General features: G+C 49.9%; 2 pseudogenes; one reads left to right on the top strand and one right to left on the bottom strand.

Annotated features, from left to right (window-relative positions):
* The first annotated feature begins 28,829 nt into the window (after positions 1-28,829).
* LOC144168529 (uncharacterized) lies at positions 28,830-32,568 on the top strand (annotated as a pseudogene).
* Positions 32,569-33,151: 583 nt separating this feature from the next.
* LOC144168539 (uncharacterized) lies at positions 33,152-34,369 on the bottom strand (annotated as a pseudogene).
* Between the last annotated feature and the right edge of the window lie 37,720 nt (positions 34,370-72,089).

Below are 72,089 nucleotides of genomic sequence, written 5' to 3'. Positions count from 1 at the left end.
TCCGCTTTCAAGGCAATAAACCCGCATTACATTTTGGTGGAGTGTGCGGATTCCATCCTCGCCCTGCTCGGTAGCTTCACCCCGTGTACCCGCCAGCCTGGAGCTCCGGAGTCGCACCCTGCTTTCTACCGTTCGGTCCACCATGACTATACTCGGATACAACTCAAGAAAAGTGCGGCTTTTCCTCATCAAAGGACCCCCTTCCAGCCAATGGTGTCGCCGTATCAACGTGACGTCGCGGTAGACAGCCTCCACGCCGCGCTCACGGAAGAAATCACAAAACATGTTCTTCCGCGCTTCCGGACTTCTACCAAAATGGCCGCCTCCGCTGTTCGCGTCAAACCGTCGGCGTCGTCGGGCTCTCTGAGGACGATTTTTAGTGCCGTTCAGTCGTATTCATTGTTTGCGTGTTGTGTGCAGTGTTCTTAACATGCTCGGTAATGACAATCGCTACGGTGTTTTTTCTTCTGCTTTGTGAGCGCTCGCGTTGCCGGTAAGCAGCCGCCGCTGCAGTTACTGCAGTACGCTGTATGATACGAAGCTGTCGTCGTCATCCTGTGCGGCCGTTTGGCCTTGAGCGTGAAGTACCGTTCTACCGTTTAGTACCTCCTGTGTCTGTGCTACCCACGTTATCGCACCAGTGTCTGCGACAGGGGGCGATAACTCCTTGTTTATTTCTCGTAGATTACGCCAGCAAGTTATTAACGCCATGGACAGTACGCACGGGGCGAAACGCAAGCCACGCGACGGCGCGCGCTGCATTTCGTTAAAGCATATATGTCGAGCCGTGTGTCCCAAGTCCATGTCGGGCGCAAGCGTATTCGCCCAAATTGTGATCAAGTTGCCAAATACAAGAAGCAGAATTTTCGCACTTTTTGACCGTGAATGCGTACGAGCTGTAGCTTAGCTGTAGTTGTTGTTTCGGACAAAAACCTTTGTGAATTAAATACGAATAGGCATCTGCTTTGAGTTTGCATTGTCTATGATAATTAAGATTCCACAGGAGTGTTACCACTGTAAGTTCAATTTTATTGTCCCGTTTATGCTTTGTGAATGAGCTGTGGTTCGCGATAGTGACATTGCATTAGCTAGATTTCACCGGTATGACCAGCTGCAACAATGCATGTGAAGACATGAAACGCAGCACTGAAATCAAATAAACCACCTTTCAGCTTTTTCTACACATGCGCATGCATATTGTTCACCAAATCAAATTCTTGCATGAGATGTGCATTATTGAAGCTATATAGACACTGCCCGCCTTGTGTTTGTCTCTTAAGTAAGCAGCTGCTGCTGCAATGGTCATCTGCATGCACGTGCTCTAAATTCAAAATAGAGCATTCAGGGTGGAAAACAGCTCAGCATTTCATCCATTCTCACTGTTGCGTCACAAGTGGCCGCTGGAGCGAGAAGCTCGCTGCTCCAAGTCAAATAGCAAGCTGCTGCTTGCCACAGGACTGTTCGCAACTCAACTCGTGCAATGTCTACACATATATTAGGAGTGTAAATCACAATGACAGAACATGAATTGATGCCCACTTCATAACACAGGCAATGAAGTCTGTTTGAAGGGTTACGTAGTGATCTGCACTGATTGATGACATGTCGGTTGAGTTGATGCATGGAACCACACATATGGTACACATCGCTGCACTGAAACTGGTCAATGCATATCATACTTTTCTTGCTACGCAAAGGCAAAATCGGATCATACGTTCAGGAGGAAATTTATAATCTCGCCAAATATGCACTACATGAAATGATTCCCATACATGGGAGGATCGATTGAAACCAACCTTGTTTCCCCTTCCCAAAGCTTTGGGGATTGTTTTTAACATTGTGATTCTGCATTTTATCCAGTGGAGTAGGCAACAGATAAAACCTATTTATCCTAAGTCGTGCGTAAGACAGCAGATAGCTAAATAGAATCAAATTAGAAATAAAACACCGAAGCAACGTTTCTTGTCCTCACTGCTGTATCCTGTCAGATTTGGCTCAGACAGCTAAACAGACGCACTGCTGAATTATGCATAGCAAATGAAACGAGCAATAAGACACTTAAACAGATTTATTTGTTCTCAATGTTCTACAAGAAGACAACTTGGCTCAGCCAGCCACACGGACACACAATGTTCAGTTACATGCTTTCACGTAGGCATTTAATTTGCAACTTTGTTTCTGCATCCAATACACGCATAAGTGTCCAAACAATGTAAAAAACGTGGGGTGAAAACTCGAGCTAGCGTCTTTTCCTGTAGGTGAAACTTGCCTTTATAGCCATTTATATAGTGTCGCACAAGGAGCCGTAGAGCCACACACTGCAGATGATTCTCCTTGAAGTGAATTTGCGAACTCGCTTGACTCTGCTTGCACACACCTCATGCTACACATGCGAATAGCCATCCTCCCTGTGCAGCGAAAACTATCGCATAGTGCAAGCGTGGCCCTGCTTCCAGAAAATAGTTTGGAACAGTGTGGGTTTCCTCTAGCTCGAGATGTACAATTTTCTTTTATGGATACGTCTGCCACGCAGTGTCTTGTCAGGACTGCATTCATTCGGCCTAATTCCTGCACCACACTTGCAACAAATGCAATCAGAAACCAAGCACTGCAACAGCCTTTTCTGATTCTCATAGCTACATATCAAGGCAACCAGTCCTGAGCCAGCACCACACAATACACCGCTCGGTTCACTACAGCAAATGATATCATGCATCGATTGTTGAAATAACTTGTCACCCTCACTGTCATACTGGAAAATCCCTGTCGACTCTACAACACAGCATACAACATTCAGTAATGGCAAATGAAATAAAAACCAAACACTGCAATTCCATCTTCTGATTCTCATAGCTACATATCAAAGCAATCAACCATGAACAAGTTACGCAGCACACACAGGCAGCTCAGTTAACTCCAGAAATAAGTCTTAATAACGCACACAAACAGCATGTCTGGTCTTCTCTGCTGTCTGATGGAGTTTCTTGCTCCTGCAGCTATGGAAACACACCTACTTAAGCTAAATTGCGCACTCCACACTAACTGAAAGGGGCAAAGGCGGCACTGGCCGCCTTACACATCTTCAAAGGACTTGATACCAGATAGGTCACTGTCGGAGTCCATGTCATCTTCATCCAGATGGATTATAATAGGTTGAACATGCGCACTTGCTCCACCGTCTCCCCTGAACTTTGTTTCAATGCTGATCACATGCTGAACTGCGTTTGCCCAGTGTTGAGCTGTTACCTTGGCAGCTTCTTCCCTCAGGAGCACCTCTACATCTGCCAGCTTAAATGTGGCATTTCTGGCTGCGACACCTCGTTTCATCTGCGCCCATATGAGCTCAATGGGATTGAGCTCACAATGGTAGGGTGGGAGCCTAAGCACAATACATCCTGCCCTTTCAGCTGCACCGTCAACACGATATTTGATGTACCGTGTCTTTACAGAGGTCACAAGGCTGAGGAGCTCCTTTTTAAGCATTTTTTCATCCCAAGCAAGTCCTTTGGACGTCAGCCAGTCCTGAACGACCTGTTTGCGCGAAGACGTCGTAGGCACTGCTTCTTCCAGCCGCGAGTGGTACGAGGCATTGTCCATGACAATTACACTACCTTGTGGCAGTTGCGGCAAAACGGCGCCAAACCACCTTTCAAAGCGGGTGCCGTCCATCTCCTCGTGGTAGTCGCCGGTCTTCGTACCCCGAAAGATATCCAGGCAACCACTGACGAAGCCGTCCTCGCTGCCGATGTGCGTTACAATCAGGCGCTGTCCTTTCCCTGACGGCTGCTTCAAACCTGTCGTCAGACCACGCATGAAGGCGTCGTGGTGGGAAGCAACCGTCGTGTCCGTCCAAACAGTCGATAGCGTGTGTCCCGCATTCACCCAGGTTTCATCAAGGTAGAAGATTTTTCGACCTTCCATCCTGTACCTGGCGACGTCGTAGAGGTACTTCTGCTGCCACGCGACAATGTCGTCCCGCTCGATCAGCAGCGAGTTCCGGCCCCTCTTCTCATACCTGAACCCGATGTCATTCAGCAGGCGGCGCACAGTCCATGGCTTGAGAGGAGTAACATCGCCGCTAGCGTTGAAATCCGCAGCAATTGCCTTCACTGTCGGAATCTCATTGCTGCGAAAAAAACGATGCACGGACGACCGCAATGCGCACTTCGTGAAGTCGTCGTACACTTCTGTGCGTCGTCTCTTTCCGGCGCTTCGCGGGCGCTTTCGGGAGGGCGTCGCAACATTTCCGTCGTTATTTTTCATCTCCTTCTTCACGTCCATCACCAAGCTCACGCTGACTCCAAGAAGATCGCTCACGGTCGCGGCCGTTTCTTCAACGCTGCGCTCTGGGTGAAGATGCCGCAAACGAACGTACGCGTTCCGGATCATCTCCCGTCCGCAGCTGCAGATGACACGGCCGCTTTTGTTTTTCTTGTACCATCGGCGTGGCGTAGATGGCAACGCACCACAATTCTCAGTCGAGAACGATGAAGCACATTCAGATGCGACTTCTTCGGGATCCATGGCGGGAAATGGGGCCGGCAATGCATAAAACCAGAAGCTGCCAGAAGCAAGCGGCTGAGGGAAAACCCGGAAGAGCAGAAATTCACCATCAGGAATATAATTGAAACTCGCTACTGCAGCTGACGATAAATTCTTTCACGCATTGCATTAAAACGGGCACATAAAAAATTTTAGCTAAGGTTTTTATCTCCGCTCAAAGTGAAGGCGCCCTTACGAACTACTTTTCGGCACGGACGCATTAAGGAAAGCGTGGCTCCGAGTGCTGCCCGCAGGTGCAATGCGGTCGGCCACGACGTCACCTTGATAGAGCGACACTATTGGCTGGAAGGGGGTGGTGGAAGTGGGGGATTAGGCGACGCCCCTTTTTTCTTGACTTGTATCCGAGTATAGTGACGCCCGAAACACGACATCGCCTTCGCCACCGGCTGTCATCTGCTCCGGGGTGATCCGTGAGCGTGCGCAGGCGATGTTCACTGGCGCAGACGACCAGGACGTCGAAGATTGGCTTTCGGCTTATGAGAGGGTAAGCGCACACAATAAGTGGGACGATGCCATGAAGCTAAATAACGTTGGTTTCTCCTTGAGGGGACTTGCCGAAAAATGGTATCTCAACCACCCAGAGGATCGCGCAACGTGGACCGCATTCAAAACGAACTTTTCGGCAGTATTTGACCGGCCTGCGGTTCACAAGCTTCGCGCGGAGCAGTGTTTGAGAGAGCGAGCTCAAAAGGCCGGCGAGAACTTTACCAGCTACATCGAGGATGTGGTCGACCTTTGCAGGTGCGTGGATCCTTCCATACCTGAGCAAGACACCATCAAACACATACTCAAGGGAATAGATGAGGACGCGTTTCAGATGCTTCTGGCGAAAAACCCTCCGAGACGTCATCAGCTTGTTGCAGAGTTATGACGAGTTGCGCAGGCAGCGTCGCCTCACTCGTCGCCGTCCTGTGGAGCGTGAGGAGCCGCTCTGTGGACTGGCACTCGACGAAAACCCGTCGCTACTGAAGCGCATCAAGGAGCTTGTTCGTGAAGAGGTGGCTCGGCAGATCTCTCTCCTGCCTTGTACATCTCTGCCATCGTCGCCGGTACCAGATCCTTGCTTGTCGTCGCCACTCCGTCGAATTATTAGGGAAGAAGTCGCTGAAGTCTTACCGACAACGCCAGCTGTCCCCCAGACGTTGCCTGTAGCGGCGCCTCCATACGCTGAAGTGGCGGCACGGCAGGCTCCGCCCACCGCTTACGTGCCTTTACGCCGCCCGCAGCCGCCGCCTTACCTTCCTCCAGCTTCGTCGGCACCGCTTCACAGCAACACATGGCGCACGCCCGATAACCGGCCGATTTGTTATTTCTGTGGAGTTCCTGGTCACGTAGCGCGCTATTGCCGCCGTCGAGTCACGCCGTCCGGAGACGCTTACCGAAGACCAGTCTTTGCTGCTAGCGTGTATACTCCTCCACGTTCGTCCAGCAATGCCGCTGCTGAGCCGCCATATCTCTCGCCTCCTCGCGAAGCACCCGATACCCGTCGGTCGTCCTCCCCTCGTCGCCGTTCCATTTCGCCGCTGCGCCGTCGTCCGAATGCCCAGGAGGAAAACTGATCGCCGCAGTTCCGGAGGCAAGAGCTGCGGCGCCGTCGAAATACCAAAGCCCTGGCCTGTCTGTTACGAACGTGATTGAAGTAGTTATCGATGGAATCACCACATACGCCCTTGTAGACACGGGAGCAGCCATCTCTGTTATATCCGACAAACTTTGCCGCAAATTACGAAAAGTGACGACCTCAATATCCGGTTTCCGTCTCCGCACAGCTACGGCGCATCACGTCGAGCCTTCAGCCGTTTGCACAAGCCGTGTTTTTGTGCAAAACGCGATGTATGTAATCGAGTTCGTCGTTCTTTCCTCGTGCTCCCACGACATTATCTTGGGGTGGGACTTCCTGTCGCGTCACCACGCTGTTATTGACTGTGCCCGCGCCGAGATCTCCTTATTTCCGCTGTGTGGTACTGAAGTGCACAAGGTAACCACTACATTCAAGCTGTGCGCCGCAGAAGACTCCACAATCCCTCCAGCCTCTGCAGTTATCGTGCCGGTAATCTGTGATATGGTGTCTGACGCAACTGTTGTGTTTACCCCCTCTAATCTGTTTATGCGTCGCCAGGGCGCCCCTCTCCCCTACGCCATTCTTGAAATCGAAAATGGCGCTAGCATGATCTCCATCTGCAATACCTCCTCTTCACCCTTAACCGTGCATCGTGGCGAGTCCCTTGGACGCTTCGAAGCTATTGACGCTCGCCTCATAAACGACTTCCCGGATGCATCCCACGTTCTGTCGCTCAGCTCGCTAAGCCCGCCTCTTCCCCGTGCATCTGATTCGGCCACCTTCGTTCCCTCCGTAGACGACAACCTCGACCCTGTCCAGCGCAACCACCTGCTTACCCTTCTTCACCGTTTCCGATCTACCTTCGACTGCCAGCAAACTTCCTTGGGCCGCACGCAGACCGTCACACATCGCATTGACACCGGCTCTCACCCACCTTTGAGGCAGCGACCATACCGCGTTTCAGCCAAAGAGCGATCCGTGATCGAAACGCACGTTGATGATATGCTTCAGCGTGGTGTCATTAGGCCTTCTAATAGCCCGTGGGCTTCACCGGTCGTTCTTGTTGGCAAGAAAGATGGGTCTATTCCTTTTTGTGTCGATTATCGACGACTGAACAAGATCACCCGGAAAGACGTTTACCCGTTGCCACGCATCGACGACGCATTAGATTATCTGCAAGGCGCCGAGTTCTTCTCTTCCTTAGACCTCCGCTCGGGTTACTGGCAGGTGCCGATGGCAGACGACGACCGCCCCAAGACCGCGTTCGTGACCACCGACGGGTTATACGAATTCAACGTGATGCCGTTCGGGTTATGTAATGCGCCTGCCACTTTTGAGCGCATGATGGACGACATTCTGCGTGGCCTCAAGTGGAAAACTTGCTTATGCTACTTGGATGACACCGTGGTATTTGCGCCCGATTTTGACACCCACTTCAGTCGCCTGGAACAAGTTCTGCAGTGCCTTACCGACGCTGGGCTACAGCTGAATGTTAAAAAGTGTCATTTTGCTGCCCGCAAACTGACAATTTTAGGGCATGTTGTTTCAAAGGACGGCATTCTTCCCGACCCTGCTAAACTTCGAGCTGTTGCCGCCTTCCCGAAACCGACTACCGTGAAAGCCCTGCGCAGTTTTGTCGGACTCTGCTCCTACTTCCGACGCTTCGTGCCCAACTTTGCGTCCGTCATTGCGCCTCTAACAAAGTTACTGAGCGGAAGTCATGACCTGTCTACCTGGTCACCTGCTTGCGATGAAGCCTTTGTAACCCTACGCCGCTTACTTACGTCACCTCCCATTTTGCGTCATTTTGATCCCTCCGCGCCCACCGAGATCCATACCGACGCCAGCGGCTTAGGTCTGGGAGCTGTGCTTGCCCAAAGGAAGGCGGGATTCGACGAGTACGTCGTCGCATACGCGATCCGCACTCTTACAAAGGCGGAATGTAATTACTCTGTTACAGAGAAAGAGTGTTTGGCCATCGTGTGGGCTATTTCAAAGTTCCGGCCTTACCTCTACGGTCAAACTTTTGATGTAGTCACAGATCACCATGCCCTTTGTTGGCTATCGTCGCTGAAGGATCCCTCCGGTCGCCTTGCACGCTGGTCCCTTCGCCTTCAGGAATATGACATCCGAGTGATATATCGGTCTGGACGCAAGCACAGCGACGCAGATGCTTTATCTCGCTCACCTTTATCCACTGATTCGTCTGAAATTACAGCCATTGATGGCATACAGGCATCTGAACCACTTGAGGACATGGCAGGGCAGCAACGCAAGGACCCTTGGATATCTTCGATTTTTGACCTGATTTCGAACCCTACGGAACGTAGTGCCTCGCGGGCACTGCGACGTCAGGCCGTGCATTTTTCCATTCGTGATGGGCTTCTGTATCGCAGGAATTACCTCCCCGAAGGCCGTAAGTGGTTGTTGGTGATCCCTCGCCACCTACGCTCTACAATCTGTTCTAACTTCCACACGAATGCGCAATTCGCCCATGCAGGAGTCTTTAAGACGTACCAGCGGTTGCGGCTGCGCTACTTTTGGAGAGGAATGTATTCCTTTGTAACGAAGTTCATCAAATCATGCCGAGAATGCCAACGTCGCAAGTCTCCGCCGCAGTCACAAACCGCCCCGTTACAGCCTTTGCCCTGCCCCGCGCGCCCTTTCGACCGAGTCGGGATAGACTTATACGGCCCTCTGCCCCTGACTGCGGCCGGCAACCGGTGGGTTATCGTCGCCGTGGATCACCTTACGCGATACGCTGAGACCGCTGCCCTACCGGCTGCCACAGCGCGCGAAGTTGCTACCTTCATTTTGCACCATTTCATCCTGCGTCATGGAGCACCACGAGAACTTCTAAGTGACCGGGGCCGTGTCTTTTTGTCAGAAGTGGTCGAGGCTCTCCTGAAAGAATGCAACGTCACCCACCGCAGCACTACAGCCTACCATCCCCAGACTAATGGATTGACGGAGAGATTTAACCGCACCCTCGGCGACATGCTCGCCAAGTGCGTGTCTTCGGACCACTCCGATTGGGACGCGATTCTCCCCTTTGTGACTTACGCGTACAACACTGCGACGCAGACTACTATAGGGTTCTCGCCGTACTTCCTCCTCTATGGCCGTGAAGCATCCTGCCCTCTCGACACCATTCTACCCTACCGACCCGACGCATCCGAATACACGCCTGTTTCTCAGCTCTGCAGCCACGCTGAGGAGTGCCGTCAGCTTGCTCGCAATTTTACTTCCGAGGACCAATTCCACCAAAAACATCGGCGTCACGGTGACAACCCACAAGTGGTTTTTTTCTCCCGGCTCACTCGTATGGCTTTGGGTACCAGCCACTACCCCTGGACTTTCTAGCAAGCTCCTTTCCAAGTTCCATGGGCCGTACCGCGTACTCGAACGAACCTCCGCCGTTAATTACGTTGTGCAGCCGCTCACACCATCGTCTGATCTACGCTGCCGCGGCCGCGAAACGGTACATGTGCATCGCCTCAAGCCGTACTACGACCCTTCCGTCGTGACGTGCCCTTAGGTCGCCAGGGTGGCTCCCTTCCCGGTGGGGGGTAATTGTAGTGCGAAAGACGAGCAAGTGGCGCGCAGCCACCATGCGAGCACTACCGAGCAACTGATAAGCTACGCGGCCACAACAACCGTCAGCAATGTCATTGTGATTGGCGTACGCCACTCAAGGAGATTGACCACTTGAATTGTGCAGATGACGACGAGGCAGCACGGTGAGCCACCGCAGCGGCATCGTCGTCGGTGTGAAGCTCGTGAAGTGCTCCAGATATACTGCCGGCTGGAACACTTATCCGCTTGCCACTTCTGAGTGCCTCTCCTACTCTCCGCTTTCAAGGCAATAAACCTGCATTACAATATATATATATATATATATATATATATATATATATATATATACAGTCTAGTCCACTTATAACAATATCCAAGTGCCAAGAAAATCCCATCGTTATAACCGATAATCGTTATAAGCGGGTCGAGAAAAAAAAGCCACAAGAGAGATCAAAACATTTCATTAGCATGCAAGTGAGGTAGTGCAACTACTCGTTTGCAGAAAAGCCATAGTCAGTCAGCTGTGACTGCTTCACGCGCAGCTGACGCACATCTTTTTCGGGAGCATCTAATTGCTCCACATAGCTGAGCGGGAGGTCCTTCGCGAAAATGAAGTCCCGTAGGGACAGTATCATTCGTTGGGCCTCGTGCGATGACGGTACCTGGGTAGGCTGCTCAGCCGTGTCGTCGTCGTCGTCGCTCTCACCGCTGTCCGCTGCACCACGCACACTCGCAACGATCGCCTCGTCACTGAGGCACTCGGACGTTTCCACACCATCGTCGGCATGGAGAAAATCGTCGAGACCCAACGCGTCTTCGTGAAGCGCCGGCCATAACTGTGGCACCCCTTCATCGTCGGGTGCTTCCGTGGCCTCCCCTGGGATCGCTTCCTCCTGGCCTGCTTCCTCCTCGTGACGTCGCCGAACGCAGCCAGCCTGCCGAAAGCAGTTTCGCACCGTGGAGGCGCGAACTCCACACCACGCTCCGAAGATAAACTGCGGCAGCTCGCATTTTCGGCGCGCGCGGTAAGCGGATTCAATCGCTATATCCGATATCGCGGCTCGGGAGCATCGTAATAAGCGGGTTATTTTACCATAGAAAGCATACAAAATTGCACGGTGCAATCGTTGTCCGTCGTTATATCCGATATATTGTTATAAGCGGTATCGTTAAAAGTGGTTTCGACTGTATGTATATATATATATATATATATATATATATGGAGAGAGAGGGAGAGAGAGCGAAAGCTTTAATGAACACTGAAGAGGTTAGCCCCACAAACGGCGGGGATTGCTACTTCAGATGGAGGTGAACATAGTGAGGCTCAAAAGGTCTTTCTGACTCAAAAAATTCTTCATATCTTTCTTTGACCTACCGCATCCCCCCCTTTGCTTTCCGAGGTTTTCTTGACTGCCAAAACTTATTCTGTCTTAATTCACCGAGGCCGTCATTTCCCATTTCTGATTCGCTACATGCATAGCGAGGGCCTCTGTTCTGGCAGTTTTGGTGCCAAAGGTAGCTTAAGGGGGTTCAACGCTGGTCGACCACTCTCGACATGTCGTAGACACTCAAGTCACGGCCCGGGGGTTAAAAAGAAAGTCCCCTTCACCCCGAGTAGCCTGAGTGGCGCTGGCTACCACCCCCAAGTGCAGAAAACAAAAAATACCTTAACATAAATACTCAAGAAGGTGGTGGCGAAATAGCCCCGCCCGTAGCGTAGTAGTTATCGCACCAGACCGGTATTCTGGAGGTCGTGGTTTCGGATCCCACCCGGCCCCCCCCCCCCCTCTACGGCACGCATTCAAAGCCCGCGTCAAACCTCAATTACAATTTTTGTAGGGCCACATTATACCACTTTCTTAACTTTTGTGTGCAACTGCAGTCAGGACGTTTGAATCTGTCGTCGACTTTAAAAAAAGAAAAGGACGCTGAAATTTTTCATAGGTTGGAGCTCGTATTGTAGAGTTTCCAGTCTGACGTCAAATCAAACCTAATAAGATCAGATGAAATTTATTTTAATTCAATTCAAAGCTGAAACGACATTTTTTTTTTCTAATAATACGCACTGTACGAGGTGCAATAACCCTTCCTTTCACGTTAAATAAAAAAAAGGGTAGAGGGTAGATGTTGCTTTATACCTATATATCACCTAAGTTTATAGCATATCCTTGCGAGAAAATCGCCAACGTTTTGTGCGGAGTTAGGACAACCAGTGAACAGCGGATAACAATGATGTGGTGCTGAATAGGCTTCCTGAAATATGGGGTAATTTCACTACTCTGTACAAATTGTCTTAGCGTATAGATTTCGTTCACTTGCAGGATTACCGAATTTGAGTAAAATTTCGCATGCAGGCGAATTTCAGGTTTCGGCTCTATCGTTGGTCCTCGAATCTGGCTTCGCCGTGCAAACTATGTATTAATGTTGGTAGACAGGTGAACAGCCTTTTTTTTATCTGATATAGCAGCGAATAATATCCAACTGCACCCAAAAGTGTTGTCTTTATGAATTTTTGCAAAAATAAGGGTCTCGAGGAGGCTGCACGTGCTTTATTTGCACTTTGCTGGACTTCAGCAGACAATAAGGCATTCAGGATCGCTTTAATTGTATTTCATTCGACGCTGATCTCTCATCATTTCTTCCTTCCCATTCTACTTCTAAACTCGGGTCCGGGGATTCGAGCAATAGCAAAAAAAAAAGGCATCCCGTGTTATTTTTTTTTTGTTTCTTGTTATGTAAAGCTGCGTCTATTATTATATTCCTCGTGCAGGCGAATTTTATAGGGTGTGGCGGCTGCTCTGACGCTTAATTTTTTTGTGTGTGAAAAATAAGTGAAACTCGACAACTACTCTTTCATGTTATTTATGAATTTTTATTCATTATTAATATTTATGTGCTTATATTTATTTATAATTCTCATTCACATTTATGTTTATTCTCTTATAGTTTTATTTATAAAATACTAAATTTTATATTCGTTGTCAAAATTGCAACCTCCCACCCCGGCCCCTCCCCCGGACAAAAATCCTGGCTGCGCTACTGCCGGTTGCAATGTTTCAGGCATGCCTGAGATCGTGAAACAGTGCCGTACGCCTATTACGAAACCCGTAACTGAGAATTCTAGTGGGGTGGAGCCCAACACTCTCAACACTTCCACGATTCAACACTTCGCCGGGTCAGACCAATTATTTAGCATAATTGGGTCTTAAAGCTATGCCGCTAGGCCGCAAAGGCTGGTATGGGACGAGATATTCATGTTGTTTTACATTTGTACACGCATTAATTTCATTGTAGCGAAATTATTTGCCCTTTCGCTGCAGTTGAATCTTGCTGTCGAGGTGAAGGACTCCAGGGAGAATGGCGAGACGATGTGCGGGTTAACGTTTTCTTTTTTTTTTATTGGACTCCAACTTTTTCAACGATAAAACCTATAACGTCGCAGCTATTGATAGTGATGCAGGCGCGCGAATGTCTACCGTTATGAGCGTACTTTTACCGGCACTGCTCGCGCGGGCACGCGCCGTGCACGCCCCAAGGGGCGGTCGCCATCGGAACAGGGTGTAGGCACGTGCTTGGACGGGAAGACACCGGCAAAAGCGTCGCTCCGGGGTCGCTACAAAGGGAGGCACTGCCTGGAGTGCAGTCAGCCGCGGAGAGGCGCCGTGTGGGGCCCAACGCTCCACAACCTCCCCCCCCCCCCCCCCCCCCCCTTTCCACTCGGAGGGTGCCGAGGTGAAAGGTGACGTTCCAGCGCCGCCACTGCTCCTGGTGTCACCTTCGCTCCCGACACTCTCTCTTCCCCCCATCCTTCCCCCTCCCCCTCCTTATGTGGAACAAATCGGGTACACTCAACATACCCGTACCCGCTATTTCAGTCGAAAAATTCTTTTTTTTTTCATTTTTAATGCGAAAGTATTAGGTACAGAAAAATTAGCAGTTGCTTAACTCGGCTATTCCAGGATATACGTAGCGTGACCTAAGGTTCACCTGCTTATTCTAAGGTTTCGTGGTTGTCTAGGATTAGTTGTTTATCATGCTTACTGCTTCTAAAACGATTTCCAGTCCAATCCAGTTCAATACAATCCAGTACAGTCCAGTCCAGTGCGGCGGCGGCGGCGGCTCCGGCGGCGGCGGCTCCGGCGCGCCAGCTGTGCGCCGTGAGACGTCACTGCTCCTCTCGGATGCATGCCCAGCACGATTCCGAGTCAAGAGATCCAAAGAGTCAAAAGATCCAAAGAGTCAAAAGGTCCAATATTGGATCTTTTGACGCGTTGGATCTTTTGACTCGTTGGATCTTTTGACTCACTGTAAACCTTTCGACCCGTTGGATCTTTCGACTCGTTGGATCTTTTGACTCGTATTGGACCTTTTGACGCGGCTAAGGCGAGTCAAAAGGTCCAACGAGTCAAGAGGTCCAATATTAGACATTGTGACTTCTATCTTTTGACGGGGCTAAGGCCAATCAAGTGATCTAGTCTCTTTATGAGCCTCACCTTGGCGTACTTTTGTTTGCTAAGGGCCAAGATTATAACTCCGTTGCCTCTTCATTTTCCCTACAAGGAGCGTGTTCATTCGTTCTAAGCACCAATATCCGAGCCATATATGCTAGTTTTTCTTTCAAGTATATGCATGTTGCTCTCATACAAAAATACGTTTGCGTCACGGGCATGGGAAATTATTTCAGTCGTTAAGCGAACATTAACAATGCCATTTACCGGCTCCGGTCTTTTCAGTATAGGGCGTTTCGGTTTCGGCGCCTTTTGGTACACGGTGCTTTCGGTACAAAAACCAATTCAAGCGCGCGTTGTAGGCAGCAAGATGTGTGCGTCGTAGCAGTTGTAGACACAAAATCGTACTTATTTATTACTCGTGTTCTTGCTCGTAATTCTGCGTTATTTTAACGTAGTGAAAAGGTCATGCGGCCTTCCCAAATGAAGCACTATTTATCTGCGGACTTGTTGCCGTAATAACTGTAGCTTTGAGATAATATCATTGTTGCGTATATCGCTTTCTTTTTAGCGACTTATTATTACCATATCTTTGTGTAAAAATCAGTGACGCTAACATTTTTTTTTTCCACTTGCCTTATTACGGATGCGTTACCAAGGGCACCTTCTCTACCTCACCGGACGTTTCTGTCCCGGCGTCACCCCCATTTCCAGGAAATCGGTGTGTTTAGTGTGTTTGTGGTTTGAAATGCCCAAAGGCATTGTTAATGCTTTCTGGAACATACATAGATTTAATTTGTAGAAAGAAGAGGTCATTTGTCATTTTCGGCGTTCTTCGTCAAAGCATACTGGCCACACTTTGGCCGTGGCTTTGTTCTTATCCGAGACCAATGTCAGCATCAGCTCCCCACCGCCTGTAGCTCTCTAGCTGCACAAAATGGAAAATGGAAGCGAAGCCACACAAGCACGGGTTGGCACTACACTCTCGAGAGTGTAAAAAAAGAGACACGCGGACTGCAACTAGCGGCTTCAGGTTATCATGACGTACTTCAACTCAGGTCGCCTGGAAACCTAGTAACCAGCTTCCCAAAGGGTAGCAATGTAGCACTGCTATTCGAACTCTTGATTCTTTGTGGGTGTAATTATGATCCATATAAGGGTCCTTATTTGATGGATATTGACTTTGATAAACGAGATGCAAGAACATTTGTCCGGAATATTTTCAGCAGCAATCATACAAGTCAGCGCAGCGTCGCCGAACATGAGCGACATGTGGTCGTGGCTCGTCGACATCGCTGAAGCTCACATTCTACATAAGCAAAAACTACCAACATATTCAATGTAATATTATCAAATGACAGAGGAGCGAGAACAACCTGAGAAAATAATCAGAAATAAAAACAAGCTTGATGAATGGTGTTGTTCATAACGTTCAAATTAGCCACGGCTTCACTCGGAGCGCCAAGTGCATATCTTCTACATTTAAAAGTGAAAGTTCAAATATGGGAGCGAAAAGAACACTAAAAGTACAATTAAATGACGCAGTCTATAAATTGCACACCCTAGCCATGGCTCCGAAGGTTCTCATAATTCGTCGGACCTTCTGACGCGGCTGCGGAATTATTGGACCTTTCGACCCCTTGGATCTCCTGACTCGTTGGATCTTTTGACTCGCTTTGGACCTTTTGACTCATTGGATCTTCTGACTCTTTGGACCTTTTGACCCACATTGGACCTTTTGACCGGTTGGATCTTTTGACTCGGCTGTCACGTGATTATTGGATCTTTTGACTCTTTGGACCTTTTGACTCTTTGGATCTTTTGACCATAAGCGGCCCAGCACGGCTCTCCAGGAGCCACGCGAAACTGCTCAACCTCGGCCAGTGTCGCTCACGCTACAAAAAGAAATGGACGCCATCCCGCCCTGCGAAAGTGGATGTCCAGCGCAGGTGTTGTAAACCACTACACAGGGTGATGGGGGAGGGTATGAAATCTTCGTCGTTGTCTGGGAAAGCTTGTCGTTTGAACTCGTATTCTCTGGCTGCAAATGCTGGGTCATGACGCCGGCGCTCGGAGTCTTGGGCGAGAGCTGCTGTGTCCTGCCTGGGTTATTGTGTGGGACACGAAACTTTCCGACCAAAGACAAGCTAGCAGCTTCGCTGTAAAAGACGCAAGGCACGGGGCGCCGACTTCAACTACGGTTCATTGACGAAACCACCTGAATTATATACATGACACACCGATAACCTTACTGGAATCTTGCCCTTGCGCGTCGGTAGCCGTGGGCGTAGATGGTGGGAAGGGCTCCGACGGCCTCCGACGCGCACGGCCTCCGACGCGCAAGGGCAAGATTCCAGTAAGAAAAAAGAAAAAGAAGACACATATATAACCGCTGCTTCTTGTCGTACACAGTCACCCCTGATGAAGGAGCCTAGTTGGCTCCGAAAAGTTGGGACCGCTTTGAATAAAGGCCCTTTGCCTCTTTCAGTTTAACCCAACCAGACAGAGTTCTGTCGAAGATGTTCACATTCACACCGATAACCTGCACGATACCAGTGTTCACTTCTTTACGCCCCCATTCTCCTTTTGCTCTTTTCGTAATATGGAGCTGGCAATCTTGCTGACAAATGTATCGTCAAATCGCTGATCCTTCTACTCTAATAACAGTCAAAAACAGAAGACTCAAGTTGATGATCAATGCCCGCTTTATTTGGGCTGCGAGCGGGTGGACAAGCAAGCGCACTGCAACGCAGTTTTGCGAGGACGAGCAAGTCGCAGCAGATAAATCGGGGTCAAAATAGTCACTAAATAGGCCAAAACCACCCTACTAACTTCCTCTCCCCTTTCCCCATGCACGACAGCGTAAAATATCGGATTTGCCATGGTTCAGGTAGCAGTAAAAGAAACGCCCTAAGTACGCGCAAAAGAAGAACGCATTCTACCTCACCTAACAAAACTTATCTTACCTAAATGATGCCGCAAGGGCGTTTCCTTCAACCGAGTAAACGCGCCGCTGATGCTGAAGCTACGTGTGATGATGATTATGAAGGATGCTTGCGGTTGACAAAGATTTGGCTGCTATGTATGCAATTCTAATCTCACATGGTTGTTTCATCTAAGTCTGACCAATACTTCTTGCGTAGCCTGCAGCATTTCATCCGCTCCTATGGTGAGTAGTTAGGTAAAATGATATTTGTATCCTGTTATTCACGTTTTTCTTTTCATACTGGCGCCAAGGCGTTTGTTAGAATGGTCTGCGGGCCCGTAGAAGCTCTGGCAAACGGGCTGATAGGCAACTCACTTCGCAAAACATTCACATATCTCGCAATAAGCGTTACGATATCGCGACGAAAAACTAATGAAACGTTCTACTAAAACTCGCGTCGCGGTGCCGTCGTAGCGGGCCGCAAAAATTTAGCGTTGCAAGCTGTTGCAAGTTAAACTAAAATATGGCGTCACGTTGCTAAGCCGAGTGCATCGAAGCGACTAAAACCCGACTATCCATAACGAGAATGCAAATTAAAAGAGCGCCCCGGTCGTCGTCCTCGCTGTGGTTTCGCTGTACGCTAGACGTTTTGTAGGTAAAGTAACAGGCCGCGTGGCACATTTACATTGTTTAACCATTATCTCACGTCTCGTGCGGCACCATGGACTTTCATACCAATATATACTAGAGGGAAATCTGGCGCCACTGTCTAGGGGAGCCCATGGAGGAAAAAAAAGCTTAGGAGAGGCCCCCAGCTATCCCCGCGCATTGGCAAAAGTGTGGAGGAAGTCACGTGTTTTCGGCGGCCATTGGAAGTCGCGTTAGCAACGGCGTCCTAGCAACAGCCCGCCCGCCGTTCGCCAGTCATGGAGGAAAGGCAGCGCCTGCCTTGTCGTCCGATTGCGAAGATTGCTGCTTCGGTTTGCTGCGCTGTGGTCTTGCGGAACTCGAAAAGGACGCTGCGAGTTGCGACAGCTGCGCCGATGTGAATATGTCATTTAATTTCTACTTGCAAGTGCACCTTGTACCGCATCAAGCTTTTGCTCCGGTCGCGATCACGACGCGCCTATTGAAGTGCAGATATCGTGAACGCGCCGTCCCGTCGTACGCGCGGACACCCGTCAGGTAGATTTTCGGGAAGTGATACACGGTTGCAGTACGTAGGCGACTTGCAACCGAACGATTCGCAACTCAATTTTTTGGTTATCGCCGCTGCAATATATAGTTTGCTAGGCCGGCAATGCGCGGCAGTGTCTTTGCAACTGTTACAAGGTAGATTCCCAGTTGATATAATTCCATCGTCCTATTACCTTAGTAGGTGTCCGTCTGTTGACTGGAAGAGTGCTGGATCTGGAATCTGGATCTTTTTGTGGTCTCGCTCTGGATTTCGCTTTTCAACGCTTCATACTGCGAGGTTAGTGTATGAACGTTTTCAACTGATATCACCTTGAATTTATTGACACTGAGACAAGTTGAAACTTGGCGAAAAAAAGTTTATTGACGCCACCCACCCTCTCATTTTTTTTTTTTACTCAATAAAACGTTTTGCCTCCTCCTCCTGCTCCTCCTCCTCCTTCGCAAAAAATTCTATCGAAGGCACGCGAACAACGGTACCAAAAACATTCCACAATTTTTTAGCGTGAAATCTGCATGAAGTACTGCTTACCTATATATATAGAACGGCCGTTTAATTGACTAATCATCTCTGATTGCCAGTGAAACTGCAACGCAAACTTGGGCACTTTCCAGTCCGGTAGCCGCACGGCGTTCGCCCACTGTTTGCGGCGTTCTCCATCGCTTGGGAACCTATAAACGGCGGCGATTGCAAACAAAGGATGAATGCACACCAATGTACAGCAATACTTGTCAGCGGAATGATGCACTAACCGGTGGAAAGTGACGCCCAATTCCTTGGGTACCGATCGCGACTTGCAGCCTGGCACCGAGCATATTGCGGCATTGTTAGAGCGAGCCGCTTCGCAAACCTGCTGCGGCCACACTGAAGACGTGTAACAGTGTAACCGCGCGTTTAGGTTCACGGTCACGCGCTGCAAAACGGCCTTCTACCTGCCCATCAGCTGATTTCCGCCGGCTCGGCGCTGGCAGATGCAGACGACAAGAGAGGCGATACAGGACGGAGGAGGCGGAGAAGGTGCACCGAGAGAGAGAGGCAAAAAGAGTCCGCCAATGGCATGGAGGGCCAACGGTCCGCCATTCGACTTACAGAAATGGCGTTTCCGGCTGCGCTGGGTGTGACGTCAGGGCCTCTCCTAAGCTTTTCTTTCCTCCATGAGGGGAGCCGCACTTCGGCGAGCGTTCCTTCGTGTACCTTGGCAGGCACTATGATTAGTCTGCCGTCCGCGCGCTTTGTCCGCGCCGGTGATGCACGCACAGCGCTGCGCAGAGGGCGCTGCGAGCAATCGGAGCGCCCGAGCGGCCGGAGCGAGAGCGGCCGCAGGCCGGACTGTGCCGCGGGCTACTGCCGCCGAGCGCGAGCGCGCATCGGGGTTTGTCGGCCACTTAGAGCGGTGAAATCGAATGGTACGAGGTACATCAGCTCACAATTGAAGGTACGATAGTACTATAGGCCTCCTGCGCTGCCCAGGGGGCGCTGCGCAAGCGGCTTCCGGGCAGTACTTCCGGGTAGTACAAAGCTGCGCGGGTCCCATAGGATCCCGTGTTGACAGAAGCAAAATGAGCTCGACGCTCCCGATTATTTTGCGACGTGGTCACCAGCTCATCCCCGACGCGTCCGATCTATTTCAGCGATCAACTTGGCATTAGGGGAAAAAGCTTTGCAGCGCTAAACACGTTTACAGCGCCGACGAAAGTGCCGGGACCGTGACGGCGTCTGCTACTCGCAGGAGCACCGATCGATGGTCGTACGAAGTGAAATTTTAAGTGAAATTTCTAGTTTAAAGTAATGCTCTAGGTGACAAAGACTTCTCAAAAACAGCCGATCAAAAAAGAATAGTGACGCAATCGGCGATGATCGCGCTTCAAAAAGCCAGCGAGTCCGGCGGACCGCAGGCTCGCCTGCTGCGGAGCGCCGCTCTTTTGCGTACCTGCACACTATGCGTGCACTTTCATTAAAAAGTGCACGTTTGCATCGCCGTTACGAATACATGGTGTAGCGTTAGCTTGCCGTTTTGAGGCGTGTCTCAGTGACAGAATGCCGCGACCGCCAGAAGCGTGAAATCTGTTTTGCGATTCCGAAATTAGTGGCCGTAAAACAAAGTGGTCGGGCGAACTAAGAAGCCGTTCGCTTTCCTTGTTTGCTCTCAGTTTACTTAATTACGCTCTTGCAGCATACATTCCCAGTTCGCACTTAATAGCCTAGAATGGGGGTCAGCAACGGCCGAGTTCCATGCAGCCGACACGACGGAGGGCTGGACGGCAAATCGGGTGGGAGGAGGAGGGGGGCTTTGAATGCAAATAGAAAAAATTCAGCGAATTTCTAATAATATTTGACAATAATCTGGTGAAGTGTGAAAATGGGGGGGGGGGGGGTGCAATTCAACTGGAGGACGCCAATTCTCTGTTCTTGTCTCGCTGTCTAACTCCATTTGAAGTCAAAACTGGCGTGTCGGCGTTGAGATTCGACGACCCCTGCACAAGAAAACCAACACAGTCAGTGATGATCGTCTGTAAATATTCGGGGCCCCCCGCCGTGTATGCGGCTGCTGCAGGCAGCGGGCGTGTGATTTGGTGCGTGTTTTGCGTCTTTTAATAGCGCTTAATTTGTTTATCTGGCGCTATTGCCCCCCCCCCCCCCTACTCGCTAGTATACATGTTCCCTGCCGTTCGTAAATCGTGCGGCGTAAAACGTTACGCAAGAATCATTTAGTTGGCGAAAATACGAAACAAAATTTCCACTCGTTTCAAAGGCGGTGCCAGGCTAGCAGTGTCAGCTGAGTCGGCTGCGCAATTCTTGCGTTCACTTGCATGCTCCCGCTGAAGCAACCTTTTGCAGTTACCTCAGGATACAGGATGAGCAGCGCTCTGTGTTTATGCTACTCGTCAACTTTCCTTTGTCGACCGCACGCAAGAAGAAAAAACTGTAACTGTCGTCCAACAGTTAAACCACCCGACCTGGCGATACTGTCCCACGCCGAGGCCACCGCGACCGCTCGCTCAAAAGAAAGCCGACAAATCGGCTTCTTTTAGCGGACATTATTTTGTTTAGCCTCTGCAACTACTTTAAGGGCTATTTCATACAGTATGCAGTCATTTAAACACGCAACAAAGCGCCACAACCAACTTTCACTCTGGCTTGTAATTGAAAACACATGGAGGGCGACGAGGGTCGTCTGCTTTTGTACTACCCAGAGGCGTCGGCCGCTAGGGGCGCTGCATGTCGCCAAAACTCCAGCGCAGGAGGCCTATAAGACCTCTTAGTTTCACGCCCCGAGTTTTTCGCGAATTGGGCTACGGAGCCTCTTTGCGGACGCTGAATTTCGCGAGTGAGACCGAAGGATGAAACCGCAGCAACCAGCGTAGCCGTTTCACTACCACCGCTTGAACCATTATTAAGGTGAAGCTTTCTACGTCTCACTGATGGCCTCTGTCGCCTCGAAAAAGCACTGCAGGAAAGCCAACTGTCTCTGATGACGGTGATGTTTGTGAGTAAAGTGAGAGGGGAAAAAAACGCTTCCCGTGGTCAGAATCGAAGCTGGCTCCATCGCGTTATGAAGCCGACGTCTATCTCATTGCGCAATTCCAACATGGAATAAGAGCTAGTGCTGGTAAGAAACGCTCCAATGCACAGGGACGCTTCCGGAATACAGGTAAAATAATTTGCAGAAAAAAACAATTTTTTTAGGTATTGCGGAAAAAGAACTGCGTGATGGTCGCCTGTTTCGCCTTCGCATCTGGTCCCAAAAAAGTGTTCTCGAGCTTCTCAATGCCGCGTCAACTGTTGGTCGCCAACGCTATATTCTATCTTGCTGTGAAGCAGGCAAAGCATATGTTTTTCTTGTTCCTGCCGTTTTTGGCACTTCTTGAGACACGTCGTCGTCCACATGATCAGAAGCGTCTTCCCCAGCTATATCAACGATGTAGGCGTCGGACAGCACTCCGCTAACGGGACATCGGCCGCGCACAGTGCGTACCCCGCGCAAATTTGCCGTTCGCGACGGTGTTCGGCGCGTAATGGGAGCTAAGCTTTAACTGAGAGCTTATCAGCTGCCTGCACCGAAAGTTGCATTGCGTCCTCTTTGTCAAAATTTCGAGATATCCGTGATCCCCGAAAAGACGTTTCGAGACAAAGGATGGAAAATGTCGCCTATGGCAGGTATACACCATTTTCCTTGCTAGACGTGGGCGCCGCCATTTGCTTTTTCTGACCGGACCGCTAGCGCCGTCTATGAAGCGACCGCCGAAACCTCCGCGCTGGGCTGTTAAGTGCTCCGTTCTTTCCGTGCGTCTGCTCGGTACCCGTGCATTACCAAGTGAACCGTAGTGGTTTGGCGTTAAGTTGCGGTTGCAGTGCTTGTATGTGTGTGTGTTCTGTTTTGTTTTCATCATCTGCAGACGGATTTTAGGTCTTAATTTACTGCCAGAGCGGAAAATGCCGATCCCGGCTGTTGCGAGCAGCAGTAGCAGTGTACGTGGTGGTGCCGGTGGTGCTCCGCAGTTCCGCGATGCAAACGAATCGGTATGGCACCGACTGACATAGAAATCGATATCGGGGAGTAAATACATGTTTTCAAAGCCACCGTGCTTGTTATGTTCGCCGATTAGTCATGTTTACGGAAGCGCGGACGTCGAATGCAAAGCGCGCACAGCATATGTGGGTCACGGTGATCCGTGCTCGCGATGGACTTACGACGAGGCGATTGCGACGCTGTTGACATTGTAATGTAATATAATTTTTCTTAACTAGACTTATGACGGTTACTGACGAAACGAAATCACCTGGGCGGAAAAATAACACGACCGCACAACCAGTCAAATTACTATTCGAAGGTTGAGCCAAAGGGTCGACGTTCGGGCGAGTTAATATTGGTTGATCATGATCGGGATTATTATTGACCTAACTCTGCGCAGCGCATGTGGCCTGTCGCTCGGAGCCCACCTTTGTGAAACCGCTGCTTGCACCACAAATGCTTTACGCGAGCAGCAGTAACTGTTTTGTAATTGTAATACTTTAGATGCCGTGTCAACGCAAAAAGGAGTAGAAGCTTTTCCTTTAACCGCGTTGTGAACAGGTTGAGCTATTTTCCAAATGCATCGTTCACGCGTATCTCCAGCTGCGTTTCCACATTGGGCTGCCTGCTTATCCTGCTATCGACCAGCAGTGTGCGATGGAGAAAGTTATCTTTTCATATCGTTTGGCAGTGTAATGCGTTGGCCTGAAAAAAAAGTAAACAAAACGCCGTGATTTTAAAGGTTACATTAAATGAAAAGGGGATTGTTTAATGCCAATCGGCTTTAATGACAAACAATATATGGTATTTTAAATTGACTACAAGAACCAGAAGTTATTGTAATGTTGTATTGTATCGGCGCTCGTCAAAGATCCCCAGGTAGTCAAAATTAACCCGGAGCCCTCCACTGCGGCGCGCCTCATATGACCCATGAAGCGTTGGGGCGTTAAACACCATAATGAATCAATTAATCAATCAACCAATCAATCAATGCTGTATTGTAAAAGATAAAGTTGCTTCTAACATTTCAGGGGGTTCGGTTCCCTGTCGCAGCATTGCGTGTAATGAATGGATTTTGCTCCGTCTGCTTGCCGTCCAAGTGCACCCAACAAACCCTGGAGTTGGTCGTTGGTACGAAGTCGTTGCGGTTTATCAACGGCATCCACCGATATCTCAACTCGGTGTGCGTTGGGAAGTGATGCAGCAAAAACACGCCGCGACCGCACTGCATTTTCTCCAGGCGGTGCCGTGCACATGCGTGCTGTCAGCGACTGTTTCTCGCTTTCTCTGGTTGTTCAATAACCCACCACCGCGCAGTGCTGGCCAAGCGACGTTTGCGCCTTGAACGGCATCGCAGCATTGGCTAAAACAGTTGAAAGTTCCGCAAAAACTAAGCACAAGGTGCAAAATACTGCTGAACTACGCTGCGGAGCCCACCGCGCCGGGCGATTTTAACAGCCCAGCGCGCACAGGCAACGCTGGTCGGCCGCCGAGAGAACTGGTTTGAGAGTATTTTCCCCCTTTCCCGGCTCCTTATGGAAAATGGTGTATACGCACGGCAAAAAAAAATGTTTCGACTTAACCGATATTTCGAGATATCCGAGTTCGAGTTATGGTGAAATACTATATCTGATGACTGAAGGTGATAAAACTTCGTATGCATGTGCACACGTCTTGTTGTTTTATTCAGCATTTACATTTAACAGATTCCCAGTTGACTGGACGTAACTGAGGGGGCCGCGAAGACGTCCGCTTAAGGGCCTCCAGATCAACGATGCGAAAGGTCAGAAGGCACCGGTTCGAGCTGCTTTATTTACATACACGTACAGGGGACAACATCTTGGGAAACTTGCAAAGAAAGATGGTTCCAAAGAGCCATACAAAAAAGAGGAGCGCCGGCACACCACACAGACATTTTCACGCGCTGACTAATCCATCAGTTAACAACGGCGGTGGTATTCACAAAGAACGGTTGTTTGCTTGGTAATGTAGCTGAAGTCCCGCATGATGTTTCCAAGCTGGAAAACGATGCCGTGCCGGCAGTGTTCCCGAAGCCCCCGAGTATGTGTCGAAGTCGGTTCGACACATACTCAGGGGCTAGCGTAGCGACACGCTTACGCGGTTTTTACAAGGCTCGATCCTTCATAATACGCGAAAAACGTACTCCTGTCACTTCCCGCTTCGGTTAAAACTCTTCGTGCTGGTAAGAACCAACTTATTTGGCTAATCTGGTTTGTCGACAGAAACGGATAGGGTTCGAAAAGGGGCAGTTAAAATGGGCTGAACCCGCCAGAAATAGGGCAGAACTACGAAGGCAGCAGCGGCACGGCAGAGCGCCGTCCGCCGCTGCCCATCGCGCCGGCCGGCCACCGCGCTCCGATTGACTGCAGCGCCGCCGCTGCATGCATCACGGAGGAGTCCCCTTCGCGGCCGGCGGACGGCAGTCTAGCACATATTTCTAGGACCTAACCATACAGGCACGTTCCTCTTGGCCTTGGCATGGCTCAAAAACAGGCCGAAAAGTTGGCTCTGGCTGAAAAAAAGCAACAATATTCCTGTAGAATGTTCATCAAATTTATTTTGTTATTATACAATTGAACCTCTAAAAAGATTAATTTGTCAATCATTATGTAGAAGCTTCACGCACGATGAACAAGACAAAAATGTTACCCTTTTTTGTTGATTTTGACTTCGAGAAAAAAAAAAAGAAGCCATATGGCTAGTTAAGCCAAGTAGGCGAGGAACGTCGCTAGCGGCAATGGCGCCACCCACGGCGGCCCGTGACTGCAGCGACAGATTTCCCTCTAGTATATAATAGTATGAAACTCTATGTGCGGCACCAAGATTGACGCGGAGAGAGTGGCAGGTAACGGAAGTGTAGGGCGGGCAAGCTGCTTTGTCGTATGCGCCGAGTGCGCAACCAGTGGTTCCTGCGGCCGCGATTGTTCACTCGGGCCCTATTCTCGACTGCACAAATTGCCGGCAATTCAGGCAATTTTCCGGAAGTCTTTTCTGATTGGCTTTCAATTTTGGTCACGTGCTTCTGGTTGACAAAGCGTTTGTGTGTGCTGTCGTCATTGTGACGTTTCATGTCATCTACGGACACCAGTTCTAAAGTTTGCCTTATTTCTCGTTACTAAAGGCGCATAATTCTTGTCGGGCAATGAAAAACCAGACTAAATGCAGCGGACATGACAACGTAAGCCTGTTTTTGCTATTCAACAACAATACTGCTTGTAATACACACCCCCTCTGTGATTGGTGGAGAAGCCGTGACGTAATTTAAACAGTTGGCGGGAACGATTACGTCAAGCATTGGAAACTTCAGCCTGCGTAAAAGTGACGTAATGCTACGTAACAGCTTAAAAATGGCGGCTGTTTTTGTCGCAAAATACAAGCAAAATAGGGCACAATATTGCGCCGGCTTACGGCGCAGCGAAATGTGCGGCAATTTGCAGCAGGCGCAGTTTCGCATGCGCGCTGTTTAAAGCATGTTTCCTACCGAAACAAATTATAGTTTCAACTGCTTCCAAGTCAGCGATCATGGAACATACAAATAACATGCAGTATTTTGCTTTTATGTTTGGCAATGAAATAAAAATTATTTGTTTGGCGTAACCGCAACATAAGAGGGCAGTACAAGCCTCTCCATGACAAAGAGAACCCAATGCATGGCATTTGTCCATACTTGTCCTAGTAAGCTGTTGGGTCACATGATCGATCTCAAGAGAAAAATAACAATGATAAGTGACTATTTAGTTCATTACAGCGCTGATTGCAGTCGAGCTTGACGAATGAGTGAATCGGCGACATCGGTGCGCTCCGCGGTTATCAGGCGTAGCGCTTCGCTGCTCTTATGGGTCATAGAAGCGATGGTCGCAGCCGTCTTTTTCTGTGATCACGCCATAAACTTGTAACATAGCAGCAGACGATGGCCTGGCGGCGGTGGCGGCAGGGAAGGTGATAACGCAACAAAGCTTGCATTGAAGCAGAGAGCCCAGCTATGTTAATAAAAGCGTTTGAAAGAAATAAATAGATACGGTAAAAAAAATTGTGTGATGTTCTTTTGCACGACATCCGCCTTTCACTCACTTTTGGATCAACGTTACTCGATCGCCTTGTGGTGTTGGCGCCAAATTTGACCTCCAGAAATGTGTTTTTCTTGTCAGCCTCAGCTACCGTCTTAATTTTTATAGTACATGCCAAGTGTTTTTATATCTTTCTTGCACAATATTTGATACCTTGGTAGCGATCTTTATCAGTGACTCGTCAAATTACACTGCATGTCGTCATAGCTATAGGTGCAGCACGTCACTGATTGCTTACGTAGTGGTTACGCAAAAAAACATGGGCGAAATGCCGGCAATTTGTGCAGTCGAGAATATGGCCCTCGGAAGGTTTTAGTTTTCCTGCCAGACGACTCCGCTGTCTCACCCGCTTCCGGCCCCCGTATACATCACGCGAAACATGATGAAATGGCGGGAGGGATGAAATGCAGTTTTCAATTGGTAAAATCTCGGCAATTAAAGTGCCTTCCACCGCCGAATAACTGTTGAGAAGGCTTCGGTGCAGTTGAACTTTAGTCTGAGCCCAACTTGCTATTTACCTTCAGCGTCCCTTTAACAGCCTACTACCATAGCTGCCTCCTAGCTGACGCAAACACTTGCGTGACAACTGTTTAAGTGAACCAACGGAGGCAACTTACGACATATGAAAGCACATGTCTTATCTTTGGGGTTGCAGGACTAGCACAATCGTATCTCGCTGAAGCAAAAAAATGGCCTGCTTGATTTATTTGATTTTAGGGTTTAACGCGCCGACGCAACGGAGGTGATGAGGCGCGCCGTAGGGGACGGCTCTGGATTAATTTGGACCTTGTCAACTTCAGCGTCAACTTCACGTGAATTTCAAATTCAAAATAGAAGAAATAGCACGTCAGGTTCATAATAGAACAAAATATTCGCGTTCAGAAATATATCAGCTGATACCCAAACATATAGATGAACAAATCGCATCAAACACAAATTAAATACCAATCGGTTGAAACATGAAATATAGTGGAAAATATATGCGGCTATCAGCCATACGGTGGCCCATTGGGGTTGCGCTACTGAGCCCAAGGATGGTGGTACGATCCCGACCACAGCGGCGTTTTTTTTTTTTCGATTAACGCGAAAAACAATAAATCTCGTGTGTCGATATTTTCGCCACGTAAAAGAACCCCAGGCGGCCAAAAATCCTTCATTACGGCGCGCCCCGTAGTCATAGCAGCTTGGGCTCGTTGAAACACCGATATACTTTATTTGCAGCTCCAATGTAAGCCCATGACTTCTGCGTCTATATTCTGCTCACTCATAAGCGCAAATTCCAAAGAAAGTGATCAAACATTTCAAAGAGGAAGTTAGATGCCTTCCCTCTTTAAACCGTGTGATTGATTTAAAAACAACAACAGAAATCAAACTGAAAATCATGAACATATTTGGCGAGTATCATTATTACCAAGTTTGCAACACAAGAATGAAACTACGGAAAGGCTAACTGAATTAAAAACAGCGCAGGCAGTACCGAAAAGCCACACACATACGACGTCTCAATACAAAAAGCCGAGGAATCACCAATATAAAAAAAATAAGCAGGGTATTCAGACATCACGAAAATCACGAAGCCCGAAGAAAAGAAGGTGCCGTTTAAGAAGCTGGCGTTTAGAAACCTGCGTAAGGCGCCCATTGACCCGACGAGGGCGCGTTGAGTCGAAATAAACAGGTTTTCTGGACTCGCCCTCCCCATGTATAAGCGGACGCGTCGGGTCGGGGAGCCGTCGTGGCGAGTCCGGTCGACCCGGAAACGGGGGGTACGTTGGCTGAACGCGCCGCGCTCGGAAAGGGCGTGTATAACCGGTCGCGCCGAGTTGACGGGCCGTAAGTAATTGTGGGATCGAATACCTCCGCCCATTGTGACCTTTCCGGCCCGTCGCGGTCTCCCCTTCCCCTGTCCCCATCGCCATCGTTGCTCTTGCTCTGCCGGCCGGTACGCGCGCGCTAGGCAAGATGTCTTCATCGCGGGCTCCACGCACCATGTGGACAGATGACGAAATAACGACGTTGCTAGCTTTGTTCCACGAAAAAAAAACTGAGTGATTTACTCGATAGCAAACGCCAAAAAAACCTAGATCTAGACATGGACCTAGAAAGATGTCTCAAGGAATTGGGCCTACAGTGGACGTGGGAGCAAATAAGGACATGTTGGAAGCATTTGAAAAAACGCTTCACAGCTGTATGTACCTCCACGTGTATTTGATTCAAAAAGTTTTAAGGCGCTTTAATTGTGACTGACTTTTTTGGCATTTGCAGGAACGCCTGCTGATGTGCAAAAGTGGCGCGGAGCCTTCAAAGTGGAAATGGTTCGACAAAATGAACCTTCTGCTTGGCGACCGCCCGATGGTGCAAGCCAGAGATTACGGTGTCGACACCTCCGCAGAAGACGAGGGCAGCGTTCTGTTATGCGGTAAATGCAGATCACTTTTAAGTTTAAATGTTGCTTTGCGCGTCGTACGAGAGCTTGTTGGTTGTCGTGCTCACGACCAGCTATTTTGCTCTGCACGTAGCAGGAAATCAGCTTGTGCGCGAGAAATCGCAAATACTTTACACGAACGCCTTCACAAAGTTTCTGGTCACCTCGCCATCAGAATACATTTGCAGAAATTCACAGAATTGTCTACTAACGCGCGGAATTCTGACGCCGCTTGTATTTATTTTGAGTTCCTCACAGCCAGGTTCGACTATGAGTAGCCAAATACTTTGGGTTATTTTAATGTTTTTTAAGTTCTTATTTGGATCTTTTCTCCGGCGGTGTAAATTGATACTATTACAAAATAAGTGCCTTTACCAATACATGTAATTTCCCACGGAGGAAAGACGTAGTCCAGGGTTGGTTTCGCTATTTTTAATTCGGGTTTCAAGAATCCCTCAATGGACTCAGGTGTTTCGGACGTTTTTTCGGGTTCAGTGTTTGGGTTTTGGAGGAGATGTGGGTCGTTCCACGCCAAACATCCCCGACAGCAAGCTCGACCATCTCCGATTACGCTATAAAAATAATGGTCGATCACTTTTACTGCACTATGCATTTTGGGAACCAATTTCTAGAGAAGAAAATTTTAATTTCTTAAATATGGTGGCAGTTAGGGTGCGAAAAAATTTCGCAAAAAATGAAATATTATACGGAGCACGGTAAAACGATTCCATTCGGTAGGAAAAGAACCGTATTTCCTTGTTAAAACGCATTCACCGCTAGTGTATGTTAATCTGCTTTGCGGGGAAGCAATGCAGTGTTCTTGGACCATATTTAGAAATTTTTGCAGCCTTTACAACTTCTCCAGAGATACGCAGCTGCATAGCTTGTGTCCATTGTTGACGGTAAGTGCGGGAAAAATGCGAGTCACGAAGTCAGTAGTTTCGAAGCGCTAAACACATGGAATTTGAAAAATTTCGCAATATTGCTCATGTTCAGGCACTAATCGCTCTGTGTGGCGCTCCATATAGAAATATACACTTTGGATCATTTGAAAGGGTGTATAAAGGATATTTATTCCTGTAAGTTTAATCCGAGTCCTTTTTTTTTTTTTTACGCGAGAAAGTATTATTTACATTGAGCTGCCCCCAAGATTGCGAACGGCGGAGCGTAAGTGCACTTCACTGCACCGAGGGTTCTTCTGCAGCCTCCTAAATGCACCAAAGCCGGCTTGTCGATTCATGCTTCATTTTCCTGCACTCACCGCCAATAATACAAACAAATTATGCAGCTGCATTATCTCATAAAAAGTTGTAAGAGCTGTAAAAAATGTCTAAATATCGCCCAAGAACAACGCATTGCTTCCCCTCAAGGCACATCTTGAGACAACGCTAGTAGCTGTGAACGCGTTGTGCCAAGGAAACGCGGTGTTCTTCCTACCAACTGGAATTTTTTTCACAACCTAGTTATTGGTCACTGCCACGATATTTATATTGCTCTGAGAGTTAGAAAAAATTGCTTTCCGCCAAAAACTGGTCATGGAAACGATTAGTGTAGTAAAGCGATCGACCATGAATTTTTATATTCTTATCGGAGTTGGTCGAGCGCACTTCCTGGAACGTTTGGTGTGGAATGAGTCATGTATAATACGCGGATTTTTTTTTATTTCGTCACTTCGTTTTGGGGAATTTTTAAAATTTTGGTTATTCTGGTTTTTTATATATTTACGTTTGGCCAATTAAGGGCATCTGCGCTGTTACGGCGATAAAATGTGTTAATTACGCCAATTGTGCATTTTTTGTGGAAGCACGGTCTTCTCATTCTCGATATTTTTATTTGTATTTTCAACATTCTTTTCCTGGAGCTTTTAATTTAGTCTGCATTTTTGGTAGGTTTATATGTTGATTTCGCCAGATTTTTTCAACATTGCATTTGTTAATTTTTATTTCTAAAAATTCTGTTTGACCAATTATCTCCATTTCGGTTATAACAATTAAATGTGTTACTACACTCATCCCGCATTTTTGATTGAATGCAGGGCATTCCACAGTCTAAGTTGCTGGGGTACTCGGTGAGGAATGCTACGCAGGATAAATATAGATCATGACTTGACCATGAACGTGGATGTAGTGTCAATATTGCCATCCCTGATAACAATGAAAACCTACGGCAAATGCACTAATCCAATATTTATAATTGCAGATGGCAGTGAAGAGGGGGAAGGTGCGTCCGACGATCTAGAAACATGTAAGTTTTTTTCTGTGCTGAAACGCCACAGCACTCATGTTTCCTAGTTCAGTGTTCAATATGAGAGTGAAAAAAATGATGCGGAGAACATGCGTGCAAGCTTTATTTACTGCATATACATGAGCTCATAGTACATCATGTCCACCGTTGGAACAAAATTGCCAGCAAAACAAGTGTGGTCTGGTGTGCCAAGGCATCTGCGCCTCACATTTTCCCTGACACAAGTCACTTTTTAGAGTACATACTCCACACTTGCTCAGTTTTTGTGTGTAGAAGAATTCTTTGAGATATTAACCCGTTTTCTCGATCTTTAGACACCCTCTGTACACAATGAAGCCTCAGACCATAATACATGTGGGAAAACACAAAGCATTAACCAACACCTGCAGCACTTGCAAATGAAAAAGGTGCGGCCTTTTTCCACATACTCACCTACAGCCAACTTGTAGACAGACCACTTATTCCTAAAGATGTCATAAAAACATGTCATAAAACATGACATAAAACATCAAGTTCAATTACATCCCCCTACAAAATGGATCAGACAAAAACTGCACAAGACTGAAGAAAAAAAATGAAAGAGGCTGTGATAAACATGAAAAAAGCTCCGTCATGGGCATTTTATTTTCAGTTGCAACATCTACGCCATCGCAAGGAGGACCAGGCCCTTCAGGAACACAAGGTGGAACCCTGACCCCGGATGCAAGTCTACCCCCGAAGCGCCGCAGGACAACCACCTTTGAGAAGGCGCTCGACAAAATGTATGAAAAGAACATTGAGATGCAAGAGAAGCAAAATAAGATCCGTTTTGAAATGGAAAAGGAGCTTCTCCAAAAGGAGCATGAAAATACGAAGGAGCTCTTGGCAGGAGTCACTAACTCCTTCTTGCAGGGAACTCAAGCCCTTATGGGGCAGTTTTTTGCTCAGCAGGCCACCCTTTTAAGCAGTCTTCAAGGCATGCACACCCCTCCAGTTCAAATGCCACCGTTCATTCCCTACCTGCCAGGGCACAGTCGCATTCCAAGGCAATAGGTCAACTTTTCTTTGTGTATGCAATGTATGTGTGTAGTTGTGTGTGACTGACAAAATGAAAAAAAAACCCTAAGCATCTACCGATTTCTCACCTACTGCCACTGAGTTCAGCCCAGTATTTGTCCTCCAGGCTTACGCTTTTTCCCTTTCTTCTGGTTTTTCAGAGATGCCATAGTGCATGTCTCGGCCCACTGCCTCATTGGATAACAAACAAGGCACAGTAGTGAGTGACTAGTGCTGTGCTTTTTAGTAAAACCTAGGACCTGAGTGGAAGATCGCCACATCACACCAATTCCTGTTCCTTGCAATTCCACTTGGTTTCTACTGCTTAACACAAGTATCATGCGTCCACACAACGGCAGTGGGACATGACTACAGTTAAACCGCGACTGAAAAGTCGCCAGGACCCATGAATTAAATTGAGTCTCAACCGTAGAAGGCAAAAATTGCCTCTAAATTCTGTGAGTACCGTGAATCGCTCCAAAAATTTGAGGTAGGTGGCACTTTGCCTCAAACCGTTCAGCAATTTTTTTTGGTTCATTTGCTGACGGCAACTTCATATATTCTTTTGCCAGGTGCGTTGTCACCGATTGGCAAAACATATAAAAAAACTTCTTTACTGTTGATTTGTGAACGCCAAACTGGTTTGCCACAATGCGGTATTCTCCACAGCTTGCTAATTTGTAGAGAGCCATAGCCACCCTCTTGTCGAGAGGAACAGGGGCCCGCACGTAATTCTCACAAGGAGACATGTATGGCGCCACGGAAGCAACCAGGTGGCAGAAATTGTTCCTCGACATTCTAAAATTCTCCCGCCAGTCATTGTCATTGAAGTTCGTAGCCACAATTCGGTACCACCAATCTTGGCACCGTTCTCGCATCCACATGGCCCGCTTGGTCGGTGGTGCTGCACACTCCAATCCTGCAAGAAAATATAAACAATAGCAAATTACATTTATTTTTAAGCATAAATGAGCCACAATAGAAATAGAGGTGTAAAATTAATGGAAAATATTATGCGGCAGTATAAATGTTTACGTAAGCCAATAGAAATTTTACTGAAAAATGTATATTGCATTCGAATTGAAATTACAAGCCCTCAGATTAAAAAGCCCTCGTGTCAAGATCTCACTGTCCAGTCCACAAGCCACAGAAATCAGACCAGCCAAACAGGGTGAGCGTACGAGGCAAGAGGAACACGGTGCACCTTAATTGTGGTGGACTAATGAACTCATACTTCTAGCGAACTTTAGCACAGAATGAAGAAAGAAAATACGAAACACACGCTAGACTTCAACTTCAGCAGCAACCAACTCGCCCAACTCTCCGCTTTAATTGTGGTGGAACTGTATGCTTTGTTTCAACAATTGATAAGCGTCTCTTGTCATTTCCATTTAGAACCTGCTTATTGTTTTTCGCTGAAATTTTTTCACGGAGATTCAGGGCGCCGCCTAACTCGTCTTAGCGACAAGCCACAACTATTGCAAAAAATGAGCCACGTAAAGTCTTCAAAGGTTTTTCCACAGCATCAGGTATAGAAATGCGAGGCGTTACAAACCATGAATCACGGCGAATTCCTGGAGAGACCAGCCAGGGGTGACCAGGGGACGGTGCGTCAGGCTGCGGATACGCCTGCGGCGAGCGCTGTGCCGCAACAGAACCACTGCTGCCATTGCGTTGTGCAGTGTTAGCCAAGACACCAACACAACCATAAAGTGCAGCTGGTGCAAACTGAGAAAATATACCAAGACGGGAGCTGAGATAGCCATCGCGGTGGCGGAGTGACAACTGCGTAAACAACCGCAGCCCACAGCGGCGAGAGCGCAGGCTTGGAGGAGCGGAAACCGGTCCCGGAAGACGGGTTTTCGGCTCGCCTCGACGCAAGGCGTCGCTGCGATCACCGCTCACCTGGAGTGGTGGTGGAGGAAATGTAGCGAAGGGATGGGTACGCTAGTGAGAAACTCTATGGGGTACGCAGGCGGAGTAATCATGCGGACGAGAATTTAGAACAGCGAGGGGAGAAAAAAGGGGGGTGGGGGCGATGAGTTTAAAACAGAAAAGAGGGAGAGATGGGAGGGAGGAAGCAAATCTATAGGTTATCTGGGAGTAGGGCAAGTAAACGTAATAAAACAGGCAAGTCGGTTGCTGACAACCGACGCCCCGATTCAAAGGGAAAGCCACTAATCATCATCATCATCATCATCACCTACGCTCACCTCGGCTCGTCCGTAGGAGTTCATATAAACTCGGACGCGTCGAGGTAAGCTGAACCCGCCACTCGACTCACCCCGCCCCCGTCGCGTCCATGTACACGGGGCTTGCTTTGTGTGCGCATATCCCCCCTCTTTTAAGCGCTGGACACATGTACGACTAGTGCACGCGATTCGCATGCGACTGATCGTTACGATTGATCGTTAGGACCCGTTTCGGCGTCGATCGCTGGTCGGAGGAGGCTCACGACGCGCGACTGGCAAGCCAGATGCAGTCGTGCCATCGTTGAGATCGTCGTGAGGCCACAGCCAATGAGAGCCCGCTGAGCCCGCAACCGGCTTGCGTTGCTCGGGCGCTCCGGCCGGCTCGGGTGATGGGAACTTTAGGCTTAGCATCCTGGCGGATATTTGATCGCCGCTATCTGTGCAGCTGCGAATGACAATCCGTAACACAACTTTTCACCACACCATCATCCCCTTTCTCGCATGTGGGACTTTATTTAAGCTATAACTGCCGTTTGAGCGATCGGTCACCAAGACATCTGCGTGGCCTGTTTCGATGCTTCCGCGCCGGCCGGTCGGCGCACCGCGCGCCGCACGCCGCGGCGACCGGTCAGCGTAGGCTTGCATCGCGGCAGATATCTGATCGGCGCTTTTAAAATAAGCCCTGACAATAATCCCTAGCACAATTTTTCCCCACACTAACACCTACTTTCTCGCATGTGGAACTTTATTTTAACCATCAGATTGATTCAGAAGAGCAGCGACAAGCGGTTGCTACCGTGGTGTGCGCCGATTCGAGCCGCTGAGTGTGCCGAGCTGGCAGGCACGGCCGGCGTGTGCGCGGACTGTTTCTGAAGGCAGAAAACGCTTCACGATTGCCTGCTTTATTCATTTCTTGTGAACAAATGCGCGGAATCTACAAATTCAGCTTAGCGATCGTCGTCGTTGACCATGGAGCAAAAACAGTGGGCGGAGCGACGCCGACGACTCATTGTATGCGCGCATCGGGTCATGTGTCTCAAATTCACGCGTACGACTAGTCGTGGCGACAGTCCTAACGATCAGTCGCATGCGAATCGCGTGTACCAATCGTACATGTGATCGCGTTCCCTGAACGGTGGGGGCGCGCGGTAGTTCCTCCGCGTGCGCGGTACGGCGTTCGTGAACGTTCCCAGAAAACCATAGATTGTAAGAAACTCTATGCAGAAAACGACGGGGAGATTTTCTCCCCTCGTGACGGAGGGCGAAGCGGGCGATGTCTGCTTGAAGCAACACCATCGCGGCGTGTTTAAGGCGCATTTGGAGCTTTCCTGGAACTGGAAACTCATGGGTATAAAGGAAGCGGGACGACTTTAGGCTAGGAAAACAAAAAAAAAATAAATAAACATGTACAGTTATTTTGTACAATCATGCGCTGTTTACAAAAAAAAAAGAAAAGAAATGTTAACTGAACATTGCAAACGATGGTGCTATTGCGGAGAAGACTAGCCTCTCTTTGACCGACTACTCTTAGTTTGAAGCAAAGTGCAGCTCCTGGAACATTTTTCAATGAAGAATGATAACATTAGGCGGGTCGCTCTTACCAAATTATTGCAGCTAGACGCAAACATGGTCACTTTTACGCCACCACCACCGCGTCACAGTCCGCGCCGGTAACAGACAAACATCACGGCGTTAGCGAGTATGCACCTACCGAGGTACGAAGTATAGGCCAGAAAGCCTCCCTACCGTTTGCGAAATCCACCTTGCTGTGTAGGAAGATTGGTTGCTTTTACAGCGCAACACTGTTATGCCTCCACGAGTCCTACGCTTGTTGTTGATCCTATCGCCACTTGAAGTATCCTGTTGGTGCTCCCGCACGCACCCACCGCCACATTATACCTCCGCGAAGCGAACTCGCGCACCACACAATACGTCAGGAACAGTCTTGGTTGATCTTGCTGATACATTCCTTCCTCGCGTGCCGTTTAAGCGGCAAGGTCGTCACTTTTTGGAAACTCCACGTGGCATGCCACGCTTTCTATATCGGAGCTCGGTGTCTCGCTGCACGTCCACCGGGAGCAGCGGCCATCTTGACGACTGCCCTCTCGTTTGCGCCGAGATCTCGCGAGAGGCTCGTCCTGTAACTCCGCTCATGAACGGAGCATTTCCGGGCGTGAATCTCCCAAGCCGGACTTTTTTTGGAGTTTATGTGCTTAACTCCGTTCTCGGCCGGAGCAAAGGTATGTTATCGCTTCGTATTTACACCGTCACTTGGTTGACGGAGTGTTTAGGCGTACAGTGCTTTAAAAACTCCGCAGTACGGAGTAAGAGTCGTACTGCTGGAGGATTTACCGGAGCATAAACCTAATGAAACTCCCCATCCGGCTTGTTTTCGTTTGCTGTGTACACACGGGCGTTTTTGCTTTTCGCCTCCATCAGAAAAGCGGCCGCCGTGGCTGGGAATCGAACCCGCGACCTCGTGCTCAGCAGCGCAACGCCTTAGCCACTGAGCCACCGCGGTGGGTAAATGGACTGCTTGAAAAAAATTACATCACCCTAGCACGATCTTCAAATTATGAACTTTATAACTCAGCAACGACTCAACGAACTCACAAAGTCATTTTTGGAACCAGTTTTCACTCAAGCTCCAGGAGGTAGATTGCTGAGCAACTCATCTACACTCCCCCAACCTCAATTTCACAGCGAGCGCAAAACTCGGAGCTCACTCATATTCAGAACTCCCTCGAGCTCAGAACTCAATTCGGGCTCAGAACTTAAATGGAATCTGAACTCACTCGGGCTCCGAACTGAAAGTGGACTCAGAACTCACTCGGGCTCCGAACTCAAAATGGACTCAAAACTCACACGGGCTCCGAGCTCAAAAAAGACACAGTTGTCACTCGAGCTCAGAAATCAAAGTGGACTAAGTACTCACTCGGACTCAGAACTCGAAATGGACTCAGAACGCACTCGGGTCAGGCGAGCTCAAACTCAGTCGGGCAAAAACGCTCTCTGGATTACTAGGGTTCAAACTCACGATGCCAGACTAGCCTCACCCTCACTCAAACTCAAACTCACGCGTGAGTTCGAGCCCAAATGAGTCTGAGTGAGTGAACCTATGAGTGAGTCCGGTGACCTCTGGTTCAGGCTAACCACAACACGGAACACGAGAATAAAACAGCGCAAGCAATTTCGCCTTTGGGACTGCGTCGTTGACGACCATGGACAGACGGATAGAAAAATCAATATTCGGGAGCCGAGGTCTCAATTTCCAATTGGCCCCCGCCCGGGGCACCTTGAGTATTCATGGTGACGGTGAGCAGTGACACCGCGGACCCCGAGTTCCCATACATAAGCCGTGTCCAACCGTGGCGAGGTGTTTAAAGGTGAAAGGTAGAAGCTGTAAACGGTGGCCATCGGAGCCTTGGTCAAGCTCCGGCCGATGGGCTCCCTGCCTGTCTACCAGGCAGGTAGCTCCGGGACCTCTTTGAGTACCAGGGTAAGGTCAAAGGAGAAAGTACCCCCGTCTCCCTGCTTTTATACTATGCCGTATGGTATTTTCAACCCCCCCCCCAAACCGTGATCGGCCCCCTAAAAGGGGCCGCACCGAAGTATCATTACTCCAGATTTCTCCAGAAGTAGCAACCAGATCATTACTCTCGATTTCTTGTCATGGAGTCCCTCAATCCGAACCCACCCTCTTGCATCTCAGTCAGTCTTCTTGATCGCCAAGTATCTTGAAGCCATAATAGTAAAATCTTATAAGGGCAAAAAACAAAGGTCTGGTGAACTCCTAATCGAAATAAATGACAAGCAGCAGTCTGCAAAGCTCCTAGCTCAGACTAGACTGGCTGATGTCGACATCAGGGTCACACCCCATCGGAGGCTCAACAGCTCGCAGGGTGTGATATCCGAGACGAATCTCCTGAACGAAACGGATGCGGATCTCCTTGCCGGCTTGAAGGATCAGGGCGTCACTGCCGTGAGACGCATCACTATCCGCAGAGACGACAGGGAGATTCCCACCAAGAACATTACCTTGACTTTTCACCGCGCAGTTCTTCCACAACATATAAATGCAGGTTTTATCCGTTGCTCCATCCTTCCGTACATCCCGAACCCGCGGCGCTGTTTTAAGTGCCAGCGGTTCGGGCATGGTACAAACTCTTGCCGTGGCCGAACGACGTGTGCGAAATGCGCGGCGCATGATCACCCGAGCATGATCATCCTCCGATACCCTGTCTTGTGTGAACTGCGGCGGGCCGCATGCAGCGTACTCCCGCAAGTGTGAAACATTCCAACTGGAAAAAAAGATAATCAACATCAAGGTAACTGAGAACATCACCTTCCCGGAGGCGCGAAAGAGGTTTGCCTCTTTCCCCCTGGGGAGGTACGCTGACGCCGCTCACAGGGGGGCGGAGCGGCGTCTGGTGTCCACAGGGGCCCAGTTCAGCGAGCCTGACCTGGTCCCGCCCCCGCCCCCCGCTGGGTTGCCTCACGCAGCCCAACCCGGCACCACGCCGCTTGCAGAGGCAGCAGCGGTTGTGGTGCAAACCACTTCTGTTGGGACCGGTGCCGCTCCCGCCTCTACCTCCCCGTCCTCCAGTGCATTGGAGGGTGCCGAGGGGATGGACACCACGGGCCCCGCATCGGCTCCCACCGCCACCACACCGCCCGTGCCACCTCTGGCGCCCCCGACGGTGGCGGCTCAAACGAAGGGCTCCCGAAAGGGGGCCTGTGATGGCACATACCCGCGAAGAGGAATGACGCCACATTCTACGCGAGAAAGCCGAAGCTCAAGGCCAAGCGCCTGCTGATGAGTTGGAAGAAGAAGAGGTGAACGAGGCACGGGCACGGAGGAGCGAGACCTTAGCCAGGGTCGAGCACCTGCGGTTCTCCTGGAAGTGCTGGATTAGCCAATCACGCGAATGCGAAGTTAGCCTAACTAGCTTTCGCTGTGGCGTGCCAAATTTAAATTATTATTTGTACCGCTGTGATCTGGCCCCTTCACCCCTTTGTGTATGTTGCAATGAATTAGAGACTATAGAACATTTTCTCCTCTCCTGCCGACGGTTTGCCTCCATACGAAAAAGATATTTGGAAAACCCTTTTAATCAATTGGCCCACCCAATCACTTTTCCTCTAATATTATCATTCGGAGCGACAGTACTGGGTTTTTGCCGCGGGGATCTTTGCCGCGTTGTACATTCATTCATCTTTGAATCACGCCGTCTACCGTGCTAGCCCCAATTCAAGTTGGCGGGCTACTCTTAAAAACATGTCTGCGCCTGTATCCTCTGTTTCCCGCTCACTGCCTCCCCTTCGCTGCCGAATCTTCTTTCTTTAATTTTCTTACATAATTTCCACGATTGTCCTTCGGCCAATCCTTTCCTTATTCATTCGTGCTGGTTTTGTAGTTGGTGAGCTCTATCTGCTACCGCACCTTATTTTCTGGCAGTTTACTTTTCTTTTTACTCCCGTTTACATTCACCTTTTTTCTGTATTTATTCACTTTTCTTCTTTTAATCAAAATTAGTTTTTCCTCTTCTCTCAGTTAGCGCCCATTTCCTGGCCAATCCCCCTGAGTGGGTACGAGCCATTTTTTTTGGACCAACAACAACAACAAGCCAGGGAACAAGGCGGACGGAACGGGGCACGGCTCTGTGCGACCTCACGGCAAGACGTCCGGCCTACGTGCCACAGTGAGGCAAGGCCGTCGCCGGCCTCCGCTACGGTTCCGGGCGTCGCCGCCAAGGCCCGGGACACCGTCGACCGGGCTCCGGCGTTCCGAACGGCGCGTGACCGGGCGCGAGGCGGGAGCAAGCCCGTCAGCGGACCCGGCTGAGAGTCTTCTGGCTTCAGAACCTGGGGTGCCAACCTCAACGACGCGAACACCGCTACGAGGGCGACGTCGGCACCCGCGTCCCATACAACCGACTGTGAGCGTTTCCTGCCCTCGGGACGTTTACGTGGGGATGGTCACGGACTTTGTAGTTGCGGTAGCTGGAGCGGGCCGCTTGGGCTGTTTTTATTAGCTGAGTTTCTCCATAACGCTTCGTGAATTCCCTTAAGTCATTGCTTAAACCCTCTGTGCTGTCAAATCTGTAAATATAATGTCATTTCCTCATCCGCACCAAGAGCGTTCCCTCCGTTTCGTGTGATCCGGCCCATTTCATTACAGGGCCAAGTCCGGGGGACCCGGTTCGACGGGCACCCCCCGGACATCTGAGGACGAGATGGACGTCACGCCGTTCTTGCCTGCAACGCACCGCAAGGAGCGGCCTCCAACGCCCAAGCCAGCAGAAAGGCCTAAAAAGCCCAATCAAAGAATAACAGCCCCGAAAGGCGACACATGAACACACACGAACACACACACTCCAGTCATTCTTAAATTTAAATAATGGGAACAGAAAACATCATCCAATGGAACTGCAGAGGCCTCCTTAAAAATCTTGACGATGTGTATGGGATTCTGCATGCCAGTCAGCCAAGTATCATGTGTCTGCAGGAAACCCACCTCAATTCTAAACAAACAAATTTCTTAAATAGGTACATGGTATTCAGAAAGGACAGGGTTGGCTGCACACACTTTTCAGGTGTGGCCATTATCGCCCGGAAATCATTAGCGTGCCACACTCTCTCTTTAAACACTGTCCTCGAGGCTGTAGCGATCCGTACAATAATATTTAACAGGTTGATAATGGCATGCTCCATTTACATCTCTCCTGATTTTGCACTTCTGAGCTCTGGTTTCGAGGCACTGGTTGACCAGCTGCCCGAACCATACATACTAACAGGCGACCTTAATGCGCACAACTCACTTTGGGGCTCCTCCAGAACGGACGCCCGAGGTCGCCTGATCGAGAAGTTTCTTGCATCCTCCGGAGCATGCCTTTTCAACAAAAAACAGCCTACATACCATAACTTAGGACACAATACATACTCGCATCTTGACTTGGCTATTGGTTCCGCAGTTCTCTTTCCATGTCTTGAGTGGGGTGTGGGCACAGACCCATATGGTAGTGACCACTTCCCCACTTCGTCAACGTATATAGACACAGGCCCGAGCAGTCCATCTTCCCAAAAAAGGTTTAATGAAGCAAGAGCTAACTGGAATACATTTACAGAGACATCCAAACTACACCACACATCCATAGGACACCTACACGTTGAAGAAGCTACCCAACTCCTCACGGCGCACATCCTCGACGCCGCTGAAAAGTCCATTCCCCACGCCTCTGGTGCCCCGCGCAACCAGCGGAGGCCGTGGTGGAATGAGGACTGTAGGCGGGCGCGAGAGGCCCATAACAAGGCGTGGGGTATCCTTCGTCGGTACCCCACGTCGGGTAACCTCATTTTAAATGCAGAGCATTTCTTGAACTCACGATGTCACCCGTTCTAGTTGTCCGTAGTAGTCCGCACCCCTCCCCCTACACTATATAAAAAATAATACTTACTGGCGCCTGGTTTCGATCCCACGACCCTGCGGGCGGAACGCAAGGTACATGGTGCTCTACCCACTGCGCCACAAAGCCGACACAGAATGGAGGGTTACGAACGCGCCTTATATTCTTGACTCATTCAAACTACGTCAAGAAGCTGCTGATACAACGCATTCACTACCTGTGGGCGGAACGCGAGGTACATGGTGCTCTTCCCACTGCGCCACAATAATCATACCCACCTGCTAATAAATGATGTCACGTGACCACGTAATTACGTCTCCTCATTTAATTACAATACAACAACCAACAGCAACAAGTGCAACAACAATAACGTAACGCAAACTACTTAACGTCGTGCGCCCTTGGAAATGCTCTGCATTTGATCGTGCCCCTCGCGAGGGGGATGTTTAGTTTCCTGCCGCAGCAAGAACCAGCCGGCCTCCTGCGCATTTAATCTTTTGTTCAAACGGGCCAAGGCGTTAGGAAAACGTGTGCACCGTGAGGCAAAACGAGAGAGTTGGCTTTCCTTCATAACAGCAATAAACTCCTACACAGACGCACGGAAAGTATGGACAAGAATACGCAAACTCAAAGGACAAGAAACACACAGCCTGCCTCTGGTCAGCACAACAGGGGACACACTCGCAGACCAGGCTGACACACTCGCACAACACTTCCAACACGTGTCCAGTTCAGCACACTACACAAACACTTTCATGAAACACAAACAAACGCCCGAAAAGAAGCCTATACTAGATAACAATAGGTCAACATCTTCTTATAACTCAGAGTTTTCACTGCATGAGCTGAGGGCTGCTTTGAGCACGTGTAAACCCTCAGCTCCAGGCGCAGACGACATCACATATACAATGATACAACACCTGCACGCAGACACACTTGAAGCACTTCTAAATCTATATAATATGTATGTATGTATTTATTGTACTTAGGAAAAGGAAAAGCCACCAACAGGCGTAGTTTGTCTCGCCGAGGGGGCGGACACCGGAACGCCTGCTGGTGTAGGGGGGGAGGGGGAGGATAGGGAGAAAAGAATACATAGGAATAGGAGGATAGGGGGAGAAGGTTGACATTACAATGCATGTAACTCGCGCAAGGGTAAATATAAAACACAAAAGAGAAAAAAAGGAAAAACGGGAATAAGGGTAAATATAAAACACAGAAGAGAGAAAAAAAAGGGTTACACACTGGGAAAATTAACATTACAGAGAAACACTACAGATATAGACAACACATGAATCTACAAAGGACACAGCACACTTGTAAAAGGGGTCACACACGCACACACACAAGTACAGAAGCTGCTTCAGCAGCAGCACTCCTCCACAATCTGGGCAGCTAGGCAGAGTTGTAGTGGAGTGCGCTGTGCAGCCCCGAGGCCCGCAGGTATGTACCCAGGGCCTCGAGCACTTTGTCTCGCTCCCTAGCACTGCCCGGGGGCCAAAGCAGGTCCTCAAGTGGCCGCGCTCCGTGAAGCACGACCAGCAGCTCTGCCCGCCCTGCCGCAAACTTGGGGCACTCGTATAGCACGGGCGGCAGGGACTGCACGGGCGCTCGGCAGTGGGTGCAGGAGGGGCTGGTCGCCCGCCCCAGACGGTGCTTCCGCTCCGTTGTCCACACGTCCCCCACTCGGAGGCGCAGGATGGCCGAGCGCAGTCGTCGAGGCAGGCGTGAGGCCCGCACAGGCGGTGGGCCCCCTCCGACACGCAGCCGCGGGTCCGGATGCTTGGTCCGGATGTGTCGCTAGATGAGCAGGCGGGCGTCGTCCGCTGCCGCCTGAGCCACCATGTCCGACGGAGGCAGCGCGTGTGCCCCGGCGGCCAGCTCGTCCGCCCGCTCGTTGCCATCCAGACCAATGTGGGCGGGGACCCACTGCAGGCACAGTTGAGTGCCCCGGTCCGCCAGCTGTGCCGCCTTCTCCCGGATGCCACGCACCAACAGGGAGTGCGAGTCTCCGTCCTGAAGACGCACCAGGGCCACTCGGGAGTCGCACAGCAGGGCGCAGCGCTCGGGCAAGGGCTCCATTTCCAGCAGCAGGTCCAGGCCCAGTCCGACCCCCACCAGCTCAGCCGTGGCCGAGGAAGAGGCATAGGACAGCCGCGCCTGTCGGGTGGCCTCTCCCAGCACGGCGGCCGCTGCGGCTGACCCCTGCTGCTCCCGCACCGAGCCATCTGTGTATACTAGGGCGTGGCCGTCTAGGTCGCCCCAGACGACACCCCGGGCCAGCTGCAGTTGCCCGCAGTGGGGCGTCCGCCGCTTGCTGTGCAGCCCCGGAAGGTCCAGCCGCACGTCAGCTGCCAGAGCTGGAGCGGGGCCACGAGGTCCCGCGTCCACGGGGCCCACCACCTACTCGTAGAGCGCATCCGCCCCATGCGCGAGTGGTGGTGGCTCTTCAGCCGCCGCAGCAGCGGACCGCCCCCCTCGGCGCGTCTCAGCCGGTCAATCTGGCCAAGTGCCCGCAAGTCAGCTGTCATCTCTAGGGTCCACGCCCCCGCCTCGGCCAGCGTCTTCTCGCACGGCGAGCTCTGGGGCAGGCCGAGGCAAGCGCGGACCCCCTTGCGGTGGTCTCCCTCCAGCTGCCGCCAGGTGGGTTTCCGCAGGGTCACCAGTGGGAGCGCGTACATAAGGAGACCCACCGCCGAGGCACTGTACAGCCGGAGGGCCGTCCGCTGCGAGCAGCCGCTGTCCCGGGCCACCATCTTGCGCACTGCTGTGGTGGCCAGCTGCGCCCTGGCTCGGAGCTCCTTGGCCGCCTGCCGGAAGTTCAGTCGGTGGTCCAGGGTGAGCCCCAGGTACCGCACCCTGGTCCTCCACTGGAGCTCCTCGCCATCGATGGTCAGGCGCCGGGTCCATCCACGGGCGGCGGCATCCGGATGCACCAGCATGGCGTCGGTCTTTGTCGCCGACAGCTGTAGGCCGACGCCTGCCAGCTTGGCACGAACTGCCTCCATGGCCGCCTGCAGTTGCTGTACAATGGCTCGGCCCTGACCCTTCGGCCCCAGCACCCACAGGGCGATGTCGTCGGCGTACACCGAAATGTACACTCGGTGGCCCCCTCCTCTGGGCAGGCAGACTGGCAGGGCTGCCATCACCAGGTTGAAGAGGAAGGGGCTGATGACGGAGCCCTGTGGGGTGCCCACGTTCACCGGCCGGGGAGCCGACAGGGCGTCCCCCACCTGCACCTGCGCTGTGCGGCCCGTCAGGAACGCCTCGACGAAGCCCCGCAGCTTGCCCGCAATGCCAGCCTCCTCCATGGCCAGGGAGATGGCATGACGCTGCAGGTTGTCGAAGGCGCCCTTCACGTCCAGCAGCACCAGGGCCGCCACCTGCTTGGTGGCCCTGGCGTGTTCAAGGGCCGCCACGACGTCGGCGATGGAGTCGGTGGCTGCTCGGTGCCTCCGGAAGCCCGTCAGCTGCTCGGGGATGGCCTCTTCCTCCGCAGCGATGGCCTCCATCCTCCGCAGTGCCACCCGTTCGAGCAGCTTGCAGCCGCAGGATGTGAGGGCCACAGGCCGGTACGCCGTGACTGCCACAAGGCCCTTGCCTGGCTTTGGTATGGGCCGCAAGATGGCCAGCAGCCACTCAGGTGGCAGTTGGCCCGTGTCCCATATGACGTTGTAGGCGGCCAGGAGTCGGCCGAACCCCACCTCATCCAGATTGCGCATCATCTGGTAGGTGAGGCCGTCCGCTCCTGGCGCCGACTTACGCTTGCAGCTGCGGAGGGCACTGCGGAGCTCAGTCTCTGTGATGGGGGCGTTGTTCAGGGGGTGGTGCACCTCCCCCGTCCCAGCAACAGCAGCAGCGGGCCCTGATTCCGCCTGGTGTGGCGGCAGGAATTGTGCAGCGAAGAGGTCAGCCAACTCCGCAAAGCTGGCCTGCTTGCGGATGGCCATGGCAGCCAGGGGGTTGCGGTTTCTCTGGGGTTTCAGGATGGAGTTGAAGATGCCCCAGAGGCGGCGGCAGCGTGGGTCGGCCTCCGAGCTGACGCAAAGCTCGGCCCAGCGCTGCCGGCTCAGGCGATTGGCGTGACGGCGGCACGCCGCATCCACTCGCCGGTACGCCGTCCAGTCCGCTCGCTCCCCCGAGCGCTGGGCCTTCTTCTCCGCACGGTTGCGCACTGCCCGCAGCTGTAGCAGCTTCAGGTCCGGCGTGGTGGCCCCCTCGGCTACTGTGCAGCTCTGTGTGGATTGCCTGGCGCAGCAAACCAGGCCCCGGAACAGCTCGGCTCCTTCCCCCAGGTCCTGCTCGGCGAGGCAGCGCCGGAACCGGTCCCAGTGGGTGACGTGGTGCAGTGCGGCTCGCTTGGTTGTCCTGTCGGGTGGTGCGATGTGCAGTGGGTAGTGGTCGGAGCCCCACGTGCTGGGCTCCCTCCTCCAGGTGGCCTCAACCCCGGCTGACACTAGGGTGAGATCAATGGCGGTGGCTGCGGAATTGCCACGCCGGAAAGTGCTCTCACCAGTGTTCAGCGCAGACAGGTTGAGGCGCAGCATGGCGTCCAACAGATGCTCACCGCGAGCGTCCATCCGGCCATCTCCCCACGCAGTGTGGTGTGCGTTGAAGTCACCACAGAGGAGATGGCGGGCTGCGCACAGGGACACCAGCCGATCCAGGAGGCACGCGTCCCAGCGCTGACCAGGGCGCACGTACACACTGCACACTGTAATGTCTGCACCACCCGCACTCAGCCTTAACGTCACTGCCACGCACTCCTGCACAACTGTCGTCACCGCACTGGTATCCAGCTCTGCGTGCTGCACGTCGTTCCTCACAAACAATGAGGCACGTGAGGTTCCTGGGGGGTGGGACGGGTCGCCACACACCACCGCCGAGCACTGGGCACTGTCACACGCCGTGGGGCTGTGATAGCCGATGTAGCCCGGCAGGCGAATCCCCCCCGAGCCGTCCCTTCCCGCACGCACATAGCTCTCCTGTAGAGCCACGACATGGGGCTCGTGCTGCAGCAGAAACGCACTCAACTCCGCACGACGCGGTCGCAGAGAATTGACGTTCCACTGCAGCACTGTAGGCACGAGTGGCTGTGTGCGGCGGCTCCTAGCCATGGGGGGACTCGGTGTGTGGCCGCGAGGGCGGCTGCTTGCATCCGCTCTTCTGACCTCGCTTCGACCGCGCCGAGGCTGCCTGGCTGCTGGGCTGTCGCTGGGCTGTCTGCTGCGTCCCGGCGGCATTGCGGCTGCTGCCTGGCTGCTGGCGCGTCGTATCGGGAGCGACAGGCGTTGGCTGTGGCTGGGTGGCCGCTCCCAGGGCCGCACGGACGTCAAAGCGAGAGGCAGGCGCCGGGGCTCGTATTAGTTCTGCACACACACGGCGCTCCTCCTGCCAGCGCGGGCAGGAGTGGTCGAGCACGACGTGGGGGCCCCCGCAGTTGGTGCAATAAGGCTTCGCGGCCTTGCACGCCGCCTTCAGGTGGGAACCCCCGCATCGCCAGCACCTCCTCTCGCGATTGCAGCTCGCGGTGGCGTGGTCCAGCCTGCCACACCTGCCGCACTGTAGTGGTCGCGGTCGGCACATTCTCACCGGCCGTCGGAGCTTGTGCAGCGCAACCTCCGCAGAGGGGATGGTCGCCGAAAAGCGCAGGTATACTGCAGTTCCCCTGCGAACAGCTGACTGCACCGGCACGGGCGTTTCGAGGCCGGTGGCAATTGCCTCGGCCGTGATCGCCATGTCGTCGACCACGATGACGCCCGTGCTGCTCGACGACGGCTCTCGCGGGCTCACGTCGATGCCGCAGATGGTGGTAATGGCCAGGAGCGCCTCCATGGCCTCCTCGGTGCCCGCGTCCGCCGCCACGACGTTACGGCGCGCATTCACTCGCACGTCCAACACACCAGGCTGCGTCGTGAGCTGCCCAGCGATTGCGTCGCGCGCCAGCTTCGCGAACGTTGCCCTCGATTCCTTCGGTCGAAAAAGGACTGTCCCGAGGGCTGTGGGGCATGGGGGAAGCTTTTTCCCCTCGTTGCGAAGCTTTCGTGCCGCTTTCTTACGTTTAGAAAGCGACACGACCTCCTGCCAGCCGTCCTGTGTGGTTTGGTTACGGCTTCCGCCGCTGGCCGCCTCGGCAGGAGGCCGCGCTCCGCTTGCGTCCTCGCGTGGGCAGCTCTTAGAGCTCGCAGCGCCACCTGCGGATTCCTCACTCGCTCCGCCGGTTCCAGTCTGCTTGCTTTCTCCTCCGACGGTAGCGGGAGGGTCCCGACGGGAGCTGGCCACCTTCTCGCTTCTCCCTTGTGGTGGCCGTCCCTTTCCCCGCGGCTGCCTCCGTGGCTCTGCCCGCAGGGCGTCCGCGTAGTTGCGGCGGGCGGCTCGCTTGCTTCCCGGAACGTCCCCAGGCCGCGCGCCAATTGTCACCACCGGGCGGGGCTCCTCCGCCGCTGCAGCCGCGAGGAGGGACCGAATGGCCGCCGCCACTGCGGCATCCTCCCCCGTTCCGTCGAACATGGCGCCGCTGGTCGCCTCGCCGTCTCGCCGACTGCCCCGCTCCTGCTCGATGTGGACGGCGTCCAATTCGCCCATGACGACGGCGGCAAGCGCTATGGCCCGCTGGCCGCGCTCGCCCTGTGCTGTCGGACGCCCATCCAGATTCCGCAGGTGCTCGAGTTGCCGGCGAAGCATTTCCAGCGTCGCCCTCACCGCGGCGTAGGCTTGCTGCCGCTCGGCGTCCACCGCCGCGCGCTCCACGTCCGCTGAGGTGCTCGGGGAGCTCCCAATATCCCACGAGGAGAACTCCGAGACGGTCGGGTCAGTTGTGGGGCTCAGGCTCTCCTCGGTGTCGTCAGGAAAGCCCTCGATCTCGGCCAGCGTGGGCACCGCACCGGCCCGCTGTCGCTCGTCGCCAGACTCCACGGTCGCCGGTGTGCCGGGGCCGCCGTCGCCGCTCTCCGCGATGCCCACGCGCTCGGGAGAGCTCGGGCGCGAGTCGCCCCGGTCCATAGCTTTCGATACCGGAGCCCCGGGGCGGGGAAGAAGCACCATTTAGGCCGAATTCACCGTGTTATGCGGAAAAATCCCGGGAGCACATGGGAAACGCGGCCGCCATGCTTGGCCCCCTGGGGGCACATCCCACACTCTTGGAAGGAGGCCATAGTAGTGGCTTTCTTGAAGGAGGGGAAGGACCCGTCGTCCCCCTCTAGCTACCGTCCTATAGCCTTGACGTGCTGCCTGTGCAAGCTCTTCGAGAAGATGATCAATCACAGGCTCGTGTACTTCCTTGAGTACCACGGTCTTCTCGAGAGCTGCCAGGCAGGCTTCAGGGTGGGGCGATCGACGAACGATCAACTGGTAGCACTTGACTCATACATCAAGGATGCTTTCGTGCATAAGCAGTACTATTAAACTGTCTTTTTCGACCTCGAGAGAGCCTACGACACCGCATGGCGTTATGGGATCCTTAGTGACCTCAAGTCATTCGGTGTTTCGGGTAACATGTTGAACACCCTTGCTAGTTACTTGTCAGAGAGAACGTTTCGAGTGAGTTGGCTGTACACTCTCAAAGGTTCACGTCCAAGAAAATGGCGCGCCGCAAGGTGGCGTGTTGAGTTGCACTCTCTTCATAGTAAAGATGAACTCTCTTGCAAAAGCACTGCCACCAACAATCTCTTATTTTTTGTATGTAGATGACGTGCAGATATCTTTTAAATCATGTAATATGTCAGTATGCGAACGTCAAGTCCAGCTCGGTGTCAAGAAACTTGCCGGCTGGGCAGACAAGAATGGTTTTAAATTTAATCCTCTAAAAACCTCATGCGTTGTGTTCTCCAGGAAGCACGGGGTCCATATGGACCCAGACATTACTCTTAATGGCATGCCGCTTCCTGTGAACAAGGAGCACAAGTTTTTAGGTGTGGTGTTTGACCACAAACTCACATACATCCCACATATCAAGAAACTTAAGCATAAATGTCTGAAAACAATAAATATCCTTAAGGTTCTCTCCCACCAATCCTATGGGGCTGACAAAGAACTCCTACTACGGCTCTATACTGCTTTGGTTGGTTCTCGTTTAGACTATGGCAGTGTGGTATATGGGTCGGTGACGAAAACAGCGTTGCGAATGCTTGACCCAGTGCTGCACTTGGGGCTACGGCTTGCGTCGGGTGCTTTTCGCACTAGCCCTGTCGAAAGTCTGTATGTCAAGTATAATAAGTGGAGCCTTGCGAACCAACGGATGTACATGGACTAACTTTATGATTTTAAAATTTCATCGCTGAATAACCATCCTTTTTATCCTGTCTTTAACAACACATCCACTTCTGGGCTCTTTGTAAATCGCCCATCCGTTCCTCTGCCCTTTTCACTTAGAGTGAGAGAGCGAGCCTCCGATATCAGCGCTTCGTTTTTAGATGTGTACAGGTCACCCTTTTCAAACATTTTACCGCCTTGGCAAGTTCGCCCTGTGTCCTGTGACCTTTCTTTTATAAAACTTGACAAAAATCTGGTACCGCGAGCTGCACTACTGCAGCACTTTCTGTCTCTGCAGTTAAAATACCCACTTGCAGAATTTTACAGTGACGCTTCTAAAACCTCCACTATGGTCTCCTGCGCTGATCATGGTCCGAATTTCAATGCAGCCAGAACCATGAGCGTGCACGCAATGATTTTTTCAGCAGAAGCGTATGAAATTTTACTGATTGTACGACACATACTTGAAAATCAAATTCCGCAGTCTATCATCTACACAGATTCCTTGAGTGTTGTTCGCGCACTATCATCGCATACACCCCCAAAAACCACATAGTTAATCTTGTATTCAACACCATCATGTCTGTGTATGCGCAGAAGCATCAGCTGCTCCTCTGCTGGGTCCCAGGACACGCTGGGATCGCTGGGAACGAGTTGGCAGACGAGAGAGCCGCTGCTGCTGCACTCAAGAACACTGCAGACATAACAACCGTACCATATACAGACCTCAAGCCGCACATAAGACAACACTTGCGCAGAACATGGCAAACCCACTGGAGCGAACAGACAGACAACAAACTACATGTAATAAAGCCACACCTGGGACGGTACACAGATGACTCACACAACAGACACACGGAAGTCGCCTTGGCAAGGCTGCGGATAGGGCACACCCATGCAACGCACTCGTATCTGCTGACGGAATCTTCTAGACCCCAGTTCAGCAGGTGCGGAGAGGCCCTATCCGTAGTGCACATACTAATCACATGCAAGGCACTTCACACAACACGACACAAACACTTCAGAGAAGTCTACAGATAACATATCCCCCTACATCCATCGCTGTTTCTGGGTGACGATGCCATGGTTTCCGTGAAACGTGTGTTTGAGTATTTGTTAGACGTTACGTTTTTAAACCTCATTTCCTATCACGCATAATCAAAACTGGCCCCATACACCAGCCATCACCATTATCTTTAACTGATTTTACTATGTTCGGTTTACACGGTTTTTTTTACCTACCTTTTTGTGGCAACCACTTCACTTCATTAAATAACCTTTTCTCTGGCGCTCTTTGCCCTTAGTCGGCCTTGCGCCATAAAAACCCAACCATCATCAATTTCCAATTGGACATGCAATTTCAAAACCGTAAGGGTAAATGACTGTCGATGACATCAGCGCGAACAGCACGTATTTCAATTTTCTCTACTCAAGATATTTAGTATATATTTCAGAAACTGCATGCGACAGTAGCGATTCCTGTTCCCCGATTCGAGTAGATGAATGAAGAGTCTGACATAACTAGGGTGTGACCAGTTTAGGCCGGGACGGTCCCGTTTTTGAGGTCTGCTCATGCCGTCCCGACTTTTTGTCCAAATAAACAATCATGTCCCGTTTTCGCAAGAATACAAAGTTTCAAAATTGGTGCCAAGCAAGTTGGTCAAACTAAAAGTGTGCCGACCTGCTACAAGTATATTTTAAAAATACGACCTTGGGTACTTTAAAATATTTACCAAGACAGGAAAATTTAGATCTATTGTTAACAGAAGAACGCTTTGAAGTTTCTTACCGAAGACGGGTTTTAATAGGCGTTATTCCACCAGTGGACCATTGTCAAACAAAGCATTGAAAAGAAACTAGAAGATCGGAACTCATCAGATATTTAGGTCTCTAAGAGGTGGGTGCAATTCTTTAAAGAGGTTACAACAAAGGATGTATGCTGAACTGAGATTTCTCGCGCCGCGGAACTAGCCCTGCGTTTTCCTGGAATCACGGCTCTAGTGGAGTGCGTATTTTTCCCTTGTCAACTTTACATGGACATCAACCTGCTGTCAATATTGCGTGCAATGTTACTTGTGAAGCCGAACTTCCTGCAAAAGTGCGAAGAATTTTACAAGCGACTCTTGCGGCATAAAGTGCAGCTTGAAAGAATAAATCATGGACAAAATAAACCCGATCTGAACCTTTTTTCCAATGTCACCCTTTTGTCTTTTGTACCACGCCACCCCCACTGGTGTGTCCCGTTTGCGTATTTCCAAACACTTCGCTGCACAGAGCACCCACGTGACATGTCGGTTCGCGCGATGAAGAACGGTCCCCGCTTTCTACCTCCAGGAGTATGGTCACCCTAGCTATCTACCTCTGTTTTTTTTTTTTTTGTACTTTCCCCAGAGAAACGCGAAGTTTTACTTCCAGATAAACTATATATGACGTTCCACGAAAATAAATATTTTATTTCCTGATTAAAAAATAATGTAGTTTATCGCTTAGGAGAGGATAAATTTCGTTAGCTCTTGCACTTTGCAAAGGCGACGGCCGATCTTTGTGCGGATATATTTGTTACCGCGAGCAAGGCTTGTTTTTATTCACTTACCGAGTGGGGCAAAAGTCGCACAAGTCTTTTTACCCGCGTGTAGAACAACTGCAGTTAAGTCGTCAAACTTTTGAAGAGGTCAAGGTGCTGAGGTGGCGTTGAGACAGCCCAAATATCGCACAAATTGCACGCGGGTGTGCAAGTGGTCAATGATTTATAGGGGATATTTTTTTGTAACAGGTGCAATAGGAATCACAAATTCAGTGGCAAGTGCGAGTTTCCCGCCATTTTTTACGAGAAAACTATTATTTTCAAGTAAAAATAGTTTTGCTAACTCAAGAACGAGGCAAGTGCGCTTAGTTTGTACGCCTCTAATCTATTTATTGCAATAAAGCAACTGCTGGTAATGATATCTATGCGGTTAGTTTTAAGCCTGAATTAAAGCAAGAGAAACTCCCGGTGAACGCATCCTTACGCCTGGCAGTGCGCCGTGCCGGTCGCCGGAGAAGCGCGAGCTCCACGGAAACAAGTTTCGAGGACTTCTCCGTCACAGGTCACTCGCACATAGCTCGGCAAAACTGGATGCCACTCACTCACACTCACTCAAAAAATATATTTATCCTAAGCACTCACTCGCACTCACTCGCACTCACGCTCGCCACTCCACCCTTGCTACTCACACTCACTCGGGCTCACGCTCGCCACTCGTCCCCACCACTCGCACTAACTCGCGCTCACGCTCGCCACTCCGCCCTCACCACTTGCACTCATGCTCACCAGTCGTCGTCACCACTCGCACTGACGCTGAGCACTCGCATTCACCACTTACACTCCCTCGCACTCGTACTCACCACTTGCAATGACCACTCACTCACTCGCAATCACCACTCGCTTCCTCCACTCACACGCACTCGCCACTCCCATTCCCCACTCACGCTCACTCACAACCACCACTAATTCACCATCCAAATCACTTTGTTTCTTTACAGCGTGGAACTTTTAACTTCGCTTTGTTTGTAAACAACATGAATCGTTCCATTTTGTGGAGACTGTCAATGCGGCCTTATTGACACCGACACCACAATGATACCGTTAGCAAAGCGAGAAAAAAAATTGGGTGTTTTAAGAGAGAACCTTCGTATTGGCTATGAGGCATGCCCCAAAACAATCATTAACTCCGAGTAATTTGATCTGACAAAAAAAAAAAAACTCTATTCAAGAATTAAAACGCGAAGCTTTCTTCCGTGCAACCTGAGTCGAAGTCGCAGTTTAAAATCCAAATTTATTCAACAGTGTCGAATGGCGCAATTTGAAAGACGTCGGCTTCATATGGCGAGAAACCCAGGTTCAATTCCAACCACGGGGAAGGTTTTTTTCTTGAGGCGCTTGATGTGCCTTCGCTTATCATCATCATCATTGTTTTAGAAAACCAACTGTTTAAAGTTGGCTGTCCTACAGTGCTTTTTAGACAGACGTCGAAGCCATCAGTGAGGAATAGAAAGCTTCACATAAAAAATGGCTGCGGCTTATCTCAGCTGACCTTGGATATGCAAAGCAAAAGCTTGGCTTATTCTGGTTGAGCCTTGGTTTCACTTCGTAAAACCTTTGATTTAGCTGTATTGCCGACCCCGTCTGAAAGCAGTTCGGTTCCGTGCAACGCTCACAGAAGGAGGCCGGGCGAACGCGGCGTAATTCTCTAATTCTGAAATGGACCGAGACACTTCGGAAGCGGAGCTCAGTGCGGCCATCATAAAACTTCGCACCAACTCAGCTCCTGGCCACGATGGCGTAACTACTAAAGCACTCCGCAATCTGCATGACAAATTGACTGAATCCCTAAGGCATTACATGAACGAGTGGTGGAGATCAGGCACCCTACCTCGGTCGTGGAAACATGCCAACGTAGTTCTGATTCCCAAGTTGCACAAACCTGTCGCACTTAAACATCTACGCCCTATTTCACTTACATCCTGCCTCGGTAAGCTCATGGCCGGAGCACATCATACACACCCGACTGTCAAATCACGTCATAGACAGATAGCAATTCCCCCATACGATGATAGGTTTCCGAACCGGTTTATCTACACAAGATGTGGTGCCCAGACTCCATCATCACGTCATACGACGTTGGCCTGACAGGTTAGACTCATCGGCAGTGCTAGCACTAGCTCTGACCAAGGCCTTCGACAACGTTGGCCACGAGGCCATTCTCGATGGCCTGCAATCGATCAATCCTGGAGTACGCACCTATAACTACATCAAAGACTTTCTCTCATGCACTTCATACACGGCTGTCATCACGTGGGTGACCTCGTAACCCCCATTTTCTCGGTTGGAGGAAGGGGTACTTTTCAAGGAGCCATTCTTTCCGCACTCATGTTTACTCTGGCCATCCTAAAAATCCCGAAGAGACTAGAAAAAATTGCGGGTCTCCATCATAACCTCTACGCGGATGACATCACTCTGTGGGCCAACAGAGGTAGCGATGCCCAAATTGAGGGAATCCTGAAGATGGGCATCGACATCGCCACAGAGGAAGCTGGCAGAGCGGGACTTCCTTCCTCTCCATCTACCATCTAAATCAGAGCTGCTTTTACTTCCGTCGCCGGCTCAAAGACCACCACAGAAACCGAACATCGGGCTCCACATAAACGGCAAACCAATCCCAGTGGTCCCGATAATCCGAATCTTAGGACTAAGAATACAAAGCAACCGCAAAAGTGACAGCTTCATAAACCTAATGAACCGAGCCGCGGACCAGACGGCCCGACTTGTCCTCAGGGTCACCAACCGCCATAAGGGTCTTACCCAAAGCGAGAAACTTCGCATTCACCAAGCATTTATAATAAGCCAGCTAGTTTACTCCCTCCCTTATCTCCTCCTAACTAAAGCCGGCCTCGATGAATTAGACGTGCTAATTAGGCGAACCTATAAATTAGCGCTTCGACTCGTTCCCGGACTTGACTTTTACTTAAGGATTTAACGCGCCGACGCAACGCAGGCGATGAGGCGCACTGTAGTGGAGGGCTCCGGATTAATTTTGACCACTTGGGGATCTTTAACACGCGCCGAAATCTCGTACACACGGGCGTTTTTGCTTTTCGCCTCCATCAGAAAAGCGGCCGCAACGGCCGGGAATCCAACCCCGACCTCGTGCTCAGCAGCGCAACGCCTTAGCCACTGGGCCACCGCGGCAGGTCGTTGAGGGAAAGTTAGACGCAGCTGAGAGGAAGCTAGAAAGGATCGTTATTTCGCCAAAAAAAAATGACGAATACCTCGACCCACGCAGTGGAGCGGAGGCATGTACCGAGGTGACACTCGGGGAAAAAGATACGACAGGCAACAGCAACTCCCACGTGCTGCAAGATTGGCCATCAAAACCAGTCGGTAAGCAGGGTACTAGTAAAGAGAAGCACGTGGCAGATAGCGCGGTAATCGTTGCGGGAGATTCTGACATGAAGAGGAGCGGCGCTGCCATAATGCAAAGGGTAAAGGGGGATAAGCGCGTGAAGGTGGGGTGTTTCTCTGGTCAAACGATGCAGACGGTGATGACAAAAGCAAAAGGGCAGCTGGCCTTGTCCAGTAAAACTAGAAACCTTGTGATGATTGCCGTGGGGCTTAGCGATGCTCGCAAGGGGGAGGAGAGAGAACTTGGCCAGGAGATAGCGAGGGGTAACGACCTGCGGGCGACAGCCCCAAATGGGCTGCTTGCAGTTAGCACCGTGCCGGAGGTAACGAACAGGGCGTGCACACAGAACGGGCAGTACTCACTGCTAACAGTGAGATCGTGAGGCGCGGCAGGGAACTTCGCTTTGAAGGGATAGACGCGAACAGGGGTAGCTGGCAGCATTGGGCGTCGGTAAGCTTTTCAGTGGGACGGGCTAAGAAACGGGCTTAGCCCAGGCTAAGAAACAAGGTAGGGTGGTGCTTAGGTGGGAGAGCGCTGGCTCTTTTAGGGGACCCCGCGAAGATAAGGAAGGCAAACTAGGCGACAAAGAGGAAGCGAGGGACGTATGCACACTCAACGCTGGGAGGCAGCCAGGCCCAGAGCTAACCGAAGAACTATAGACATAACCTGAGAACGTAGACAAAGGCAATTTAAGCGGAAACAATAAAACGAACAGTTTTGTAACCGACAAAAATAGACCCCGTAAGCGGAAAGCGAAAGGGAAAAACAAATGCAATAAATATTTTATCAGCCACAAAAATATGCAGGGAGGCGGAAAACCTGATAAGTGGGTAGAAATTCAAAATTAACTTGAACTGGAAGAAATGAACTTGTACGCTTTAGCCGAGACCTACACTCTTAGTCGCGTCCCGGATGGCGTCCTAGTTGTATGCGGTGGGCAGTCTCAATACCGTGATATAAGAGGCCCTGACAGGTTTCTTTTCCGTGACAAAACCTCAGGTGGTTGCATCACGCTTATATGCTGCACCAACGGCCAGTGTCACGGCTATAAACTAGCAGACAGCCTGACGCCAGAAATAAAATAAAAAGGGGGGGCAATCGTGAAGCTACGAGCGATATGTGTGGCTTGCGGCGCATGCGCGTATTCCTCCTCACACAATCGCCCACGAGCTACTTTTGCGGTGGCCGACGACGCGCGCCGAACGACGCGGCGAAAGCCGAAAAACCTTCAAAAATGTCTCGCGCGCACATGCGCAGTAGGAGTGGAAAAAAGTTCGCGCGCGGCGAGTTGTCGTACGGTGATTTGTCTCTATCGCGCACGTGCGAGGAATTTGACCGCGGAGCAAGTTGGGGTCCCGCGCTTCGACTCCTGCTCTGTGTAGTTCATACTTAGTTCCGAGCGTTCACACTTCCTTGACCACGTTCGCTTCCGCTGACATCGAATGTGTGCTTCGAGGTTCGTGCAACAGTGGAAACAACTGCAAATGCGATGGGAATATTAGGGCCACCGGTCACGCAAGCCGAACAGCGACGACATTTCAAGCCGGCTCGTGTGTGTATTGCGGCCATAGCCCGGTTGAACACGAAAGGATAGATCCCTGAACTTCTTGTTTTTTTTTTCCGAGGGATGGGGGGCGCAGACTGTAAAAAATAGGAGTTTGCAGACAATTAGTAAAGGCCATGAAATTATGCCTTTTTCGTCGTCGTATTAAGCCCGCGCCAAAACCGTTCTCCGATACCCGGGGCCGTACGGTAAATTTGAAGGGCTTTATAGAGATGATTTGGTTTCCCTGTGCGACGGCCGTTTTGGGATCCAGGCGAAAAATGAAAACGCTTGCACATGTGATGCACTTCCGTTGCCGTAAAAGTACCGTGGTGTCGTAAAGAAATTGCATTTTTCCATGCGTTTCATTGTCCAGGTCAAGGCACATAAAACCCAGTTTGAATTTTGTATTTTTCAATATTCCATGGCCACTGCTTGCCATTTTCGGTAGGCGTAGCAAAAAGTTATGTAACGTTTTTTTATAACTAGGTTTTCGCGTCATCGTTTCGGCTCGTGACTTTTCTGGCGCGTTGAGTAGTCTGGCTTCTGCGGCGATTTGTAAAGTTCATTACGGTGCGTTTTAGTGGTAAAGTTTTCACATGAAGCAACATGTATGAGTAACACCAGCACCGATCTTGTTGTGTTCGCCACAGCTGTCGTCTGTCTGGAGTGTCAACTCGCGGTTTGCAGAAACATGATAGCATTGGCAGCGCACACGCGGCGCGTCGCCGGCGTGGAGGTCGCTCGAAGTTGTGGCTTCTAATGTTGTTACAGATGAGCTGGCTGTTGCTCGGTGCGCGCAGTTTACCTATGATGTATCAAAAGATATTGCAAGCAATTTTCTTCCATCTTTAATAAAATGTTTTGCGCCATACTATTGGTGGCAATTGTTTCATAAAAATAAACTAGGGCACATTACCCTCCGTATGTAACAGCGAACAGACTTTCTTTTCGACGTGCAATTGACGTGTCTCCGTCATATAAAATTATGGCAACGTTTTCTCGCACGCCTTTGCACTGAAAAAGCGCTCGGCCTTCCTATGTATATGAAGAAAACGTCCTTTTGGAGTGCGTTTGAATCTACAAGCAGTAAGAAAGAAATAATTGCCTAAACTACAGCGATGCACTTACCTGATTTATATTTTCGCATATCTGCTAACGCGTTGGTAATACTTCTGCTGCGCCCCTTCAGGCTATACTGTTTTACCACCGATAAATAACGCCACCCTTTTGTACCTGGTCACTTATTCACCTGCCGTTTCTTCACGCAGTGCCAACACAACAAATTGCTACCCGTGACTCAACGTTTTTGAGATGTTTACAAGGCTGTTTCGATTCCAGTGGTGCGAAATTCCAGAAGCAGCAGCTCCCGGCCCAAAGATTGCTTGGGGCGATTCTACAAAGGCCATCTACATCATCGGAAGTGGTGTACCTGGACCATAATTGAAGCCCAGAGAATGTACTTTTTATTTGTTTGGTATTATATTGAATGAAGGACATGAGATACCCGTCAGCTTTAGGCGAAACGTTGACCCGCCGCGGTGGCTCAGTGGCTAAGGCGTTGCGCTGCTGAGCACGAGGTCGCGGGTTCGATTCCCGGCCGCGGCGGCCGCTTTTCTGATGGAGGCGAAAAGCAAAAACGCCCGTGTGTACGAGATTTCGGCGCACGTTAAAGATCCCAGGTGGTCAAAATTAATCCGGAGCCCTCCACTACGGCGCGCCTCATCGCCTGCGTTGCGTCGGCGCGTTAAACCCTACAATCAATCAATCAAATCAATCAGGCCAAACGTTGGGCGTTATACAGTCAGTAGCCTGAAAAAAGACGAGTTTCCTCCCTGTTTTGTAAACAGCAAGCTGCTGAAAATTCTATAAATAAAAGCAATAATTTTATCTTGACAGGCCGTTATTTGCTCTTGCACAAAAATATTTTCATTTGTGTGTTCCATAAGGGCAATCTGCTAATATTTGTATTTGTTATTTCAGTATAAGTCGTTTGGGTTCATATTTGTATTTTGGATATCAAATAAAAAGAAAACATCGCTACTTCGACATGGTGTCATTTTGTAATTTTCATCTCACACTTGTGCATGCTCATGAATTCGAGAATGACAAAATACTTAACATTTACCTACCCAACTCAGTTCTCTGTTCGTGTCCCAAGCTTGTATGAGTATAAACTATCAGTTCAAGATCCGGATAGGTTTTAGGTATACAGATACTTGCTTTACAGCTTTGCTTGTAACATGGCATTATAAATAAAGGGGGTTTTTTTTCGTGGTATGCGCACTGAGGCCTGATAAATCAGGTTGCAATATACTGAGATTATGAAGGTAAAACCTCATTGCATAAAAACAGGTCATGAAGATGTTCCAGAAGGGCACAAATTAAAAATGATTTAGGGAAATTGCAGCCATTGCAACCCATTTATTTGTGGCATTGTTTTATACGGCTTAAACTTTCGATGCTCTAGGGTGCGTTCATCCCCAAGTGCTATGGTTTTGGTGAACTGCCTTGAAAGTATTGAAAATGCTGAACCGCGACCTTGCGCTTCGGCGTACAATAATATAACTCGTTAATAACGGAAGCGCGAATGACACGAGGCCACTTAAAAAAATATGACGAATTCCGAGAATTGTCTGCTAATTTTTATGCCGCTTCTCTGGAGTGTAAGTCTGTTAGAGCCAATTTTATTGGTTTTTCAAAGCCCGGTCCGTCCAATTATCTCCATTTACCCTATCAATCACTTACTTGCGCCAAATCTGCATTTTTTTGTAAATGAAGGGCGTAACAAGGCTCAGCATTTCCGTATTTTTTACTGTCCTTGTTCTTTAGTTTTTCATAATTCTGTTCGACCAATTATCTCCATCTACGCTATGATAACGATTAAAAGCGTAATTTCAGCTAAATCTGCATTATTGTGGAAATGGAAATCGTTATACAGGTCGCCATTTTTCGTCATTGTTTTATATTTTTCCTAATTTTTAGTTTCTCAAAATTTTGTTTGACCAATGATCTTCATTTACGATATTATAATGAATAAAGGTGAAACTTCCGCGAAACCAGCATTTGTCTGGAAATGCAGGGCGTTACAAGTTACACTGCCGGGCGCTTATCTGGCCTGCGCGAGAAAACGCTAAGATATTTGTTGTGTGCTCACGATCCATAAAAGAAAACGCAGTATCTGGCCTCCCAACGGCTCTTTACCTGGGCGTCGACGCAGCAATTCTGCAGGCGTCGCGACACAATGTTAGGTAGAGTGGGTGATTTAATATTGCTTCATTACATTACCAGATGCGTATTTTACTACCGTACCCCTATTACAAAAAATTCCCCCGCATTTCCCCGAGGGGGAGAATGTGAAAGTGCGAATGCACGGTTGTCGGCCCGCTTGCGGCGCTTGCGCTCGGCCCCCACAGCCCACCGCCTCGCCGCCTTCTCTTCCATCTCTTCCATCGGGTTTGTAGTATCACGTGTACACCACGCAGTTATCAAGCCGCTATAACGCCGCTGAGTCGCCAACGCACGCCGCTGACGACGTAGTTTGAATGCGTTAAAGATATAAGACGCGTCACTAACACTGATATCAGCGTCGCGTCCGTGGCTTGGTCGGTAGAGCGTCGCGCTGCGGCCGCAAAGTCCTCGGATCGAAACCTGGCGCCGGATGCTGTTTCTTTTTTAAATATAGAGGAGCACTGCGGACGCCGCCGCCGCCGGCGGTGGATGGTTTGGGGTCGCTTATAAAGTGCATTCGCACTTAAAACAAAAGTCAAAGCATGTAACCGCACCATCAGAAGAGCTACGACGAGCAGAAAAAATTTAGTACACCATTTCATGCTGGGTATAATTGCCACTCGTGACGAGACAGCTCTTATTTGCAGTACAACAGTGCGCCTTACGTGTTAGTTATTTGCAAGCATTGTCATATGACACTTTCCTCCAATGGCCAAGAATATTTTCGGTAACCAGGCAGAATACCTGTTATCAATTCCGTTTGCATCGATTGAATAAATCCCCGCACGGCGCATCATACTGTTGGAACGGGCACACAGCATGACAAAAGGTTTCCGCTCGTACCAGTGTACTTAAATTCCCGCAAACCATATAGTATTATGCCTCTTTGGTAGAGCGATTCAAAAACGGTGGTCTAAAGAAAGCCACCCGCCGCCGAATGTGTTATTTAAGACTCATGCTTGACGCGCAACAGCATGCAGAATACTTATAAGCCCACGCTTGCACTACCCAGCAGCCCGTGGGTCGTGGCGCAGTACTTATGATGTCCGCCTCTTGATCGCCCCTTGATGTGCTGTAGTAGACCCAGGTTCGATTCCCCGTAGGGTTACGTGAATGTGCTTATGAATATTTTGTGTGTCTTGTATAATGTAGCGTATATTAGAGCATTCACCACGGGGTGCTGGCGTTGGCCTGTCAATGCGGACGAAAAAAAAAACGGATAGAACCGATCCTGGCTGAGTGCATTGATTGTTTTTCTTTTTTTTTTTTTTTGATGAAAAGCAACAAGGCCGCTTATTTGAGCGGCCGTATGATTTGGGGGCCGCTCGTAAGCGGGAATATATTAGCATAACGGGCTAATAGAAAAATTACGGCTACGGTAGAAAAATTACGGCTAGCGGCCCGCCGAACACATGGCCCGGGATTTAGGTGGCCCTCTAGTTAGGCGGCCCTCAATATGGCCGCTTAAACGCCGGGCCGCGTGTTCGGTGGGCCGCGTGTTTTGCGGGCCGCTTGTGCTCGAGGCCGCCTGAACTGCCGCTTTATAAGCGGCTTTAAATTGACGCGGCGGCCCGCCTGCATGCGGATCGTATAACCAGGAATTGACTAAGAGTGTAGAAGCCTCACCTGTCATAGGCAATTATTTCCGGGAAGGATGCAACAGGATCACAGGAATGAAGAGAGGGGGAGACGTTGGTACTCTTATTAAACGAGGAACCAACTGGCAGAGAGTGCATGAAAGGTGTAAAGAGCATCTATGGGTTAGAGGCACCATAGCGAACAAAAATACATGGTTAGGAGTTGTGTATCTGTGAACCGGAAGCAGAGCTAGGGAGGAAAATGAGGAAATGGTAAATTGTTTGAGAAGAGATGTAAACGAGTTCAAAGATTCGGGTGAACTAATCTTTGTTGGAGATATGAATGCCCACATAGAAGATTTGGATGGATGCACAGATCACCACGGCTCTCTAGGGATAGATCTATGTCAGGAAAACCGGCTTGTAATAGTAAACACGGAAAGCAAGTGTGACGGACAAATAACATGGGAAATAGGTAATAGACAATCCAGCATAGACTATAGTCTAGTCTCCGAGACAGTATACGAAAGGTTGCGGGAAATGACGATAGACAAAAACGGAACAGACAGCTTAGGAAGTGACCACAAGCGTCTTACTTTCACTTTCTAGGCGCAACCCGGACAAATTTAGAAATGGGTACAACCGGAGGAACTAATTTGAACAATGAACAGTTAAAGATCACCGCCGATATGATGGCCGACGAAATCAATAAGTACCCAGACAAAACTTGGGATTACGACGAAATGATTGCGTTCATAAGGCATAAGATCAATGAAGCCAAGCACCGAAACCGTTGGAAAGGGAAGAAAAAGCCGAGAAGCTCTTGGCATAAGGAAATAAAAGAGGCTATTGACCAGCGAAGAAAGGCGTCTACAGAACATAGAGAAGCAAAAAGAACTGGTATGGAACCGGAGGTAGTGAAGGAAAAATGGGATATCTACCGGGGAAAAAAACTAGAAGTGCAGAAAATGGTGCAAGCAAAGATAAAGCATAAAAGCGAACAATGGATGGCAGAAATACGAAAGAAGGACAAAATCGCATCCAAGAAGTTTTGGAACAGTGTAAAATTACTGAGCTCAAAAAAAGATATCCATCAAAAATTCTTGATTGATGAGGAGGGAAACATTTAGAAGAAGAGCACGCGTTGGCGCATATTCATCGAGTGATTAGTGAGAAGTTTAGGGCAATAGTGGTAGGGAAACCGGCACCGATAACATCAGCTCCAAAGAAGACTGCAGAAAGGGAAATAAGTTTGAGCAACCTTGATTGGAAAAAATCAGGGCAAAAGGTTTCCCTCCCAAGCAGTAGTGGGCCCGGACGGAATACCAATGCAGCTGATAAACCTGCTTGGAACTAAAATATGACATCGTTTATGAGGGCAATAGACAAAGTGATACAAACCAAACAAATACCGGAGGACTGGCTATAAAGTAGGATGAGTTTAATATATAAAGGCAGAGGCAACACAGCCAGTATTGATTCATACAGACCAGTCACAGTAACTTCAGTGGTGTATAGATTCGTATTGCAGGCAATAAAATCAGAAATTCAAGCCTGGATGGAAAAAAAGAAATCCTTGGGAAACTGCAGAATGAATTTAGGCAAGACAGGCGATTGGATGATAATTTCTTCGTGATAACGCAATGCATTGAAATTGCGAAAACGCAGAATATACCATTATGGATTAGTTCTTGGAAATTAAAGGGGCATATGAAACGTAAACAGAGAACTGCTGTGGCGAACACTGAAACTCCAGGGATTAGGTGACGAGTTAATACAGTTTCTTATAGCAATATCTATAAAGACAATAGAGTGTACCTCACGTGGGAAGGCCAGAAATGCGCACAGCAGGTCAACATCCATCGGGAACTGAAACAGGGATGCCTTTTGAGCCCAATACTGTTTATGCTTAACATGGCAGGGTTAGAAAAGAAACTAGAAGGAAGTGAATTAGGGTACAACCTAACGTATATGTTGCAAGACGAAGTGGTACAACAGCGTATTTTGGGAACGTTATACGCAGACGACATTGTTCTTTTAGCTGATAACCAGACCGATATGAAACGGTTCATAAATATTAGCGGTCAGGAAGCCACCGACTTTGGGTTAAATTTTAGCGCAGAAAAATCGGGAATAGTGGTTTTCAATGACACTAGCCCTGACGCAGTGTCAATCCAGCATGGCAAATTATCCAGAGTCAAGGAATATAAATATTTGGGAGTGGGGATAAATGAAGGGGATAACTATTTAAGAACTCACCAGGAGCAACTTAAGGTATGAGGCCAAGTGCTGGGGAAAAAAAAAAAAGATAAACATAGCAGATTTTTGGCCCACATCATAAAGCACACTTTTTCACGCCCATGGGAGCCTTATCAAGTATGATCTATTTTTGTTTATATTTTTTATTTGAAATTTGTATTAAATGTAGGTCTCACGCCAACACTCATAACTCTAATTTAGCGCTATGCAAAAACACAATTTTGGTAGTGGTATAGGGGAGGCTTTTGCCTGTGCAATGAACCAAAAGTAATCAGATCGGATGAATCATCGAAGCATAGTGATGTAATAACCAAAAACTGAGCGTTTCAATTAGGTGTGCCTTGGTTTAAAAAGTGGCCATATCAAAACTTGTGGCTCAATTTTATTCCTTGAAGTTCATTGTACACCCAATAATCTGAGGAAGAAATGTGCCAAGTTTCACTGGAAAATCTTTATTAGAAAAAAAGTTTTGAATGTTCGCGTGTGGAGAAATCGCCAAAAATGAGGTTCTGAGAAAATCAACAAAAAAAATTCAAGCAAGAGCAGCACTTGTATAAGATGATCAGGAGAGCTAAAATTCCCCACATTTGTAGATACTTCCTTCTTGGGTGTTGTTCGTGTCTGATTTTGGTCGTGTGGTGCCTCGCCTTTTTTTCTAGCTTGCTTTGCAGTATCAGTGCTCTGACGGGATGCCTTTGCGATTAGCGGCTGATCATTCGTTTTTGGTATTTGGTTTTTCGTTTCGCGAGCCTTTACACTCTAAAAATACCCATACTTTGGCTGCCAGTAAGAAAAAGTAAGCGAGAGAGAGTGTCAGCACACCAACAAACAATCCGAAGCTCCTTTGACGCGCGCACGAAGGCTCCAGAACGTAAACAACACGTGCGAAACATCTCGCATCTGCCTGGTGAGAAGTTTGACTTTATTGGATAAATAAAGCGTTGAAAACACTATTCGGGCATTATTAAATTTATACGTGATACGATTGTTAAATAACAAGCTAAGAACTCCAAACCAGGGCAATTTTGTGTTGTACACAAAACTGGCAGTTTCAGTTTCGTAGACTCCTAGTGGGTTCACAATTTTGTATGTATCTTTTGAAAGAAACTGTTCAGGAAGAAACTTTTTTCAGCAAAATGATGTCCAATAAATTCCACATTAAACAAAGGGAGAAACAAAAAAATGACATTTGAACAAAATTTGCGATTTTGACTTGGCCTCACTTTAAGGGTAAGGGAAAGCGAAAGCGAAACGCAATTATAATGAAGCATAGAGCTCTCTGGGGGTAGTAATAAATATGAAGTAGTGAGAGAAATGTGGAAAGTAGTAATGGTTCCGGGTCTCACATTTTAGAATGTAGTACTATGCTTAAAATCAGACGCTCTAGCAGCCCTTAAAGTGAACCAGAAAATGGTAGGCCGTATGGCCTTAGGAGCGCATGGAAAAACAACTAACGATATAGTGCAGGGAGATATGAGCTGGGCGTCGTTTGAAGTTCGAGAAGGTCAGAGTAAAATATTTTTTGAGAGGAGGATGAGAGCAATGTTTTAACACAACTGAAAGTTGGGAGAGTTCGTGATACGCCCTGGGAATCAGCGCGAAAACGACGACACGTAGACAAGTTGCTAGTAGCGAGCCGTCCTGTGTTCTCTTCCACGTGTCGTCGTTTTCGCGTTTATTCCCAGAATGAGAGGAATGAATCGACGTACGGGGTCAGCTAAGGTTTTTAGGTACCTATACATGAAAAGCGTGGACACGCAATGGCTAAGGAAGACGAGAAGGCTAACGACGAAATTCGGAAAGAACAGTAAAAAATCCGAGACAGGCAAGGTAACCAAAACGTGGCAAGGCAGATAGAAACGAATAAATGGGGTGGAAAAATGGAAGCTAAAACGTCGTTAAAGATGTACAGGGCTGAGAAGATGAACATCAGAAAGGAAAATTTCTACGATAATTCCCAGGGCAGTGCTTTGCTTTTTGAGGCTAGAGCAGGTTGCCTGCGAACTAAGAGTTTTGTGGAGAGTATTCACAAAATGATGGGGCATGCGTGGTCTGCGGAAAAGAAACAGAAACTATGCCGCACATAGTGTTAGAATGTGAGGGTATCCATGCAAATCTACAGGAAGGAAATATTGGGCTTCCAGAAGCCCTAGTATAAAGCGAAGAATATAAAACATAGGTATATTACTTTTTTTTTCTGTTACGATGACACGTCATCCCCCCACTACAAAGTGGATACCACTAGCAATCAATCAAATCAATCAATCAATGAGAAAGGGACCGAGATGGGCTTTGGGAGAGAAAGGTGCCTGGTCCGGTCTGCCTCACCTGCGGTGCCTGAGGGAGGTTCTTTTGTTGCTGCCTGAACTATGGCAAATCCGATATTTTACGCTGTCGTGCATGGGGAGAGGGGAGAGGAAGTTAGTAGGGTGGTTTTGGCCTATTTAGTGACTATTTTGACCCCGATTTATCTGCTGCGACTTGCTCGTCCTCGCAAAACTGCGTTGCAGTGCGCTTGCTTGTCCACCCGCTCGCAGCCCAAATAAAGCGGGCATTGATCATCAACTTGAGTCTTCTGTTTTTGACTGTTATTAGAGTGGAAGGATCAGCGATTTGACGATACATTTGTCAGCAAGATTGCCAGCTCCATATTACGAAAAGAGCAAAAGGAGAATGGGGGCGTAAAGAAGTGAACACTGGTATCGTGCAGGTTATCGGTGTGAATGTGAACATCTTCGACAGAACTCTGTCTGGTTGGGTTAAACTGAAAGAGGCAAAGGGCCTTTATTCAAAGCGGTCCCAACTTTTCGGAGCCAACTAGGCTCCTTCATCAGGGGTGACTGTGTACGACAAGAAGCAGCGGTTATATATGTGTCTTCTTTTTCTTTTTTCTTACTGGAATCTTGCCCTTGCGCGTCGGAGGCCGTGCGCGTCGGAGGCCGTCGGAGCCCTTCCCACCATCTACGCCCACGGCTACCGACGCGCAAGGGCAAGATTCCAGTAAGGTTATCGGTGTGTCATGTATATAATTCAGGTGGTTTCGTCAATGAACCGTAGTTGAAGTCGGCGCCCCGTGCCTTGCGTCTTTTACAGCGAAGCTGCTAGCTTGTCTTTGGTCGGAAAGTTTCGTGTCCCACACAATAACCCAGGCAGGACACAGCAGCTCTCGCCCAAGACTCCGAGCGCCGGCGTCATGACCCAGCATTTGCAGCCAGAGAATACGAGTTCAAACGACAAGCTTTCCCAGACAACGACGAAGATTTCATACCCTCCCCCATCACCTTCTGTAGTGGTTTACAACACCTGCGCTGGACATCCACTTTCGCAGGGCGGGATGGCGTCCATTTCTTTTTGTAGCGTGAGCGACACTGGCCGAGGTTGAGCAGTTTCGCGTGGCTCCTGGAGAGCCGTGCTGGGCATGCATCCGAGAGGAGCAGTGACGTCTCACGGCGCACAGCTGGCGCGCCGGAGCCGCCGCCGCCGGAGCCGCCGCCGCCGCACTGGACTGGACTGTACTGGATTGTATTGGACTGGATTGGACTGGAAATCGTTTTAGAAGCAGTAAGCATGATAATCAACTAATCCTAGACAACCACGAAACCTTAGAATAACCAGGTGAACCTTAGGTCACGCTACGTATATCCTGGAATAGCCGAGTTAAGCAACTGCTAATTTTTCTGTACCTAATACTTTCGCATTAAAAATGAAAAAAAAAAGAATTTTTCGACTGAAATAGCGGGTACGGGTATGTTGAGTGTACCCGATTTGTTCCACGTAAGGAGGGAGAGGGGGAAAGATGGGGGGAAGAGAGAGAGTGTCGGGAGCGAAGGTGACACCAGGAGCAGTGGCAGCGCTGGAACGTCACCTTTCACCTCGGCACCCTCCGAGTGGAAAGGGGGGGGGGGGCGGGGGGGGAGGTTGTGGAGCGTTGGGCCCCACACGGCGCCTCTCCGCGGCTGACTGCACTCCAGGCAGTGCCTCCCTTTGTAGCGACCCCGGAGCGACGCTTTTTCCGGTGTCTTCCCGTCCAAGCACGTGCATACACCCTGTTCCGATGGCGACCGCCCCTTGGGGCGTGCACGGCGCGTGCCCGCGCGAGCAGTGCCGGTAAAAGTACGCTCATAACGGTAGACATTCGCGCGCCTGCATCACTATCAATAGCTGCGACGTTATAGGTTTCATCGTTGAAAAAGTTGGAGTCCAATAAAAAAAAAAAAGAAAACGTTAACCCGCACATCGTCTCGCCATTCTCCCTGGAGTCCTTCACCTCGACAGCAAGATGCAACTGCAGCGAAAGGGCAAATAATTTCGCTACAATGAAATTAATGCGTGTACAAATGTAAAACAACATGAATATCTCGTCCCATACCAGCCTTTGCGGCCTAGCGGCATAGCTTTAAGACCCAATTATGCTAAATAATTGGTCTGACCCGGCGAAGTGTTGAATCGTGGAAGTGTTGAGAGTGTTGGGCTCCACCCCACTAGAATTCTGAGTTACGGGTTTCGTAATAGGCGTACGGCACTGTTTCACGATCTCAGGCATGCCTGAAACATTGCAACCGGCAGTAGCGCAGCCAGGATTTTTGTCCGGGGGAGGGGCCGGGGTGGGAGGTTGCAATTTTGACAACGAATATAAAATTTAGTGTTATATAAATAAAACTATAAGAGAATAAACATAAATGTGAATCAGAATTATAAATAAATATAAGCACATGAATATTAATAAAGAATAAAAATTCATAAATAACATGAAAGAGTAGTTGTCGAGTTTCACTTATTTTTCACACAAAAAAAATTAAGCGTCAGAGCAGCCGCCACACCCTATAAAATTCGCCTGCACGAGGAATATAATAATAGACGCACCTTTACATAGCAAGAAACAAAAAAAAATAACACGGGATGCCTTCTTTTTGCTATTGCTCGAATCCCCGGACCCGAGTTTAGACGTAGAATGGGAAGGAAGAAATGATGAGAGATCAGCGTCGAATGAAATACAATTAAAGCGATCCTGAATGCCTTATTGTCTGCTGAAGTCCAGCAAAGTGCAAATAAAGCACGTGCAGCCTCCTCGAGGCCCTTATTTTTGCAAAAATTCATAAAGAAAACACTTTTGCGTGCAGTTGGATATTATTCGCTGCTATACCAGATAAAAAAAAGGCTGTTCACCTGTCTACCAACAGTAATACATAGTTTGCACGGCGAAGCCAGATTCGAGGACCAACGATAGAGCCGAAACCGCGTTACATGGCTAAGAAAAGCACGATAGCACTTCTCAACTCAGGGCCTTCGATGAAATGCCGCCGCATCACCGCTGCTTCCGGGTTAGTTTTATACCCCCAGGGTTTCGTTGCAGCCGCGTGCAATGCCTCCAGTCGGAGCTATCACTGGCCGCGTTATGAATCTGGCTAATGGAGGCGAAGTGATTGCGTCAGCCGAGCCGCCACGACCGGGAAAGGGAAGGCGACTCTGCGGCGGCGTCTCCAGGCACTACTTGTTGCGTATCTGCGGGGATTAGTTCGTCCCAGGCATGATTTGGTCCAGCCGTCGCGATGGGAAAGGGAGAGCAGACTCGGCGGCGCCTTTCCCGCCAAGTCGCGGCACGTCTGACGCGGGCGGTTTGACCTAGGCGCGAATCAACCCCGCCATCGGCACGTCGCCAGGTGCAGCGAATTTGTGTCGGGCGCTCTGGCACAACACACACACGGATACAAAAATGAGTGGTCAAAGTCAGACCCGTTTCGGGGGCTCTTAACGGAAATGAACATAGCAGCACGTAGCGCCCCTGTCGTGTCCCTTTCTCGTGTCCCTTTCTTTTTAGCCCCGAACTGCCCATTAAAAGAAAAACAAATCGACTCGTTTTTTTGTGCTGATGGTTCAGTCATGCAATATTTTTGAATAAATGTGACCAGTAAAACACGTATTCAAAGAAATTTTTACTGGATGCGTCAAACCGCTGAAGTTCACGGTTCATACATTTGCGGGACGTCTTATTTGGGGACACCTCGTAGTTAGCCGACACAAAGCTCTCACTGCTGCAGGTGCCCCTTATGATGATGATGATGATGATTAGTGGTAGCCTTTTTGTAGCGGGGTGATGACGTATCATCTCATAGGGACCCCCCACCGCTTCCGCCCCCCTCCCTTCGCCGCTTCGAGGCGCACTCCAGGTCTGCCCCCCCCCCCCCCCCCCCCCCGGAAAAATAAGAAGTCTACACCAGTGTGTACTACATTCATATATTTCACATACATTTTATGTACACAGTATTGGACTAAGCAAAAATATGACATATGCACATTTAGGCATACAATATTGTACAATAGGAAGAAAACATGCTACATACACATGTACAATAACACGGTTAGGCGGGCTAGTTGGTATTCTGAATTCATGGCTGTAACTTTTGCGCAACTTTAGACGGAGACAGATACAGGTCTCCGTGTCCCTTTTTGTATCTGTCTCCGTCTAAAGTTGCGCAAAAGTTACAGCCATGAATACACATTTAGGTACACAATACTTGATTACGAAAGAAGAACTTCGAAAGTTCTAGTCTCTACACAGATTTTTTTTTTCGCACACACCTCGGCGGGAGAAGAAAACAACTTGAAAGTTCCACTCAATGTATACTTATTAAAGACGATAGTCTTTCTTGGACTACTTAAACCCAGAAATTTTGGTCTGTCTGTATGTCTGTCCGTCTGTCTGTATTGTGGGCCTGCTCTCTACGGCATGCCAAGGAATGAGGCACACTGCGGTTGCGTGAAAGAACTCTTTACTTACATCCTCCACGCTGTCGACCGTCCGGGCATACACACACACACACCATCCCCAGAAACACTCTCGTCCCGAGTCCCAGTCCCCGCGCGCGGTTCTTCAGCACCACCCGCTCCTTCGCCTCGCTGCCCGCTGCCCGTCGTGTCCGCCAGCGCCATCCGTCTCGGGGCCCGACGTCCCCAGGTCCCGCGGCAGCAAAGTGTTCGCGGGGGAATCTTGGAGGCCATGCGTGGCCGGTGGGTGACCGGCGGCGGAGAGGGCCCGAGGAGAGAGCTCGTGGCGAGGGGCGCCGAAGCGCTCCCCACATCTCTCCCCCCCTCAAGCCTCGCCCGCCGTCCCCAGAAGC

This window comes from Haemaphysalis longicornis, unplaced genomic scaffold (genome assembly GCF_048455015.1).
Source record: "Haemaphysalis longicornis isolate Haplotype H1 unplaced genomic scaffold, Haemaphysalis longicornis Haplotype H1 scaffold_1, whole genome shotgun sequence".
In the NCBI taxonomy this organism is placed as follows: domain Eukaryota; kingdom Metazoa; phylum Arthropoda; class Arachnida; order Ixodida; family Ixodidae; genus Haemaphysalis; species Haemaphysalis longicornis.
Note: the sequence above shows the minus strand (reverse complement) of the source record. Positions and strands in the feature narration are given on the sequence as shown.